We start from the raw sequence: 71,822 nt of genomic DNA, 5'->3' as shown, positions 1-71,822 counted from the left end.
AACTCAGTGCCCAGGGAGGAATCATGGGAAACCTGCCTCCTGTGGTGGCAAAGCAGTTTCCTCAAGGGGGATTCAAGTTAAATCATTTTACTAAGTCCCTTGATCTGTGGAAGAAGCAGGGCTCCCATAGTTGAACAGTCAGGTTAACCCCCCCAGAGAGGAGAATTGAGTTCTTTCAAGCCAAACTGATAGACTTTTTGTAAAGTGACCCACAGCTCTCTGTTCTTGGCAGTGTTATAAGCCACCATCATCTCATGCCTCTTAATCAACATCCCCACGTCCATGCTTTCTCCTCTCTTCTCCATTCTCTACACTTGAAGACAAAATTTTAAAATGATCATGTCACTCCTCTGCTTAAACCCTTAAACAACTTCTTGTGTGCTCGTAGGATAAAGACCAGAACCCCTCAGATGATCCACCGAGCCCTACGTGGTCCCTGCCCCATCCAGCCTCGCTCATGCTCCACTGTTCCCTGTGGCAGCCACTCCAGACTTGTCTCTGTTCCTTCAAAGCACTGGCTTCCTCTCCCCAGGGCCTTTGTACGTGCCATTCCCTCTGCTGAGAACCTGTCCTCTATCCTTTAGTGAGTTAGTACGTATTATTTCTTCAATATCAATTTAAACCTCACTTCCTATGGGGAAGATTCTTATTTTATGTTTCCAAACCAATATTTATCACAAATGCAGTGCTCCATTTCTTTTTCCAGTTCTTTGATTAAGTCAGTCATTCCTACTAGAGTCATGAAGGCAGAGGCCAAGAATTTGTGTTTTCTTACTTTTGTTTTCCCACTGACTAGCACAAGACTTGAGGAATATGGGAATTAGGAAGAAGGGAAAGAAGAGAAGGAAGGAAGAAAGGAAGGAGGGAAGGAAGGAAGGAAGGAAGGAGGGAAGGAGGGCCTGACTTGAAGCAGCTCTGGGAGGTGACTTCCAGGCCCCTGGCTGGGATAACTGGGGGATGGTGCTGCCACTCCCTGGAACAGACAGACAGAGGGTCATCATCTTAGGAAGATGACAAGTTTAGTTTGGGACCTGGTGGTAGATCCCAGTGTTGTTCCACAAGAGGTTTCTCTGTCGATCTGAGGCCCCAGGGAATGAGGAAGTGCTAAAATATAAATGACTGCGTTTACCTCACGAGTAGATGGGGTCATGTAGGGAAGAGCATGCATGGATAGGGAAGCACTGGGCCAAAGGAAGCCACCTTGCATGGAACCCACCCTTAAGTACTAGACAGAGAGTGAACAAGCCCTAAAGAGGACAGAGAAAGAACATTCAGAAATTTCAAAAAACCCAGAGAGTAGGGTCAAAGACACCAAGGATAGTCTCCAGAAAGAGGGAGGAATCAAAGCTGTCCCGTGTGGTGAGAGGCCAGTACCATGGGGACTCGGAGTGTGCAGTGGAGTGACTCTGGTAAGGGCAGTGCCAGGAGAGTGACCGAGGAGAGTGACCGGGGAGAGGACCCAGACTGCGGGGATCATGCAGACAGGAAGGGCTGCTGATTTGTAGGCAATTCCTTTTAAAAAAATTTTTTTCTTGTTTTTTTTGAAGTGTAGTTGATTTACAATGTCAGTTTCAGATGTACAGTGAAGCAATTTAGTTATACATATACATACATACATATATTATTTTTCAGTTTCTTTTCCATTACGGTGCATTACAAGAAATTGAGTACAGTTCCCTGTACCGTACAGTAGGTCCTTGCTGTTTATCTATTTTATATATAGTAATGTGTACCTGTTAATCCCAATCTCCTAATCTATCCCTCCCCTACCCTTTTCCCCAATAACCACAGTTTTGTTTTCTATGTTGCAGGGCAATTCATTAGAAGCTTGGCTCAGAAGAGGAAAACTTAGGTGACACGAACAAGGGGGCAAAAGAGAATGGAAAAGATTTGGGCATTTTTATTGGCAATGTTGGAATGAACCAGCAAGACAAAGATGGGGCGCCAGTGACAGAAAGGGGATGACAGGTGGACGGAAACCTTGAAGGACTGGCACTGAAGGACAAGCCGCTATTACTACCATTGCCAGGTACAGTGTCTCACACCCAGCCGGTGATCAGTAAGTACTGAGTAAGTGAATGAATGAATGAATCATGAACAAATAAACAAATGGACAGGCAGAGGTGAAGAGAAGGGCTTTGAGAAAGACTGACCTTCCTAGACTGAAAAGAAGGCAGAATGGGTGCAGAAAGGAGTAAGTGTCTCTGGGTTATAACTAGTGCTGCAGCAAAAGCCTTCCCACAGTAGCTATTCGGAGACGGAGATGAGAGATTGAAGCACTTGTCACACAGGGATCCTGCATGAGACCCACCCCCCGGCCCAGTGTTTCCAGGCAGCTGTCCCTCGGCTGATGGGGATACCGCCAAGTGCACCAGAAGACACAGTGGTCTGGGAAAAGCTGGCCGGTGGAGTTAGAAAGACTTAGTTTTTAATCCTGTTTAAAAGCTAATACCCATTTGACCTTGGAAAAATCCTCCAACGTCTCTGTACCTGAGTTTGTTCTTTGTAGAATGGTGCCAAAAATTATTCTTTACTCAAGGGATTTCACGAGAGCAAGTGTAACGTGTCTCGCACAGGCGCCTGCCAAAGAAGTGCTCAAAAGTCGAAGATGATGTTGTTATGGTTGCTTGTGTTGTTGACGTTGTTGTTTTGCAGCCAAGAAGCAAGCCATCTAAATATTTTATTTAGCAGAAACCAGAACAGCCCTTATAAAGCGATCGCCCTGCATAAGCTTGCACTCTGTCCCATCAGCAAATTGACAAGCCAGCCAGTGACTCGCAGAAACCACCAACTGTGAATAAAGTAGCCCAATGCCTGATACACAGTCAAGAGAAGTGACGGGCTCAAGTCCAGGGTCCACACCAAAGGCAGACGAGCGGGCGAAGCAGACACTTGCACAAATGAAACAACTAGACAAGACAGTCAGTCGGTGTGGATGGGGGCTGCCAGCTGACGCAGTGTGTCCCACCCTCCCAGATGACATGAGACTACGAACCTGTCCACTGCCTTCCCTGGTAATGCGTGTTTTCTCAAAGTTGACTCTAGGCTTGTGTTTATGTATTTTTTTTCCTCACTGTGGCCCTGAAAGCTGGATGGGAGTAACAAAGAGCAGAGGCCACCTTCATTCCTGTGGATGGAGCACGGAGGTTGGAGCAGCCTTGCAAGAGCCCGTGTTCCTCTCTAGCCCAGATTTCACGGTTCAGGATTCTTTCAGGGGAGGAGGGCGATAGGCCCCTGGATCTTCATGAGGCCTCTGAAAACCTTAGAAGGAGGGGATATCAGACTACACAGGGATCAACTCCCCTAAACTCCTTCTACTCCTGGTTTTTAGCTTTGACTAATCCCCTGTGAGAAAGGGACTAGGGATAGAGACGGGAAGACTAAGGGGTGAGAGGGTAAGAAGGAGCTGGAAAGGAAGACAGGCTGTGCCCAGAGCCAGCCCCACCCTCCGCCTTCCTACGCAAGCCCACCTGCAGGAAGGGCTATGAGGCCCGGATACGCTGTGCACTCGCCGTGAGGGGCTAGACTCAGAGGTGTGCTTGTTGGCCCCAAAGCATTCATTCATTTGTTCACAAAATCATTCAACTGTTTTCATTTAGTCATTAGAGGAATAGCCACTGAGGGCCTATCATCCACGTTTCATAACCTACAGTCTAGTGGAGAGACACACATATACACATTTCATATTACAACGGGAGAAAATACAGCAGGATATAGATGATGGATGGATGGATGGATGGATGGATGGACAGATGTATAGGACAGATGTATAGACAGGAGGGAAGGGGATAAACTTCATGTAGAAGCATTAAGTTTAGCTATTTTGTTTTTAAGGGAGGAGGAGGTGTTCTTGAATTGATTTGTAAAGAATGAGCAGGAATGAGATGGTGAAAGGGTAGGAAAAAAGACTTTCCAGAGAGATGGTGCAATATAAGCAAAACCATGAAAAACCAGTAGCGTGTGTGTGTGTGTGTGTGTGTGTAGAAACACCACTTGCGGTCAAGCTGGTTAGTAAAGTCTAGGGGCAGAGGAGGGGAGAGGAAGCAGAGCTGGCAGACCTGGGTGGGTTCACAGAGGTCGTGGGAGCTGAGCTATGGAGTCAGAACTTCACCCTTGGATGTGAGCACAGTCGAGGGACTGAGAGCAGTACTGACAGGATCAGAGGAAGTGTAGTCAAGGCAGGCTTGGGTAACTAAAGAAAATTGCCCAAAGAAGGGAGATCATGTGCCTGTGTCTTGATGGCAAAGGTAAGAGGAATCAACAGCTATTCAAAGAATCTGAGAAATGTGTGGCCACATCACCAATTTCCCCCAATACACAGAAAATTGAACTCAGTTTTCTTAACTCTCCATGGTGGGTGGAGATAAGCAAAGGTCTTGCCATTTTCCACGATGATATTGACCAAAATTCTGATCTCTACATCTGCAGGTAGTAAGTGTTCCTACCCTATAGAAAAGGGGAGAGAAAGTCAATAAACAACGAGAAGGTTCAGAGAGGTTTCCTGGGGCACATAACCAGTAAACGACTGAGCCGTGATTGGAACACAGGTCTGACCCCAAGTCCAAAGCCCTGTATGACTAGCCTCAGCTGTGACACCACATAAAATGTTCTTTTTGTCCCTCTCCAATTTCTTCTACTTAGTGAAATCTCTCCTCTTTCATGAAGACGTCTCTACTCCCCCCCCGACAGCCCAAAATGACTTCTCCCTCTGAGGCGCCCGCCCTTTATGTTTGTAGTCAAAATTATTCAATCCCCATATATTACTCTGATAATGTTTCATGTCTGTTATTTGTACCCGCACATTGAAAGTCTAGATTCTTAGGAGCACAGGGACCTATTGGGAGACAATTCATGCTCACAAATGAGAAGAAACACAAGGGACCCAAGAATTGCTTTTGTTCTGATCTACTTTTTCAAGGATGTTTGCAGAGCAAACAGACTCAGAAGATGGAGAGAGTGTCTCCAGACATTGCCCTCCAGAACACAGGGCAGATTTGCTTACTGTCCAGTATAATGCAGGTAATGTCACCCTCTGGGGCAAAGGATAGACATGCTTACCTCCTGGTGTAAAACATTTGAGTTCCCTCAGCTCCAGTGTCCTCTTCAGGCCCACTTTGCATCACTCCTTGGAGACGAGCTCAGAAACAGGTGTAAATGCTGCTGCTCTGGTTACTGTCATGGCTGTGACTAATGACCTGCCCTTTGTTTCTGACCCAGGAATCATGGTCCTCTGCCAGCATCCATGAATCTATGGCGGGCCAACTTGTTACCAGGGAAGCAGGGCAAAAGTCCAGATTCTTCACAGCTCTTGACAGGCTTGTATCTAACAATTCTCCAGTCTTCTCCCCAGTAACCAAGAAAGTCCTTATTATCCAGCAGGGCCTCAACAAAAACAGCCATGACAAGATAAAAAGCAGTCAGTTTTCAGCATTCAGATTTGGAAGTCACCCTACTAGTAAATGTTAAAAACTCAGCCTCTTCGGATAGAAACTACTATGTACAGAATAGAGGAACAACAAAGTCCTGCTGTAAGCACAGGGAACAACATTTAAGAGCTTTTAATGATCTGTAGTGAAAAAGAATATATACATATAACCGAATCACTTTGCTGTACACTAGACACTAATACAACATTGTAAATCAAATATACTTCAACTTTAAAAAGTGTTAAAACTCTCAGCCTCTTGACATAGCCAAAATCTATTCAATTAAATTTCTAAATAGCCATTAGTCATGTGACTTGAATTAGTATTGAGCCAGTATATTGTAGCAGTTGACAGCATGAATTCTGAGGTCAAACCAGCTGTCTTGGTTCAAATCCTCACTCCCTAACAACCAGCTGGGTGACTCTGGGCAAGTTTTAGAACTCCTCTGTTCTTCAGTTTTCTTAATGATAAAATGTGGGTAGCAGCAGCACCTTATGTGATGGGGTCGTTGTAAGGATTAAATGAGTGAATTTATACAAAGCGCTTAAACCAATGCCAAGTTCACGTATAATGTTGTTATTGTACAGCTGCCATTCCAAATGCAGCAGCACGTTCCAATGGCACCAGATTTACTTTAAAAACTCCAGCTTTGTTGGATCTGCTGACTGCAGATGATTTCCTGAGAAGGACTCAAACATTTAACCATCAGAAATGAAGGATGCTTGTCCCAGGACAAGTCCATGCAACACTGTTGTAGAAGTCTGGTGCTCAGGGAAGGATGGAAACCTTTGCCAAAATGTTTATGGACCATGGTGACTATTGTCATCACTCAAATACCATGTTCACGGGGCAGTTATTTTGGGCCCGTGTTGTTTTTAGAATCCCTCATTGTTTGACAGGTCAGTACTGGATTCATAAATGTCAGCAAGTCTGTAGCTGCTCAAGGAAGTGCCCACAGTTCGGGGTCTCCTGCCTCAGGATGCATACGACCATCAGAAGAAGATGGAAAGGTCTGTACCAGCAATCGTCAGGGATGGAAGAGGCTGCTCAGAGCAGCAATGGCATTTGATATCATTCTGATGAACCCACACGAGTTTATGGGGCAAAGGATGTGGTGAAGAGCAAGGAGACAGTAAATCTAAATCATCTCACTCACAGTCCACACTCTTCAGATTTATTAAATGCATATCAAGGCATCAGTTCATCTTATGTAATGAAAGCTTAGCCAAGAGTGCAATTTTGGTGAATGAAAAGAAGAGGAAAGGAATGTTTATTGAGCACCTACTAAGTGTCTTGAATGTGCATTATCTCAATTTTGTGAAGTGGCTGTTATTTGCCCCCTTGGAAGAGGTGAGAAGACAGAGGCTTCAGAGAGGTTGAGGAACCTGGCCATGGTCACACAGCAGTAAGTGATAAAGTAAGCCCAGACCTTGAACCAAGGTCTGGACTCCAAAGCCTGTGCTCTTTTCCTGCTCTGCGTCAGGCACCACAGCCCCAGATGCCCATCCCACTACAGCATGACTTCCTGTAAGCAGGAGCTGTGTCCTCACCAGTATACCAGAATACAGAGATATTGATTTATTGATTTATTTATTAAATATAAATATATATATTTATCACAGTGGAACCTATAATAAATTCATATTGAACAAATGAAATCAGGCAAAATCAAAATAAATAGTCTGGGTCGTAAAGGCACTCAGTCAGAAGAACAGCTCCGGGGTCTTTCCTGTCAACCTGGGACACTGCCACAAATAGCCACACACTCTACAAAGCCCCTGAGCCACCAAGCACCGCTGGGGCCGGCTGGTTACACAAGGGGACTGTTACACTGGAACTCCCAGGAATATGCCGGAAGGGTGGTTCATTTAAAATTCTATTATACATCATGCATTATCTTAGCCTTGACTGCAGGCTCCCAGTGGTGGTGGATAACTCTTGCTAGGAAGCCTGGAGTGAAGTGTGATCAGGCCTGAATCAGTCAGCTGAGCTCATGGGTTGCAACAGCTGGAGATGTCCAGGTTTCTCCCTGCAGGGCTTTCAGTGGATTGGGCTGGTCCCTGGCCGGTTGGGGCTTGGGGTATTTCTAAGAGGCCAGCTAGGGTCGGTTCACATTGAAAATGGTCTGAAATGAGGAGACAAACAGACTGCGGGTATGAGGACAAACCAAAGTGAGGAACAGAGAAATCATTTGCCAAGATCCAAGGACAGATGGTGAACAAAAGTCAAAGCTTCAGAAGCCAGATCACACCCAGATCCACTGGAAGCTAGAAGGGATGAGTGAAGAGGGTCTGAGTCTATTGCTGTGAAAAGAGGGCCTGGGTCTTTCCCTATGATCCAGCAATCCCACACCTGGGCATATATCACAAGGGAACTCTAATTCAAAAAGATACATGCACCCCCATGTTAATAGCAGCACTATAGACAATATCCAAGACATGGAAACAACCTAAATGTCCATCAACAGATGACTGGATAAAGAAGTTGTGTATTTTTACAATGGAATACTACTCGGCCATAAAAAAGAATAAAATAATGCCATTTGCAGCAACATGGATGGACCTAGAGATCATCATTCTAAGTGAAGTAAAGGCAGAAAGAGAAACAAAAATACCATATGATATCATTTGTATGTGGAATCTTAAAAAAAGAAAGGGCACAAATGAACTTATTTACAAAATAGAAACAGAGTCACAGATACAGAAAACAAACTTACGATTACCAGGGGGGAAAGGGGAGGAGTTTGAGATTTGCAGATACTAATTACTATGTATAAAATAGGATGTAGACAACAAGATCCTACTGTATAGCACAGGGAACTATATTCAATATCTTGTAATAGCCTAAAATGAAAAAGAATATGAAAACAAATGCATATATGTATAACTGAATCACTCTGCTGCATACCAGAAATTAACACAACATTGTAAACTAATTATACTTCAATTTAAAAAAAAGGAAAAAAAAAAGAGGGCCTGGGTCAATGGCTGTGAGCTTGCAGCTCATCTCTGTGGGCTCAGCAGTTAGGTTGGGCTGAGGCAAAAGGTAGAGCAAACCTGAACCCCTCTTGCTCTCATCCTAACCTGGAAAGGATTCAAACGTCCTGGCCTTTGCAGATCCCACCCCCTCCTCCAGCATTGCCGTGGAATAAATCTGAGATGCCTCTGAAAGCTTTCTCTTGCCGGGCAGGGGGAGAGGTGAAGATGAGCACTGGGAGTGTGCTGACCTCCCACCACCCATATTTTCTACCACACCAAGGACTGTACACCATGACTCTCCCCTTGCTTCTGGAAACTGTTAGGGTTGAGCGTGGGAAGAATGGGCCAAGTGTCTGACCCTGGGCCTGCCATTCCATTCAGGCCACGATGAGAACTGCACGTGCTGGAGTCATCACCATCCATGGAGAGAACCCCTTACAGCAATAGATCTGCTGACAGAATTTATGAATCCATCATTAGCTCCTCAGAAACAACGAGGCTATTTCTTGCCAGCAGTTGGGGATGAAGGATGTGCTGTGCATGCTGACAAACATCTTTTACAGTTTATAAATACCATAGCACGTGCTCCCTGCTCCAACGGGAATATATCCGGTTTGCCTGCTGCAGACAAGGCACAATTTCATCAGATAATTGCTACTGGAAAAAGAGCTGTGCGTGTGCTTCGTGCATCTGGCCTTACAGCATCATGGAACTTTTCAATAAAATGTATACTCATGTTGGTAGCTGGCAGGATTCATTTGGAAAGAAAGCCGTGTTAAAATAAGGCTACACAAAATTTCAGGAACTATATTCATTGATTTGATGTTTTTTAATGACCCAATAAAGCCCATCATAGATACACATGTAGTTGCTTCTTCTCTTTCTTTTCTGAGAAAAGGGCCTCGTGACAGCTTCTTACTATGCAGTGTTTGTAGAACATACATGAAGCATTTTTACATCCTCACAACTGTGATCTTGTTCCGTTTTCATGCATTGAGACACCGAGGCTGAGCGAGCGTCCCAATCAAAAAGAAACAGATCTGGAATGCAAACAAAAGGTATTCTCGCTCCAGGTCCAGTGCTCTTTCCCGTCTTCAAATACACTGCATCTCAGTGACATTTCCTGTTCTCCAAAAGCCCTTACAATCCACTTAAAAGTTGCTCCATCATTAAATGTGATTCTTCTGTTTTAGATTTATATTTCTTAATTTGAAATTAGCTTCAGGTGTCTTTTCACACAATAATACTTCATCAATTTCTACTGACACCTGTAAATGTCTTGCATTCAAATTGTGTTTGATTTCATTCATGTACTATAATCAGACAGAAAATATCAGGTCCTGCCTGGGTCCCACTTGAGATAAGTCAGAAGAAGCCTTGCACTACAATAACATGGAAGATCACTCCTGGAGTGCCTACTCTATGCCAGGCACTGCACAAGATACTTTATATTGATTGGCCAATTAAGTCCTTACACTATCTCTATGTACAGATGAGAAGCCCTGGACTCAGAGAGGTTAAAGAGCTTGTCTATGATTGCAGACCAAGCTAGGATTCAAACTCAAGCTTGTCTGACACCAAAACCCATGTTCTTATCCAACGTTCCTTTCTCCTAACCAGTAAGATGCCCTATATTAGCATACCATTAAAACAAAGGCTTCTTAACAATGGTATAACTTTTGGTGTAGTAGGCTGAATGTTGGCCCCTGAAGACCCAGATCCTCATGCCTGGAACTTGGAAATGTTACCTTATGGGGCAAAGGAACTTTACAGCCATGATTAAATTAAAGATCTTGACATGGGACAATTACCCTGGATTATCTGAGTAGATCCTAAGTGTAATCACAAATCCTTATAAGAAGGAGGCCAAGAGATGTGTGACACAGAAGAGAAGGCAACATGACCACACTGGCAGAGATTGGAGTGATGAGTCAAGAGCTAAGGAATGCAGGCAGCCATTGGAAGCTGGAAGAGGCACAGAACGGATTCCCACTCCATGTCCAGAGCCTCCAGAAGGAACCAGCTCAGCTAACACCTTAATTTTAGCCCCTCAGACTCGGTTCAAACTTCTGGCCTCCAGAATGATGAGACAATGAGCTTCTGTTGCTTTAAGCCACTAAGTTTGTGGTAACTTGTCACAGCAGCCACCGGAAATTAATACTCTTGGGAAAGTTATTTCAGTTCTCTAACTACAACACCTACCTTCATTTGGGTGTTTGTTGAATAAATACTTTATCTTCTTCTCTTACCTTCCTGGAAAAAAAAAAAACCAAGTAAAATTTTCAAAACTGGGATTCTTTTTAGCAGGAGAAAAGAGCTCAGGATGGAAACTGAAGGGCTCGAAGAACACAGACATTCCTTATTCAGGGGCAGTTGTGGCTGGTTCCACCTTCAGGGAATGTGAAACAAGGACAAAGGAACTTTGAACTGCTGTCAGCAGCATTTAGGTTAAATGTAAGCTGTATGGTGTGTTCTCTCAGCCGCTGGAGTTTTTTTTTTTTTAACTGAGAAAATAGTTAGGTATATCAGATAATTTGAAAGTCTAAGCAGAAACCATTTCAATTACTTCTTGAGGCTCCCTGCTTTCCTGTGACTCTTTAGTGCATGATTTGTAGACGTTCCTACCTGAATCAGGTGGTCAGAGATGCCAGGAAACTGGAAAGTAATGGCTAAGCAATGCCTTCTAAGACTGGATAGTTGATCGTATTGAGAAATTATTATTGCATTTTAGTTTTACGAGTGGCATTGCAATTGGATTTAGAAAAAAAGATTATTCTTTAAAAGATACTTACTGAAATATTTATGGATTCCATGATACACCTGGTACTTGCTTCAAAATAAACGGGAGAGGAAAGGAAGTGAGTTGGGGAGGAGATGAAATAAGTTTTTTATGAGATGGTAATTGTTGAGGCTGGGTGGTGGCACATGTAGGTACATGACACTATTCTTGCAACTTTGCATGTGTTTGCAATTTTGTATGTGTTTGCAATTTTGTATGTGTTTGCAATTTTTCACAATAAAGAGTAGGTAAGAAGGAAGGAAGGAGGGAGGGAGGGAGCTTAGGGATGAGGCTAGGGAGCCGAGGGGAGGGAAGAAGGAATTATGATTGTGTCCCCGTCTGAATTTGGTCCCTATGTTGCTTCATGACCTTGGGTGAGTCACTCATTTTCCTTCTCTTTAAACTGGGAAGATGGGCCAGGTGACCTCTCCTGTCCCTCTGAGCTGTCACATTCCATGGCTTTGGGCAGTGCTTTGCCTTTCTGGTTGCCTTCTCTTGCTCAGCTCACCCTCTTCTCTCTCCTGGGTACCTAACACTTTGGCGTTCTTCCTGGAAAGGGCAAAGTAAGAGACGCTGAAAATGATGAAAGTTAAGCCACGGAGTGATTTTCAAGCAAATCAAAACAAGGCACCCATTGATGTTCAAAAGCCCTTTCACTTACATCACCCTCTAGTGTTCTGGGGGCCTTCACCCCTCGTCGCCACACAAAGGGAAATAAAGGAGTCTCTCGCAGATGTTTTTTAATAGCCTAAGTTTTAAGGCAAGCCATAACTTGTGCACCAACCACAAGAAATAAAACTTCATTAGTTAGGGCTCGACTGATAGAGAATATGAGAAAAATTAGGTAGCAGGTTAAAATCAATTTTATGCGAATTTATAATGTAAATAAAGTTAAATGGGAACTAGCCAGTTTTTAAAAAGAAAGTCAATTACGTAAGTATCAGAGGTAGAAAGGAATCTGGTGGTTATTACACACACCTCCAACCTGAGAAAACAAGCTCAGAGAGGGGCTGCCTGGTCTCCTGGTCACACAGCTAATTAGCCCCAGTGCTGATACCAAGTCCCCAGGCTTCCCGCTGCCCCACTTCTTCCTTAAACTAGACATACAGATGGGACTAGTCACAAGTTCTCAAGAACTTGAGAAATACCTTTTTGCTAACATGAGGCAAACTCTTAACCTTAAATTGAACCATGTGGAACCTGCTGTCATTCTAGGTCAAAAATGATAGAATAATGGCAATTTCATATGGCACGAATCACCCTTTTCTGGATGTTTGGAAAAGCTTCTCCAATAACATCAATCAACCTCTGTAAAATAGAGCAGGGGTCTCAGAGCATGGAAATCCCAAGGCAATGGCCCACCAAGACCTTATAGACAGAGACAATACCAAATGTCCACCAAACGCTAAGTTAAATATCAATCAACACACAAGGATGAGTTCAGGCTTGCACAAAAGCAACTATGACCAAATATTTCTGGCAACAAAACAAAACACACAATCAAAAGCAAGAAGAGCAAGCAAAGTCACAAAGTCTACCTCTATGGGCATCGCTAGACCCCCACAGGGAAAAAGTGGGATCAGCGCATCTAAAGGCAGAAGATCCTTTAACTAAAGATGGGTGGTTGGCAGAGGTGGGGGAAGACAGAAGCCCCAAAGGCAGGGATTAGCAGTGCCTGTGACTGGGACCTGTTCAGGGTCAGTGAGGTTTTTTTTCCCAAAGGCCAAAATGAACTCACTGGAATCTGAGACAATGCTCCCCGACAGCTCAGGTGTCACCTTCTCCAGGAAGCCTTCCCTCACTCACATACACATTCATAAGTCAGTAGACTTACCTATTTCCCATCAGCCTAATGGTCCCTGAGAGCAAGGACCATGTCTCATTCTTATATTCCCAGTTCCTATTCTGAGCACACATCCCAGTAAGCACACAGGCAATGCTGACTGGAGACACAGGAAGCTGAAACTCCCTCCCTCCAGAGGAGAAGGACTGGGAGGGAGGAAATCAAGCCTGGTGGGTCCCTGGGTGCTTCAGTAGCCTTCCAAAAAGCCATGAAGAACTGCTGCTGAAGATAAAACAAATCCGAGGAGATGGAGGAAGAGGTCACAGGGTAGGACAAGAAATTTGAAATAATTAAATGACAAAACTCTGGTCCCATCCAAATGAGCCCAGCTGCCTGGGACTGGTCACTCAGAAACGGGCAGCGTCACTTGGGTCAGGTTGCCTGGCTTGCGTCTCTCCCTTGGTGCTCACGCCACTGCCAGCATCCCTGAGCAGCAGGCGTTCAGCACTGACTCAGCTCTTCCTGCGAGAAGGACCTCACTGTCTCAACACATGGGAGTGAATGACAAGTGACCTGCGTGCATCGCGGGAAAGCCGAGAGAGGCAGAAACACAAGAAGGCATTGCAGCTCTTTGTCACTAGAGGCTCAATGATGCAGCATGAATTCCAACTAAAAAGTATGGCAGAGACTGAGCCGAGGTTTGAGGGAGAGATTTCCAGCTGGCCAAGCCCAGAGGGAAGGCACCCCCACCACTGGCAAGCTACCTCCAGGAATTAACACGTGATATACAATTCCTTTAGGGCTCCAACCAGAAGAGAAAAAGGATCCTAAAAGAAGGATCTTCTTGAGTACCCGCCAGTGAAGAGACATCCCTGGATTCTTGTAGAAACCCAGGTTTCCCACTGCGTCCATCACTCAGGGTCAGGGGAAGACCCTTGGAGCCTGCTCCAGCTTCAGGGCACTCTAGAAAACTCTGCTCTGTCAACAAATGCGTCTGCTTTCTGAGTCGGGAGAGGAAAGGTACGTAAGCCAGCGTTTCCCCTTTCGTCTCAAGTACTGGAAAAATCAACATCTGACAGAGTTTGTTGCTCCTCAGATGAGCACTGTCCTCACGTATCCTTAAATCCACTGCTGAGCCCAGCAGAGCAGGGGGCAGTGGGAGGCAATGTTCCAGACACTGGCTCTGAATCTGGCTCTCCAGATTCTAAGCCCAACTCTTGTTACTCACTGTGTGAACTGAAGCCACTTTTCCTGTGAACTTCAGTGTCCTCATCTTAAAATGGACACAGTCATAAAGCCTTGCTGCTAGGGATGAGGTAAGGAATAAATGAGATGGTATAGATGACGTCCTTACACAGTAGCTTATTATTATTGATACATCGTTATTATTACAATCACTATTACTGTTACTGTTACTATTACTACATCAGCAGTCTTCAGTGACTTTATTACCAATCGGGAAATCTTCAATAAAACTGGATTCCAAATTCTATTGCTGTGCTTCAAAATTATGCTCATGCCAACATCAAAGGCATTTGAGGGGAAAGAAATATTTTTTTAAAGGGCAGGGGATGCTCCCAGATTGAAACGTGACTATAAACCCTGTTCAGTTATATCCATCTCAGGAATTAGAGAACAATTAAAAAGAGTGATGAGTCAAAAAGTTACCTTCATCAGCCAACCCACAGAGAACGTCCTTCTTTCAACAAAATGCATCTACAAACATAAAAAAATCGGATAATAAATCCTTGTGACTCTTCCATTCAGAAGATCTCCCAGAAAGAAGCCAGTCTGACAGCACAAGTTAAGAGTCGCTGTGTATCTCCAAAATTCAGATTTTTAGCTAAATTCTCTCTGCATGGGGTAGAATTGCTGTTTTACTGCCCTGGAATGAGTATGTACGCCTCTTCTTTCTTTATGAGGGTTTTCTACGGAAGAGGAGGACATGACTGCCTCTAAGGCTATTTTTAAATGTTGGCTCATTTCATAGCTGCTGGCGTGGCTTTGCTCAGTGATTCAAGTTTCACTCCTGTGGCCATAATGAGTCACATCTGTGTGTTTGTACAACATTTCTCCTTCTTCCATTCACTGAAAGTACCTCTGCCTGTGAGCCTGTAGGTTTACCCTGTTCTGCGTAATTTTCAGGTGATGGGATTTTATCTCAGCAGCAGAAATTATAAAACACAAGATATACGCTGGAAACCTATCTGTAAAGGCACATGTTTCATGCACACATGCTGATATGAGTATGTCCTAAACATGTGGGTGCGTAATCGGTTTACACTGGACAGTGTGGTTTAATCATGAACGTGATCTTCCTCCCTGCCAACCACCACCGAGTGTCCTGAGCAAAAGAACCAGCCCCTTGTGGATGTATATCCAAAATTCAGTAACATCCAGAAAGGACTCTTGATGCTCCGAAAAGAGCACCTCCCTCCCAAGCCAATCGTGAACATACCGAAATGTTCTTCCTTGACATAAAAACATACAACCAAGACATTCTCTGTACTGAATTAGGCAGTTTATTAGGCTCCTAAATTCCATGTCTAGAGCATGAACATGGATTTACATGCATTGTCTCACTTTTGGATCTTACATGCATGTAGTCTTCAGTCAGCTGGGCCTTTGATTCTACTTGTCAGTAATTTACAATTAGCTCAATGTGAGTAAATGATAAACACAGAATGATACAGAAGCCACAGCAAGTCCCATCCAATACCATTTACCTTTTTTTTTTTTTCCAAAATCGTATTACAACTCTCTCTTGTAAAAAATAAATTTCAGAACAAGGCATTTAATTCGCCTCACTGAGAAAAATAAAGACATTTCTATCATTTCAGAGCAATGAAATGTCCGACTATGGCTGAAAAGTACACCCTGAGAATTAAATGATTTTAACGAACCCATTGAGGTTTATAAAGCTGTGTTAACCTAACATCGGGAAGGGGCACAAGATACAGGCACAAACGTCCCTGCTCATTTTGCTGTGCAGTTCTCCAAGGATGCCGTGTTACAAACATCCTCGTTGTCTTCAATGCTTGAAGCATCCGTGGAATCGGGATCGCTCACCACGATTCCCACAGAAGAGAGACTGGTGATGAAGGCGTGCATCCGCTGGGCATAGATGTCCCTAATGTTAAAGTAAGGGAGCTCATGACACTTCTCTGGTGGGTCCTCACTACACTGGTCCACATCAATGTCCTTTTGCTTCTGGTAGTACTTGGAAAACTTGTTGAAGATAATGGTGATCGGAAGGGCCACCACCAAGATGCCACAGATGATGCACGAGCTGGCAATAAGCTTCCCGGCCAAGGTGACAGGGTGGGTGTCTCCATAGCCAACGGTCGTCATGCTGATGGTGGCCCACCACCAGCAGACGGGGATGCTGGTGAGGCTGGACGAGTGGTCGTCTTTCTCTACAGAGTAGATAAGCACAGAAAAGATGGAGATGCCCACCGACAGGAAGAGGAGCAGCAGCCCAACTTCGTGGTAGCTGTGCCTCAGTGTGGCCCCGAGGGACCGAAGTCCCACCGAGTGCCGGGCAAGCTTGAGAATTCGGAAAATTCTCATAAGCCTGAGGATCTGGACCACCTTGCCCATGTTCTCAATGTCCTCGCTCTCTTCCTCCTTGGTGTCCACCGCCAGGGTGGCATAAAAGGGGATAATGGAGACGAAGTCGATGATGTTCAGAGGATTTTTCCAGAACTTCTTTTGACAGGGAGCAGCAACCAGCCGGACGGCAAGCTCTCCGGTGAACCAGGCGATGCACGCGATCTCCACGCCTTCCAGCACGGGGTCGTCCACCTCCCCGTCCTCGTTCTGGAACTCCGACATGCTGTGGACACACATGGCCACGATGGAGGCCAGCACCACGCTCAAGGAGGAGATGGCGATGAGCTTGGCCGACAGGCAGTAGGCCGGGTTTTCCATTCGAATCCAGATCTTCTTCCGGAGCTGACCGAATCGCAGCTTGTCAAACTTCTCCAGCTCCTTCTCGAACAGGGTCGACTCTTCAAAGGAGGAGTCGGTGCTCGCATCGTTGCTCTTCTGGTCCCAGTCCTTCTCGTGGCTTTCCTCCTTGCGCTCCTGGTAGCGACTGCTGCAGCAGGAGTCAAGGAAGAGCTCGTTGAGGCCCCAGTACTCGATCTCCTGGCAGAAGGAGAACACGCACAGCTCCTCCATGACGTGCAGCTTCCCCGTGTAATAAAAGTTCAGCACGTATCTGAACAGGGACGGGTTCCGGTCAAAATAGTACTCTTTGTCCGCCACACTGTAGTCATCACACAGCTCCAGGATAGCCTCCTCCGAGTGGCAGGTGAGCAGCTTCCCGAGCCTGGTGTGAGGGAAACGCAGGAGGGTGCTCTGGTCGACGGACTGCTTAAAGCCCCCCACGTTCAGGTTGACAAGTTCCTCGTCTTGTCCGTGGCGATGGAAAAACTCACCAAACACCATGGTGGATACAGGAGGCCGAGAGCTGGCTGGGAAGGGAGACGAGGAAGTTCACGCTGCGCCTGGAAGGAACACAAGACGGCATTAGCGCTGTCCCCTCTGCCCTGCCAAGCTTATTTTTAATCTGCCCTTTCCAGGAGGATGAATTACATTAAAAGCAAAATGGGAAATGGAATAACAAAAAGAGGACATGATCACATTTGGACTAGAAGAAAATCAACACAAATAGGTTTTGGGGTTTTGTTTTTTGTGTTTTCCTTATTCTAAAAAAAATTTGGGTTTATATATCCTTTTTTAAAAAAGATACTGTCATAATTTTTATGAACCCCAATTCCTATTTCTCTATTTTTTAAGCATCCAAAATTATCTCCTACCTTCCCAAAAGCAATGCGTTTGGGATACTTACACAATACAAGCAACTCCAGTCTCAAGCACGAGGCCTACCCATTTGGAAATGATAGGCTCACTGCTGCCTCGCTTGTAGCTCATCTCTCCTTGTCCCCAGGGCTTGGTCCCACACCCTCAGGAGCAGCTCTCTCCTCTGCTGTACACCTTGACCACAACCTACACATACTAGGGGCTCAGCTCAGCTCTTAGAAAAGATGTAGGTTTCCCCTTATGCACCAATGTTTCACTCCTTGTAGAGAAAGCCCTGTTCCCTACTTTCAGATGTGGACAATCGAGAGGATATAATTATCTCCCTGTCCTTAAGTACCCTTTATCTTGAAGATATAGTTACACTCCATGGGTGGGGTTTCAGGTACATCCACAAGGGAAGAAACTGACTTAGGGAAACCTCTTTAAGTTAATTGCACTATCAGTTTCCTGACACAACCACGCTCCTCTGCCACCTCCTCCCTCCCTTCACAGTCTCCCACATACTCCCAATCTATGATACCCAAGACATAGTGGTCCAGCACATACAGGCCGTTTTAGTCCTAATACTAACTGAGATGTACGCGAACCATTTCTCAGAGAGAAAATAATAGATTTTTGACCATCATCAATACAATGATGCTTCCTCAGGGCCAATGATGCAGGTAGAAGAAAGGTGAGACTGTCACATACAGAATTCCAACTGAGACCTACCAGATGCTTTGTACATATTATGTCATTGAATCCTTCCAACACTGTAAGGTAAGTGTATAGGAAAACGGATACTCAGAGCGGTTGAGTTCAAGGTCAAGACAGAAGTAAATGGTAGAGCCACAATTAAAACCCCAAGTTGGAGTAATCCCAAAGCCCATGCTATTTCCACTACGCACGTTCCACCTTCTCCCAATCCCTTCCTACTCTTTTCCTTATTATAATCCAATAACCCAACGTGGCAACTGCTATAATAGAAGTTGAGTCATGCGTCTTTGGGATCGTTGAGAAAAGAGCAATGATCTCTGTCTGGAGAAGCTTCATAGACGAGGTTGCATTCAGGTCAAATGTTACAGGTTTAAGCAGAGGTGACCAGAGAGGGAAAAGGACATCCCAACAGAGGGCATCAAAAGGTAGGCAGAAGTCAGGCAGTAAAGAGACCTGAGCATCCGTCTAAAGAGTCTGGACTTTATCCTGGAGGTAAGACCACTAAATCATCTCAATCAATAAGTGAATGTGGATGTATCTGGGACTGTAATTTAGAAAGACCCCACTGACAGCAGGAAAGAAGACTGAGGGGGGGAATGGCTGGGCCAACGAGGGAAGGCTTCAGTAGAGCAGGTGAGATGGCCCAAACTCATGCAGAGGTGGTGTGTATAAAGAGGAAGTGACAAACTCAAGAAGTTTATAAAGTAGAATTGACAGTACTTGGTGATTGATTGGAAAGAAAAGATTTTAAAAAGTGGAAAGTCAAAGCAAGGATATGTTTTCTACTCTGCCTAAGTGGGTGACATCATTAGAGGGAGCAAATTGTTCACGTGGGCACTTCTTGCCTTTATGTTTATGGAAAGTCAAGGCTATCGGCAAGACAAGAGATTCCGCCTCTGAAAAGGACACATCAGAGGATGCAGCCTTAAAATACAGTCCTCTGCTATCCACCTTAGGAGGACACCCACAGTCATAAAGAATGCACGGCCATTTGCTCTGGACACAGCAGCACTGACTATGTTCCCATGAAACCAGAGACCATGGCCTGGCATGGCAAAACACTTAATAGATTTGCTGACCTCTTTAAAAGAAGTGATTTTTTTTTTCTGCCTCTGCTTTCTATTTTTAGTTAAATATCTTCTCTGAAGGGCCTAAATCAGAACTCATGGCATCGTCCAAATATTTATGGAACATCAGATCTAATGAAAGCAGGCTTATGCTCATGGCAAACAGAGTAGTGAAATGCTCCAAGGAACTAGTTTTAGCTAAGCTAGCGTTAAGACTTTAATGGACATTATCTTCTGGCGGATTAGGTTTGATCTCCTTGGCCATCCTGGAAACCCACAGTGCGAGAAAGCCACTGTCTGCCTTCGTGATCCTGTCTGCCTAGGTCAGTCTTGTAATCAGAGAGCGTGCCGTCCAGTTCTCAACTGTTCCACAGTCACTTCTCCAAAGGACACTGTTATCAACCGTAATATCAGTCTTCTTGCTCTGCCCTCCTTGCTTTTTAGTCACTCCATGCCAGTGAAAGAGAGCCCATTCTGAGGTCCATCCATTCCACAAAATCTAATCATAAAAGCAACACACATCATTAAACCAGGGGTCTCTTGTTGAGGGGCTTTCAGAAGAGAGAAAAAGGAAAGCATTTCTGGATCAGATCAAATGCTTCAGCTCAGGGGACGAGACGGGGCTCTGTGTCAGGGCGGCCAGGGTACAGTGTGGGTGTCTTTGGCTGGGTCCAGCCTGTCGCAGCCTACGGAGGTCAGGGAAGAAGGAGATCCCACCTTGACAAACTGCAGTAAAGTCCCCTCACATGTAGATAGTCCCGGGGAATTGCAAACAGTCCTTCTACCATTTGTTCCTCACCAGTACCTTGGGATTTTGCAGAGGAAGCAGGATCAGAGGAGATGAGTGGGCATCACCCAGCTGTTAAGGGTCAGAGCAGAAGCCCAAGCCTAGGCTCCTTATGGCAACCCCGCTGCTCTACAGCGTGCTGGTTCGCACGCGCACAGTGGCATAAGACAAGCAGATACTGAGCACCATTATTTTTACGAGATTCCTATAGTCAAACTAGTATTTACTTAACAATCATCATTAACTCCTATTCAGAAAATACTTAATTGGATCAAAGGTATATCTGTCTATATATTTAATATATATTATATATAATATATATTATATATGAAGTTACATACAAATGTACACATAAAGGGACATATATACATACACACCCACACATAGTGTGAACCATATATATAGAACTATACACACATTAAATAAAAATATGGGTCAATTTCTCCATAAATGAGAAAAACCTCTCTATTATGCCTAAAAATATAAAAAATATAACCAAAAAATGTTATTATATAGAAGTAAAAATTCTGATATGGAAAAACATGCCACAAGCAACATTAAAACGAGAATGCAGGAAAAAATACTTGCCACTTATATCACAGACAGGTGGTTAATATACCTAACATATGAAAAGCTTTAGCTAGAAAAGAAAAAAAGAAAAACAATATAGAAAAATGGACCAGATACAAAGAGACAGTTCACAGAACAAAATGCAAATGGGTCTTAAAACAAGAAAAAAATGCTCTATCTTTTTCATAAGATAAATGCACATTAAACCTATGGTGCAGTATCATATCTCATATTAAAATTAAAAAAATCCAAAAATTGGACCACATACTCTATTACCGAGTATGTGGGCAAGTAGGCACTTTTGTAAACTGTGGGTGGGAATGTAAAATGAAGGGAACTTGTGAAGAGAAACTTGGAAAAGTCTAACAAAGCCGCCCACAAAATAGGAGAATATATTTGCAAATCACATATCTGATAGAGGTCTAGTATCCAGAAGAGATTAAAACACACTTAACCACTGAGCAATAAAAAGACAAATGGGCAAAGGATTTTTATGGACGTTTCTCCAAAGATATACAAATGGCAAAAAGTACATGAAAACATGCTCAGCATCATTAGTCATTAGGAAAATGCAATTCAAAATCACGATGAGATACCACTTCATACCACTAGGATGGTTATAATCAAAAAGCAGTAATAAGTTGGGGAGGGTATACCTTAGTGGTAGTTTGTGCTGAGCAGGCAAGAGGTTCTGGGCTCAATCCCCAGTACCTCCAGTAAATAAATAAATACATAAACAAACAAACAAACCTAATTACTTCCCCCAAAAATATATTTTTGAAAAAGTAATAATAATAATAATAGTATTGCATTATAATACAATAAGTAGTCGTGAGGATGTGGAGAAATTGAAACCCTCAAGCGTTAGGGGTACTAATATAAAATGGTGAAGCCATTTTGGAAAACAGTGTAGGTTCATTTTGCAAAAACTTAAACATAGCGTTACCATTATGATCCAGCAGTTCCACTCCTAGGTATGTTCCCAAGAGAACTGAAAACATGTTCAAACAAAAACATGTACACTAATGTTCACAGCACCATTATTCATAATAGTCAAAAAGGAGGAACAACCCAAATGTCCATCAACTGATGAATTCATAAACAAAATGGTGTACCTACACGATGGAGTGTAGGTACATTTGGCTATAAAAAGGAACAAAGTACTTATCCATGCTGTAATGTGGATTAACTTCGAAAACATCAGGCTAATGAAAGAAGCTGGACTGAAAAAGGGCCACATGTTGTACAATTACATTTATATGAAATGTCCAGAGTAGGCAAACCTGTAGACACAAGTGGATTGGTGGTTCTGGGGGCTGGGAAGAGGGGAGAACGGGATATGACTGCTCATGGGAATGTGTTTCTTTGTGGGGGTGATAAAAATATTCTAAAATTACATGGCTTTACAACCTTACAAATATACTGAGGACCAGTGGGTTATATGTTTTAAAGGGTAAACTTTAAGTGAAGTATATCTCAATAAAACTGTTATTTTTAAAAGGATCCCAGCTAAGGAAGAAGGAATGATAGAACTAAAACCTTGCCATCTTGCAACGCATAATGGAGTCATGGATCTAGGCAATGATCAGACATGGCTGGGAAAACCCAGATAAAAAGCTGATGGGGAACTTCGTAACTGGTAGATCAGAGGAACAAGACCGGAACCCACTGATCAAGCCTGGTGTAACAAACAGAGATAAGACAGAATGTGCCTTCTGATGGAAACATACACACAAGTCTGAAGTATTCCGGCCAAAAAAAGAATCAGACCTGAACTTGATCTAGCCTCTAGATCTACAAGTTGAAATCAAATAAGGATTTCAGAGGAACATGTTCAAAGACGCTGTAGGGATGTAATCAGCAAAATCAAGACTGTCAGAAATTCTACAGGACAGACGACAGGGATCAAATAAATGACATATCACATAGATCCAGGGTGTGGCTTTGTATGGCTACCGAGTCTAGCTAGCCAAATGCTTTTAAAAATATATGTGAAAATCAGGGACACTTGAACACTAAAATAAATACTTGATAATATAAAATAATTACCAATTTTTCAGCGTGCTAATGGTATTGTAATTATGCTCTCAAAAAGAACCTTTCTCTTTTGGAAATCTATAGTAATATTTTATGGATAAAATTATACCACATTTAGGCTTCATTTCAAAATAATCTATTGGTAGGGAGTGGGGGGGGACAAGAAGGAGTCATACAGATGGCTATGCATTGATAATTATGACAATCGTTGCAGCTGAGTGATGGTTACAGAGGAGTTTAAAGCACTATTCTCTCTATTATCGTAGATGTTAAAATTCTCCATCAAAAATGTTTTAAGAAGGCTTTACTAAGCACCTTTTTGGGCCTTGCACGGTGGTAAATGCTTCCATATACATTATTGAGCGTCCTTTAATTCCCAGCAGTTCATGCAGTACCTGGACACTAGTCAGTCATGAGTAAGGATCACTCAATGAACAAGTCATTTCACTCAATTCTCCAGCAATGTAAGTGGTAGATCTTACACCCCATGTTGCGAACCTGAGGCTCAGGGTTTGACCAACATCAGCCAGCTTTTTTTAGGGTGGACTCTTTCCACTATGCCTCATACATGAGTACTTAATTTATTTTTTTTAAGTGGGAGGAAGGAGAGACTTCGACTTTTAATTTTACATATTTTATCAGTCATCTTCATTAAAGAACGCTAATGCTTTGGTAGGAGATTCGGTACTAGCAGGCCGAGAACACACATGGTCTCAAATCAGGCACATAAGTGGATACAAAACACATCTGGCCACAAGGTAGAAAAATCAACTGCTACATTCATTCTCTTCCTCAAGAAGAGCTTAGGTTTATCCTACCAATCCTCCTACCTTCTATCAACCAAATCACCCATGGTCAGAACACCATATACTGTATTTGGCCACCTTGTACCTCTTGGTGTTTGTAAGATTGAAAAGAAAGAAAAAGGTGTCAAAAATCCAAGCTATTCTCTGGGAGCTTAAATGAAAAACCACATTGATCCACTTATATCCAAGTGGCACCCATAAAGCCTCTTCAAAGCGATTAACCTCTTACCTCTCTCTGCTTCCTGCTCTCAAACTCACTTTAAAAATGCTCTCAAAACTGTGTGTTTTCAATGAGAACCTACTGTATAGTCCAAGGAACTATATTAAATTTCTTGTAACAAGCTATAAGGGAACGAATATGAAAATATATGAATACATATCTATGTATATGTATAGTTGAATCACTTTGCTATGGACCTGAAATTAACATTGTTAATCAAATACACTTCAAAAAAAAATAAATAAATAAAAAACAATTTAAAAAATTTTTGAAGGATTAAATGGGTTAAGATGTGAAAAGCATTTTGTATAGGGTCTAGTAAGCCTCGATAAAATCTGAAATTAATTTAAAAATAAGTTTTCCTCAACTTGAAATGGGATTACTGTATTATATTTGCAACAGTACATAAACTAGATACAAAATATTTTACAGTTTATGGTTCTACCAGGTTTCCAACTTATAAAATACAGCAGTGGCTCCACTAGTAATTGGAAAATAAATTTCCAGTACCTTAGAAAAAGAGAAAATAAATTTCCTTCTAACCTTTTTTCTGTATTTCTCCAAAATTGTCCATAAATGCAAAGTTGAAATATAAGTAACCGTTTCAAAAAAAAAAAAACCTGTGTTTTCAAGGCTGAATATATACAACCACATACATGCATGAGTGGTTTTAATAATGCATTTAGTTGCTCAGAAAAGTAACAAAAGTGTAACAAATACAAGCCACTTGTACTTGCTTTTTGGGGGCAGAATGACTTTTTAAAATCAATTCCATAAAAGTGAACAAAAACCTAGATTCCCTTTTCCTTCCCATTTGTCCAAAATCTACATTAGCTCAATCATCGAAGAAAACAAAGTGCATTCTTCTGCATTAATATTCCTATCTTTTTGGAACTTTCTTCTTAAAAAGATGCATTTCATTCTATTAAGTTTAAAAGAAAAATCACGTATGCTTTTAAAAAGGGTGGGAGGGTGTAGGTCATGCTAAATTCTATTTCTGGCCATGCCATGTGAGAATACTCCAAATGAAACTAAACAAGTGTAAACAGAATTGAAAATTTAAATTCAGTCCACACCCAGTATCAAGCATCCTCTCATCAGGCACCTCCCCTGGTGATGATCTTCTGTTACATAAGGCAGGCTCCCCGTGCATTGGTGTGGGTAACAGGTAAGGGAAAGAACATCAGAAGTCACTGACGGGCCACTGAGGAGCAGAGAGTACAATGAAATGTCAGTATCATTGCACAGTCCATTGTGACTGTGGATTTAGAATGGAGAAGCTGATGGTCCTTGATTCAGGCCTCCGTAAGTCAGAGTGTTTTTACCGCAGCTAAAATAGTGCGATCCTGAGAAATAGCTGTTTCTGAGACAACTAGGAGGACATGCCCAGTGCAGAACACATGAGACTTCACAGAGTCTTCTGGAAGCAAGTCTTGGTTTCCTGGGCTCAGCATTTCCTGAGCATCCGGAGGCTACTGCATGGAGCCATTTCCGGCAGAAGCCTTCTAAATGGTCCAGCCCAGCCCAGTGAGGAAGCCTGGATATAATGTGTGAGTCCCACTGGCCAAGCAGACAGCAAGAAAACTCCCTCCTGGTCTGTTTCATGGCTGAGGTGTCCCAACAGCATTAAGCACAGCTGACACGGCACGGGGCCAATTACCAGGGTCTCAGGTCGCCCCATTTCAGAGCATTCCTAACCTAAACCCAACTTTTAAAGGTTGAACTAAAAGAAACGAACTCACCAGGTCCCTAGCTATACTGAACTATCAGAAGCAACTAAAGAAAAGAGGGGAAAGTTAGGACTCTGAAAACTCGTGTTTGAGCTGCCACTTCCCAGCTATGAGACCTTAGGGTGGGCAGAGTCTTGATCTATAACAGATGATACACACACCTTGATGACACGATAGCAAATGCAAAAGTCTTTTAAAAACACAAAGTGTAAAACCTTGTTCGCCAAATAAGAGATTATGATAACAGTACCTCTACCCTCTCCTTCCTACCCCTACTTTCTCCCTTCCCTCTCTTGCCCACTCCACTTAGGACAGTCATATCAGAGTTGTGTTCATCCCCTCTGCATCTCTACTTAGTGTGGCCACCCCCACCTCTGGAAACTCCAGGGATCCCTGTAATTCATGCAGCTCCTCTCCAAGCATCTCCTGAGAGATGCTCAGGCAGCTGAGTGACTTCATGAGCCAAATAGCCAGGAATCTGTCCTATTTGTTTAAAAAAAAAAAAAAAGCAAAGAACCACATATGAAAGATTTTCAATCAGAAACAGGAAGAAAATGTGGGCTTTGCCACAAGAGGGGAGCCTTAACTCCTCACGTCTCTGACTGAGTCATGTGACATGGAGGAACCCACATACAAACAGCTGTCACTAGGATGCTCTTGTGTTCAGAAGAGGGAGTTTTGGAGAATCTGAATCCACCTATGACAAATAGTTCACCCCCACCCCCACCCCCACTTCCCAGCCCTGCTCACCTTCTCCCACAGCCCTTCAGTTATTTGAGTCCCCCCCAATATGAGATTATAGCATTTTCACAGTTCTCTTTACTCCCTACAAATCCAACCATTGCCATCGCTAGACTCTAAGCTCTTCCATGGAGGGGACCATGTCCTGTCATCGCCACAGCCCCCACCCCTTATGCTAATTGCTACCCACAGTCCAGTGAAATATACTCACTTTTATCTGGAAAAATTAATGAAAACTATCATTGATTTTGTCAAAGAGCTAGCAGAAGGATCTAGCTCAGACATGGTGAAATAAAATGCCTTCCATGGCCAAACACATTAAGTTACACAAATTAAGTGGGCTGGCTGGGGACTATGGTGAACTATCCCCGCTTGTCTCAGAGGCAGAGGCTTCTCAGAACCAGAGTCCTTTGTGGGAACAGAGGGCCAGTATAGGTGTACCTTACCATGTTCCAGGAAAACTCATAAATCATTGCTTTTATGTGGGATATCTCAACTTTAATTAGAACTGGCCCAAAAGTTTTCAACGCTATGTGAAAAATGTGTCTCTGGGCCAGTTAGTTCCAGTAAGTCCTCAATTAGTCACCCAAGTGAGATTCTTACCAGCCCCAGCTCCACAGCACCCATGTTAAGCCAGACTTACTCAGACGGGCGCAAATGACATCTTGTCGCAGTAACAGGAGTGTCCCTTCCTCAAGACTGAACTACAAACAACAAAAGGGGAGCTGGGCAACATGGACCCACAGGATCTCCCAAAGTTGACCTGCCATGTCCCCCAGTATGACTCCAACCTAACCCTTTCAGGCTGGCTCTCTCCCCTTCTCCCTAAATCATCTGGCTCAACTGTCCAGTGGCTTTGACAATCAGAAGGTCCTCCCGAAGTCTGGGCTTTATTTCTGTCACTGCACTGCAAGGTTCATTCTCCCCTTCCTTCGGTAAGTAATGGTGTCAGAGAAAACATCAGGGAGGCAATGCTTACCCTTGTGGTGTCGACGTCACACTCTCTGCCCTCATCCTGCCCAGCGGACTGTCCATCGTCATCCTAGAAGCTCCGCCCTTCTTCCCTCGCTGCAGAGTGTGGTGCAGAGAGGCATCTAGTGGTCCAAAAAGAAGAGAAGACTCCTATTCTCTGGTTGTACCGGCCGAAGCAATCACTGGGAAATCACTCTCGCCTGCAAAAGGAGTCATCAGACAAGTTGTAAGTCCAAGCAGAAAACATGTCTATGAAGTTTAGTCTGAGACACAATGCTGGGCATGTTACTGGTTAGACACATATCTCAGAGCATCACCTAACTCTCAGGGAATGGGTGGTCCCTCCCGCCATGGAACCATCACTCCCACTGGACACAGTGGGTAGGGAGACATCACCAAGCCCCAGGACTTGATTCACAACCACTCTCAGATCTGGACCACAGTGGACTCTTGGGGCATCTGCCCTGACCCCAAGGCCAACAAAACATCCGAAGACAAAAGGAGGCACTAGAACTAGCATTCATCTCCCACACAGTTACTTCTAGGAGCATTATTTCCTTAGCTAATTCATCAAGGATACACTTATAAACCTATAATGAATCCCTTTAATCCATATTAGAGACCAAGTTCTGAGTGTGACTGCCCTAATGGAATTAGTACTGCTGCTCTAATTGGAGATCAATAGGTTTCAAAGGCTGGCCAAATTCAATTTTATTTCATTTGTCCATTGTCATGTTTCACAGATGAGAAATGACTACACGTGCTAGATCAGAGTCCTCTCTCTAGTTTATGTGGGTGCATGAGTGTATGGTGTTTGGGTAGGGGGAGGAGGCACTTAAGTTTGTCCCAAAATGAATAAAAAGACAAGTTTCAATTTTTTCTCTCTGAACAAATTAAAGAAAGCAAAAGAAACTTCACTTCCCAATGAGGTAAGCCTTGCCCCATGTCGGTGCATTCCCATAGATTTATACTAACATCTAAGCAACCATCCATTGATTGTCATGTTTTCTAATCAATGCTAGGCCCAAAAGAGGGGAAGATGAAAAAGAAAAGATTGATTCCGAGCTTCAGAAAGAAGTGCCTCCAGCTACGTCAGTCATTCAGCAAGCTTTCATTATAGCAGAGGCTCTGCCCGGCATTACCCGAGGCACAGGGATTACAAACAAGATGCAGTGTCTGCCCTCTCCCCAGCCCCGGGAGCTCACAGCCCCCAAACCAAGTAACAAACAGCTCAAAGTGTCCTACCAACATCAGGGGGGCAATGGAGAGGGAGCCAAGCAGGAACAGTCTCCGAGCTGGTCCCAGCAATGTCCATAGCAATCCTTCAGTGAATTTCCACCTCTAATAGAGATGATGATGAAGAAGGATCCAGAAGAAATGCAGCTCTACCCAAAGTGAACTTCTGAGGTGGGACTCTTGGTAGAAGAGGTAGAGAAATCTCAACAGGGATAAATAAAATCAATTCAGGAGCTAATATCTTCCTCCTACAGCTCCTCCTTCCTTCTCCCCCTCCTCCTCCTCCATGGCCACCCAGCAGCACCTCACTGGGTCAGCCTCTGACATCTGTGTTCCACTTGAAATGCAGAAACTTTGTTGTGTCTTTTTGAAAGGATCTAGCACACATATATAAGCTTCCATTCCCCACCAGACGCCTTTCCAAATGTAGCACATTTTAAAGAAGGTAAGATTAATCTGGCTTGGAGATAATCAATTAACTGCAAACAGCTTTGATATGACTATATTAACCACTGAAGAAAAAATTAACAAAGTTCTTGGGTTACTCAGCACTTCTAAGAAACCCCAGGCACTGCTGGGCACTGGTACATCACCCAGAAGGACAGGGCTGGCCCAGGGACAGACTGTGAGGTTAGCCAAGCAGATCTTCTTCTATAGAAACCAGTGCCCAGTGGGCATCAATGCCTGATGAATAAATTACATCCCAGGTTGTCCCTTTCAGAAAGAGATTTCCCCAAAACTCAGAACTCTTGTGCCTTGACTCACTTTCCATCACCATGATTTCTGTCCAAAAAAACTGGATTTCTGGAAAACAGGTAAAGCCAGTCCATACCTCTCTATGTGAATTTATATCAATTCACACCCTCTGCTTAGGGCATTCAAACTCGAAGTGTGACCTCTCCATGTAAAATGATAACTAGCATCTTCTGAGTCCCTGCAACATGCCTGGAACCTTCCCTGAGTGTTTCACGCACATCACCTCTCTCCTCAACCACCATAGGGTAAGTGCTGAAGTCCCCATTGTACAGACGGGACACTGAGGCTCAGAGAAACTGTTCACCCAAAGTTCCACGCCTAACGAGTCCCAGAGACAGGATTCACACTCAGGTAGGTCTGCCTGATTTCAATTAGTGTAAAAAATCAAGATCCACTTTTCATTGTTGGGGAAAGTTAAGGAAGGGTGGGGAGAGGTGGCAGGACGTGGCCCAAAGCAGCAGGTTTGGGGGGAAGAAAACTGTGTACACCCAACACAGTCTCCCCTTCCTGCTGAACAACCCCACCAAATGGTCCTCCTGTTTCTCTGTCTTCCTATCAATGTGCAACTGTTCAAAAAAAAAAAAAAAAGACAGGATCATTTGTGATTTAGCACTTCAGCAGGTTTCTGACTTTGCTGAGTGATTCAGCAGGATCCTGGCAAAACACATCAAGCTCACTCAAGCACTGCCGGCCTCTGCAGGATTCCTCTCTTCACAGTACAGAGGGAGACCCTCTGCGGCATCATCCTCCGATGCCCCTCCAGCCTGGCTGAATTTCCCGGCGGGCTGACTACAGCATTCAGAAATGTACATGATGACTGTCTCCAACACTGAGAGGGGAAAGGCGAGGATTAAGTGGCAAATTGGACTCTTTTCATCATCCAGAGACCTGACATCCAATCTTGGAACAAAACGAGGAAACTCAAATGGGCAAGCAGACAGTACACAGGAGTGAAGTCGGCCCACGTCCTTCTCCCAGGACTCAGAATCACAGGAATAAGGTTTGCTCTCCCAAAAGTCAAACTGTAAAATCAGTGCCTGAGCTCAAAGCAGACGTGGCAAGTGAGCAGACTCCAAGTGACACGGCAGCCTAGCTCTGTGTCCTCTGTACTTGCAGGGAACGCTGAGAGGACCTGTCACCGCCCTGCTCACATTCTTCTGAAATGTTGTCACCTCAGTGCCACCCACCAGACCGAGAAGCCTCCAGTTAGGGAGAGTGTCATAATATCAATCTTCAAATTAATTATCCCTGCTACACAATGATGCTCAACATGTTTTTATTGAACCAATTCCTCTTCCTCAAGCCAACAGGACTAAAGAGTAAATTAATTAAAAGAATCATTACGGGTCAGGAAAGGCAGTGGGTCAGCAATGGAAGCAGAGGAGGAACGTGTAAAAGGCCAAAGTTGGTTGCCAAGACCCATCCCAGCACTTTCTAAAGGAGAAGGCGCAGCATCTCAACACTGATAAGATACATCTTGAGTGGAGTTCTAGGTGTCCAGACCTCAGAGTTTCAGGTATCATCATTTACCCAGAAATCTCCCCTGGTTCTGAGGCCAGGCTCCTGGAGGCATCTGCTGGTGATTCCTGTTCCCAGGCTCCTGACCAGCAGGGGAGCATACAAGCTACGTGGCTGACACAAGCATCCACTCTGTCCAGTTCTACTTACTCATGGAAATTAATAAGACAAAGGCAGTTTATTTACTCATCATCCTCTGAGTTTCTCTTCCAGTCAGCCTCCCAGAGTTTGATCAGCTCTGGGACCCCGGGAAGTGAGTTTCTGAAGTGGCAAGGCTGACCCTGACCTGTGACAAGGTCATCCTGGAGCACCCTCTTGGCAGCAGGCCAGCTTCCCTGGAGACATCCTGACCACGCACGCTTCTACAGCAGGGATTCTCAGCCTCAGCACTATTGACATTTTGAGGCCAGATAATTCCTTTTTGTGGGGGCTGCCTTATGCTCTGTAGGATGCCTAGCTGCACCCCGCCGCCCGCCTCTACTCACTGGATGTCAGCAGTGCACCTCCTCCAGGCCCCCAATGGTGTGACAACCAAAATGTCTCCAGAGAGTGCCAAACGTCCCCTCGAGAGCAAAGATCATCCCCAGTTGTGAACCACCGCTCAACAAGTAGACTAGAAAAACCTCAGACACCTGCTGGGGAGCCGGAAGTTCAGGAAGCTCAGATCTAATACTGACACTTCCTCTGCTGACAGAGGCTGGGGAGAGTCCCCCAGAGCTCTCGTTCTTTCTGAATTCACTCTTGGCACTTCCGGTGTCAGACAAGCAAACCTTGGCAAGTGAGGAAAGATAAAAGCAAGGCTAACCTTTTGCTGAAACTCAAAGTGTGCTTCACACAACTTGAGTCTGGAGTAAAAGTCAGTGATTTTTCTCTGAGAGTCTGTCTTCTAGTTGCTACCATTTTCAGTGCCAGAATAACACACAGGGTCTGGGCACTAATACAGTTTCAAAGATGTGGCCTACTTTCCAGGATGGGGTTGGGGAGGCGGTGCTCCTGCTGGCCACACCCACTCCAGACCAAACTGCCCCATCTTATGGAAACTAATTGATGTCCCAGGAAAAATGCAAATAGACAGATAGATGGATAGATAGATAGATAGACAGATAGATAGATAGATATGATAGAGATATACATATATCAGTTTTGTAGTCTTGCCGCAATCATCATCCACAGATCAATCTTCCATAAAATCTAAGAGTAATGAAATAATAGGAATAATAACCAAAGGTGAAATTGGACGCTATCTCTACCTTGCTTAAGTAACGAGAATTGTGGTCTAGAGTTTTGCTTAAATAAAATTAAAATACCACAATCAGGCCACCATAATTGAATTTAGCATGCTGGGGAAATTGTAATTGTATTTAAATCCTGTAATCCAAAGCAGTCACAGTAATCCAACACTGTCTAGTTGACTCAGAAAGTAGATTACAAAGAGTATCTCCAAACAACTTCGTTTTTTTCCAAATTATCAAATTTCAAGAAGTACCTTAATATGAAAAAAATTCTTGAATTAACACTGATTCTTTTTTCTTTATTTTGCTGTGTCCCAAGAAGAAAATGAAAACTTCCCAGGGTCTAACATATTCAGGAATTAAAAATAAATTGATAGAGGTTCTGGTCTTCGGAGAGAAAACCAGTAAGTGCTTTCTAAAGCAAGGCCCCTAAATGATATTTGAAAGGTTAATATAAATTCTGTTTCTCTTAGCCACCCAGAATGCGTGAATGCAATACCATCCCCAGAAGTCCCAAGGGCTGGAAGCACTGGTAACCAAACACCACTCTCCTATCCCCGGGTTCTGTGTTCCTAGACAACCTCCCCTGGGGAACAGTGGGAGGCAGCAGGCTGCTGCTGAGTCACCTCCAAAGACAATCCGCAGAAAGGAAGGCAAGGAAAAGCCCAGTGGAAGGGTGTGCATCTCATAAGAAGCAAAGCCGCACAGCCACTGACCACTAGCATAGTCCTCCCCACAGGTAGACAGGGCTCTGGGACTGCCACCATTCCACTGGTTCCAGGAAGGAATTCCCTGGCTCCCTCCACCCTGCAGGAGCCTCCCAGCTTCGTGGCTGACCAAAAGCAGAGCTCAGGCTGCAGCCAGGAAACAGGCAAATCAGCCCACCTGGGTGATTTAGACCCTGGGCTTGGTCTCTCTCCATGTTTTCAACAGCTGATGCATCAAACATCTACACTAACACAGCGATAAAACGAGCAACTGCAAGCAAGCAGTTCTGCGGGTGCAGAGGGAAAAACCTAATCTGCAATGGTAGCAGTGGTGTCAGTAGGTTAAAAGAAACCTTCTGGAGGACTCCGGCAATGTGTGTCACAAAATCCCACAATTTCGCATTTTGGAATGTATCCTGCGTAAATAAATCAGACACGTGTCCTAGGATGAAGATACAGGGATGTTCACTGCATCATTAATAATTCATAAGAGTAAAAAGTCGAAAGCAACCTAGAGGTCCATCAATAGGAGAATGGTTAAACAGATTAGGATTAGCCATGCAATAATACTCTGTAGCCATTAAAAACTCTGAAATCATAGCTCTGCAGACTGAGGCCCCGCTCTAAGTGTTTGCACTCCCGAACCTGTTTAATCCTCACAACACTCCTACAAATAGTATTTTTACTGGATTCATTTTACAGATGGAGAAACTGGCAAATAGAGAAGTTAACTAACTCCCCAGGGTCAACAGCTATTAAGTGAGTTTCATGGTATGAATTCAAACAATAACGCTCTAAAGCCATTATCTGATCCACTGCCTGTAGGTTCATGAAAAGAAAGTCACAATATGTTCAGTTTTTTTAAAAAAAGAAAATAATTATAATACAATAATGTCATGATCTGATCTTGATGAAATATATCTGAGTTTATAAAGTGAAAAAATTCTATAAGAATGCGCACCAACACGTTAAAAGCATTCTCTCTGGATGATGGAATTTGGAATGATTTTTGCCTTCTGCTCGGTAGCTCTCAACATTGTGTGAGTTTCTTTACAAGTATTATGAAACACTTATGAAAATAGTTATTCCTACTTGAGAAAATAAAAGGTCATAAGCAGCCTTGGTCAGTGTTTGGGGAGGGAGGAGGGGGCGTGGGGTAGACACGAAGTGAACTTACAGATCTGGGAGAGAGAGAAACCTCCGCCGACGTGCTCTGGTGTCATTTGCAGGAATCATAAGCTGCTTCTGCTGTTCATTCACATCTGCTTAGGGGCAGGCACCATCCTGGAAACTACAGAGGACAAAACACAAGATGGCTCTTGCCCTCAGAGCTTACAGAAGCTTAGAAGAGCTTGGAGGAGGGTACACAAGTATGTAAATGACTGCAACCCAAGGCAGAAGGTGCCGGGGACCAGAAGGAGAGGTGTCAAGAAGGTGGCACAGTTCAGAGGAGGTAAAGGGTCCCCCCAGGATAGGGAAGTAGGGACAACTACATGAACTGGGCTAACAGAGCTGAGCCATGAGGGTCAGGTCAGATACGAACAAGTAAAGGAAGCAGGTAAGATAAGAAGGCTGGTCTCCAAGGAGAGGAAAGAACACGTGTAAAGACGTGGAGGCAAAAAAGGCTTGTGGTAGGTACAGAGAGCAGAAAATATGAGTTTGGCCAGGAGACAGCCCTACGACCTGGGCATATTTAAATAGATTCTTTCTTCTTTGTATATAAAGAACTCTGCCTGTACCATCCACACCTTTGTGAGCAAGAATGACCCAGGTGAGAGATGTCTGTGCAGACGGAAAATGAAGTGCAGGTGGCCATACAGAGAATCTGCTGAAACAGAGCGACCCTACCCTACATCTCCTGAACTAGTTAGCCGCAAGGAGCCAGTCCAAGAAATGAAAAAATCAAAAACAAACAAACAAACTCTTGGGAGTTATCACTGTTCCTAGAACGTGTGGAAAACTAGAGGCTGCCCCTGGGTAGGGCATGGCACCAGGAACTGCAGTCGTCTGAAATGGCTAGATCATCTCTAAAGAGCTAATAAAGAAGAACATATATTGCTAGATCATAAACTGGTTTGACTACGTGGATAACTGTATTTCTGTACAATTGGATTCTTTTATATCCTGTGGCTTTTTTTTTAACATTGAAAAACTCTCTTCTGAAAAGTGGTCCATAGGCTTCCTCAGACTGCCAAAGGGGCCTGAGGCACAAAAAAAGTTAAGAATGCCTTATCTGGAGATCCTGTTAAACGGCAAGTCATTTCCTGTGACTCCTGTGCGCAACCCTGCAGTGGCTTCCGTCTCAGAATAAATTCTTCCCTCCTCTTGGACTTACCTGATTTCATCTCCCACTTCTCTCATTTTCTTTCATTCTCATCTGGCATATTGGTCTCTGTAACAGTCCTTAATCATGTTAAGTAAGGCAATTCGTGCCTCAGGGCCTTTGCACTGGCTGATCTGTATGCCTAGAACCCTGTATCCCCAGGTGACTGCATGAATTCTTCCTCACTTCCTTCATGATAAGCTTCTCAATGATGCCTTCCTGGGTTACCCTAACAAAGTCATCCCCCGATTAAACTCCTATCCACCTTCGTTACTTTATTTTTTTCTCTTTAGTATTTTTTAATCCCTAAATTACACTTAGAGACATAGAATTTATTTTTTATCTTATTTATAGTTTATTTCCCCACTTGGACATGAGCTCCACGAAGGCAGGCATTTTTGTCTTACACATCACTGTATCCCCAGTGCCTTGAACCTTATGTGACACACATGAGATTCTTAAAACTGTCTGTTGAATTGATTGGTGAATCAGTTCATTGGTTGACATTTATCACATAGCTTGGCTACTGACTGCTTCCATTCCATGCTGAATTTTAAAGTCTGTCTTGCCCACTGAATTACTGGGAGAAAAGAAAATTCACAGCAAAGATGCTTTTGAAATTGTGATCACCACAGAAGAATAGCAGCTTATTTATCAGCCACCGCAGAAAGGAGATACATTTTTTCCTTAATGAAAAGAGTTTTACATGAAAGATAAGGTAAGTAAGTTCTAACACACATACAATAAGTTCCTGGATCAAGCTATATCATAACAAATACAAAAAAGGTAAATGGAAAAATTGTCATATGGCATAAAACCAACAAAATCACACTAACCCAGAATGCACTAGAAGCAATGCTGGTTGATAAGATCATCACAACAGATTCCACCTGGAAAATGATAAAAAAAAAAAAAAAATGGACAGGTTACAAACACAGGAGCAAATACAAGAAATAAATCACCACGTGGGCACTGCTGGACATAACCTGTCACTGTTAAAAATACAGAATTACCCATTTGCAAGCACTGCTGCTTACGGATTAAAATAGCAAAAATGCATTTAACGCTGGTAAAATCTGAAGTTCACTGTCTTCACGGACATATAAAGCCTGGGAGCATGTTGTTTTAATAAGAATGATCTTTTTCTTGTAGGACAATCTGCCAAACAACCAAAGCTGAGACTGGACTCCTTGTAGTTATAAAAAAATCAAGGACAAATAAAGAAGGCGCTATGTGATACCACATTCGTCCTTATATAGATATGCTCCAGCCACTCACATATTAACAAACAACACACAATAAAATCTCCCAAGCCCAAATTCCTCTTTGCAGCAGCTTCTTGAAAGCACTTTTTACACTTCTTTGTTCTCCGACAATACTTGCCCTAATCTCACACTAAGCGTTTTAGCTAAAGGCACCTCCAGGGGACCAAACTCAAAGGACACTTCCCGTCTGTGTATGACTTACTTGTCCAAGGCATGTGTCACTGCTGACCTCCCAGACCCTGTGGTTCATTGGCTTGTTCTTTGTATCCTGTGACGCTCTACCACCTCTTTCCAAACTTTAAATCTGAGGTCACCAAATAAAATACCTGCAGGGACTAGACAGGTGCCCAGACTGAGAACAGAGGTCACCTGGCCGCTGTGACAAGCTAGAATGCACCGGCCCTGGCAAGAAGGGACTGCTGTCCCTTATCTGTGGGCATCCGGTGGCCAGACTGCCCACGCTGTGGAGAACACCCACAAATCTTACTTTTATGGGAATTTTCCCAACTTTGTAAGCGTTACCGGTTTTGTCGTTAATGTTTTAGTACTGAAGGCCAAATCAAACAAATCTGTAGCCAGCATACAATCTGCAGAACTCAAATTCATGTCACGTCCCCTGCCCGTGGGTTCCCCCCGCTGCTCTTCTCCTTGAGAATTTCACTTAACTACAGAGTCCGGGTGCGTATTTCCAGCCCAGATCTCCCTCCTGCACTGCCGACTCATGGAACTGCCCACTGGAGATGTCCATTTGAATGTCCTAATAGGACCCTGAAATAATCACGTCCACACCCTCCTTTCCTACTCTGTTCCCAAACATCTCTCAAATCCCTCTCCTCCCCCTCTCTCTCCTGCCTCGGCTTTCATTCAGACACTCAGTATTTTTCCATGATTTACTCTAATAGGTTTCTGATTCTCCTCCCTGTCTTAGACCCATCCCCATTCTCCACCCCTCAAATTCATTCTTCCTGCTGAGCTAAAGCTACCTTCTAAAATGCACAATCTTACAGCACTCTGATGGCTCCCTTGGCCTTCAGGATAAACTCTAAATCCCAGCTGGTTGAGTCTGAATCCCAGCTTCGCAACTCATTAGCTGTGTGACCTTGGGCCAGTTATTTAAATTCTCTGAGCCTCAGTTTCCTCATGGGTGAAACACGGATACAAAATGTCACATACCACCTTGGGCAGTTATGGGAACTAAAAATGAGATAAGACAAATAAAGCCCCCTGTGCTTAGCACCTAGCTAACGCTCCATTAGATGTTAGCTGTCAATAACACTGTCATTCCTCATCCATTATCCTCGCCTGCCACAACCCAACTCCAACTCTAGAACTGTAAAGAATTATTTGAAATTCCCCCAAAGCACCCCCCAAATTCTCACTCATTTGCTCAGAATGCCCTTCAAGACTCATATTCTCTATCATAGTCTCCAGAACCAAGCCCTGACCCCTGACCTCCCTTATCCCTATGTAACTTGCTGACATGCAGTGGAACAATTTCCTCGAAGCCTCCGCCATGACACTGTCAACCTTCCAAAGGCAGGGCCTGTTTTTTCTTAATCTTTGCATCCTTAATGCCCAGCAAGAAACATTCTATAAGCCCCAGATCTACCTAGAGAGGTGGGCATTATCATAATCACCACTTATGGGTGAGGAGACTGAGGTTCAGAATGGTTACATACACATGGGTGACGGCAAGCCCAGAGCCCCAGCCCAGCTCTCCCAGGGAGACCCACGTGGTCACACTGCTCCCGCTGGTGCTGGTTTGCTGTCTGACCTTACGCACCAGGCTCGTGTACTTACAGCAGACTTTCCTTCTGTCCTATATATCTCTAAATGAGTGGGAAAAGTATATAGGACTTTTTCTCATCTCATGCTCTTCCTATGGTGACGTCCTTAAGATTTACCATCCCACCAAGACAATATTCAAAAAGGGAGGGATAATTACCCAAAGGAAATTAGGGAGCTGCAGGAAGAGGAAACAGATGTGTGGCCAAAAATTCCATCCGACCTTCCCAGAGAGTTCTCCATTCCTGAACTTAAAATAGAAATATAAAGAATGTAGAAGTCTAAGGAACTTCAGGCATCAAGGAACAGGTCAAATTACCTATCTGGGTGATAGAGGCCCCTCTTTAATGCCCCCAAATCACACTAGTAGACAAGTCAGTGACATCATCTTGCCTCCACTTCTTACTAACATCCCTTCCCTCTCCACAGACAGCCAGAGAGACTTTTCTAAACTACAAGTCAGAACGTGTCTATACCTTCCATAAACCTTCAGTGGCTCCCCAGTGTGTTCGGGATAGAGTTCAAAACTCCTCCACTGATGTCAAAGCAAGAACTTCCCCGCCTGCCTCTCTGGCCTCTGTGTCCACCAGCATACTTCAATCCCCTCTGCTTCAGCCTGGTCGAATTATTTGCCATTCCCAACCTCACAGTACATTCTCTTTCCTAAGTCTCATTGAAGATGTCCCCTCTGTTCCTTTCTTTTCCAGGTAATCCCAGTTTTGTCTTCAAGAAATCAGCTCCAACGTCACCTGTTCCAGGACACTCTCCTTTGATGTACCACACTCCTGCACATGTGCACGCCCACACACACGTCTAAGGCTGAAAGGCACCTCCCTCTGTGCCAGCAGAACCCTATTTCTTAGCAATATCACCGAGACATGGTGATATCAGCACCTGGCACACAGCAGACAAGATGTCTGGTGGAAGGATGACTAACTGAATGTTCTGCTTAAGGGTATAAGGCTAGGATTTCCTGGTCAGAATAGAGAGGAGAAGGCTGCTTGGAAGGTGCTTTCACATCTTACAGCCTTTCCTGGAGGCTCCCGGACCCGGGATGAGAATGTCTGGCAGAGCCACGGTTTCTCTGTACCTAGTCTGAGCACCTGACACATTACAGTCTTCCCAAAGAAGGTGTAGAAAAGCATTTATTGCTGCTAGAAGTCACAGATTTTGCCAAGTCATAAATCCTCAGCATGTTTACAACAAAACTCTGAGACAGCCAAGTGTCTGTTGCTGTAGTAAGTTGCCACAGTGACTATCTCATGGGGTGAAAGAAAACTTTCCTGTAACATTTTAAATATGATGGTTTATATAACATCTAATCCCTTATTTGGAAGGGAGGAAAAAATGTTCTTATGCTTCACAAACATCCACATTCAGCTCCTAGAAGCTACCCTAGGAGGATTTTTTTTTAATGCTTTGCCCAGCACTATCCACTATGACGAATTCCATATTTTATCATTATGGAAATAAATTATAAAATAATGAGATCCCGGGCGATTCACGTCAGAAAGTTTTCAATTTGACTTTTGAAAAATTAATTCTCACTCCTCTCATTTGTCCAATCCGTGTCCTAAGTGTGCTCACCTCTCTGTGAGCGTTCAAGTTCTCCGTACAAGGAAGAGCCAGGTGGGATGGAGCTGGAAGGAAGGAAAGCAGAGACTGGGAAGAGCCCCCAAGCTCTCCAAGGAGAGCAGCAGTGACACGTGACAGCAGGGCCTAGCCCCAGGACAGCTTTAGGTCTGGTCTCTGGACAGCTGCGGGCTTTCCTCCTGAGATGCTGAAAGGAAGTCCTCCCTCCACAGTAACTAAGAATGCACACTTGAAAATAAAAAATAAACAAACTTCGTATAGCCTGGAGTAAAACATGGCTCTCTTTACCTGATTTTCACACTCAAACTCCATGTCTCTGAGTTTCCTACTCAGAGCTTAGCATGGGAAATTCAAAATAGTAGTTACAGCACTAGACCAATTGGATAACTTCTGAAGAAGTTCACAATAGAATGGTGCAAATAGGGTTTTTGTTGTGGCTGTTTGTTACATAAACTCAAAAAAAAATGATATGGTATTTTTTAAGGAGTCATCTAATTCTTTTATTTGAAATCGTAGATCAGCAATACATGGAATTGCTCACATTCAAATTCAGATAATATTAGATGAAAAGAGGCTAAAACATATAACATAACCAAAAATTAACTTTTGTTCTATAGCAGTAGTTCTCAAAGTGTGGTCAGGGGACCTCTATGGCTCCTAAGATCTGTTAAAGGGTCCATTAGGTAAAACCATTTTCATAATAAATCAAGATGCTATTTTCCTATTTCCCTCTCATTCTCTCACAACTGTCCAGTGGAGTTTTCGAGAGGATATATGATGTTTGAGAACATAACAGACTAAATGGAGCAGCAAATCTATGAATCCCATTGTGTTCTGTTAAACCAGACAATAAACAAATTTGTAAAAGTGTAAAACAATGCCACTCATAATTTTGTTGTTTAAAAAAGTTATTTTTTATAAATATGTGCCATTTATGTTAACATGTTACAGGATTATTGTTATTTTAAACAAATAATTAAATGATTTGAAATGCATCTATTTTAATTTCCAATATACATATTAACAGATATAACACACATGACAAAAACATTTGGGGGGTTATCAATAATTTTTTAAGCATATAAAGATCCTCAGACCAAAACACTTGAAAATGCTGTTTCAGAGCATTGGAATCTCAATTTCTTTTTTCCTTCTCAGTTTTTTTTATTGTGGCAAAATACACCCGACCTAAAATTTACCATCGCAACCATTTTTAAGTGTACAGTTCAGTGGTATTGAATGCATTCATGATGCTGTGCAACCACCATCCATCCCCAGAACTCCTTTCATCGTGTAAAACTAGAAACTCTCTACCCAATATGGTACTTTTTTCGTGGTTTTGTCTACTTCATCCAATCAGCTAAGCAGTCCACAAATGAGCACCCTTCCTCCCCTAGGGTGTGTGTCTGTGCAGACGGGTGTGTGGAACAGAGCCCTGTCCCTGAGGGGAGAGAACTCCACCTGCTCCCTTCTACACCACACCATCCTGGACATCCACTGTGCAAAGCATCTACTGCCCTACTTCTTATGACTTAACTCTGCATCCGCGGGGCATTCTGAAACCTAACCCCAATGTCTAATAGTGCTTACCTGGGACTTGCTGACACTAACTTACAAATGAAAGGTTGTAAAACAGAGCTTGCTGGTGTGTTCTTAACTGTTGACATGGCTGACAGCAGCGACCGTTACGAAAGCAACTGGCAGCAGACCCAGCAGAGTTTAGGGCCACGTTACATAACTGTGCATCCTACTGTGTACTGTATACTCTCTACTTCAAAGTCCCCTATAAAAGACATGAGATGAGAAGGCAGAATGTGCTGCAGCTTCGGCATTTTAAGTCTGGAGGAGCTGGAAGAAGAGAATTCAGGGTTCATCACCAAAAAGAGGCACCACGCTGACATTTGATTTCTAATTAGATCAAGAAGCCTGGAGAAACTGCTTAAAGGTGAAGCTCTCAGGCACCATGTGAACTTTCATGAGATTCCTATTTTTGCATATCTGGGGAGCCTACACGGTAGGATTTGTGATCTAAGGAGATGATGAGAAGGTTGGGGATATTGATAGCTTTTTACATTTTGGCAAAAATAGAAAGATTGATGGATAGACGGGTGGGTGGATAGATAGATAGATAGATAGATAGATAGATAGATAGATAGACAGACAGACAGACAGATAAACACTGTCATATAATGACACTTTTCGGGCAGGGAAGACAAGCTTCACCAAGAAAGCTCAACCCTGAAACAGCCCAGGGGCTAAATCTTGGCCAGGCAATATATGATTACCAGGGGGAGGAGGGCAGGCAGGGGTCCTCTGTCAGTGGACTCTAGAGGGCACCACACTTAGAAAACTGGGATCTTAAAAACCCACAAGAAAAATACTGCCTAAAAGATATGACCTTCTTATTGACCTCAAAGACAAAAATACCCTTGCCAGAACCCAAGTGTCTCCTCTCAATCCAAATCTACAAACTGGGGTCCTTAACCACGGAGTTCTCCCATCTCTTTAGCCAATTAAATTGTTTACCTTGGGTGAATCGTAGGAAATGATTTTAGGTTCACCTTGACAGGTCAATCAGGGCTTAGGAAAGCCAAACCAGTTCATGGAAGAATGAAAGTCAAAAAAGGTAAGCACCTTCAAGCCCCAAATGTCAGTCTGCTGGCATTCTTTTATCTCAAACCACCAATTATGTACCAGGATATAGGTCAGCATTACTGACAGAAGTCTTCAAGAGGCTGATGCCTCTTAACCATTCTTTGGCGTAATTTTCAACTCTTCAGCCCTGTTGATGCTCTCATTCCCCACGACTACAAATTGGTACTGGGTACTCCACCACTTCTTCAAGGCCCCATCAGGCCCTCTGGGATTCTCCTTATTGCTCTTCAGGCCAGCATATTCTGCTAAACATGGGTTCCCAGATGACAGACCATATGTCACTCTCTTGCATCTTTCTACAAGATACCCGTGGGTACAGAGTCTCATGTGATGGAAAAGACCAGGTAAAGAAGGATTCCACTGAGACACAGCAAGCTGGCTTCTAGCTATGCCTGAAGCACTGCATCGGCCTCGCCCCCATACATCTTGGAGACGCTTGGCATCTCCCCTCCACCACGCTTATCACTGATGTCTCTCCATTTAAGCCAATTCGAAAGCAGCTCATTGGTGATCATCAAAGACCAAATGCTTAGAATCTCACCACAAATGTTCCCACATACCCACTCATAGTTCTCCTAATCCAATTTATAAAAAAGATCCAAATTAACACATATAAATGACGCTACTGAAGGAGAATATTCGTAGAAAGATTATCTATTTTTTTTTAAATCAGAAAATCACTAGGCTGTGGGGCAAAAAAAAAAAAAAAAAAAAATAAGGAAGAAGTGATACGCTTAAACATACCCAGTAATGGGAGACAAAGCCAGACAAATGTCTCATCTTTTGGAAGGGCTGGTACCATATAACTCCACATATGGAGATAGGTGTGTGTTGGCTTATTGAGGAGCTGGACTCAGCTCCCTGATCTCAGCCACAGTCACCTTCCACATAGACAGAATAACCGTACCCACCTCCCCTGCACCCGCCCTGTATCTCTGTTCCCTCCATAATCAACCTAAATATGCAGAGTTTCCACCTTGTCACCTCCCAGTCACTCTCACTCAGTCCAAGCTGGCTAGAGGTCCCACCTCTCCAACACGCCTCTAACTAGGCTCCCAATGGCCATGCTGGAATCTCTCTCATCTTTTCTTCTCTAATCTAGTCTTTGCAGCCTTCACAGGTGATCTTCTAGAAATATAAATTGGCTCCTGACGCTCCCCAGCCACAAAGCCATTAACTCCTTCCCATAGCCCTTGGGATAAACTCAAATACTGAACCTGGTCCGAAGCGCCCCGCATGACCTGTCTGACCCCTGTCCTCCTCGCCCCACCTCCTGCCAGCCTGTCCTCCTCAGCCTGTTCTCCTGGAGTTTGCCCAACACTCCATGTTCATTCCTGCCCTAGAAGCCTCTCACTCCTTCTGAAGCCTGGAAATCTCTATCTCTGAACTTTCAAGTGATAAACTCCTCTCTATCCCTCAAAATGAAAAGTCTTTTCTTCAGAAAGGTCTTCCCAGCTCTTCTGTCCAAACTGGCGCCCTCCCCACCCTTCTGTCCTTCCCTCGTGAAGTTCTTTAGAACACTTGCCACTACTCAAATGTTCGCATCTATTGTTTAATGTCTGCCTCCTCCCCCAACTCCTAGCACAGTACCCAACATTGGGTAAGTACCCAAACACATGTTGAATAAATGCCTGTACGTATTTGTAAATGTAAAGAGGCCATATATGTCCGAAAAAGTTAATCATTAAGTCAGCACTGGTGAGCATCTGCTGGGTGCCCAGTTGAGCTCAGTTGATCTGCACAGGAAGATCAGCAGGATGCTTCGATCCCTGGGGACTTCAGCAAGCACACTGAAGCCAGCTGCTGTCAACATTAACCTCCTATCTGTAACATGACCGGCTAAAAGCAGGTCTTGGGCCTTTATCATCCAACATTTGGGTAATTAAAGACAATTTTACAGGGTATCTGCTCCAAGCGAACCATGGTACAAGATTCTGTAGGATTCCCTACCCTTGCCCACAAAGAAAAATACTACAACTAAGCTAGGAACTATTTATAGCTTAGCAAGAAGGGTTTACGTTTATAAGGGATAGGTGTACGTGTGTTGCAAAGTTGCAAAAGTGATCTAGAGAAATGATTTTTAAAAAATGGGATGGAAATTCTTCTACATCTGCTCCCACATTCGACTGCACATTCTAAACATTGTGACTGTGTTCATCCTACTTGGTATTTCTCTCTGAGTTTCACATATCAGGTCCCTGAGTGCAAAAATAAGGCAACAGCATAAAGTACTTTCTCCTCCTCCCTTGCCCTTACTAAGCACCTTGACTTAGAGCAGTCACCAAAAGCCAGCTGCAGGACGAAATTCAAACTCCACCACCTCCAAAGATGCTCCGCTTCCACTGCTCTCCTTGTGAGATCTGAAGATGATGGACTCGGTGTCAGAAGACCCCTGGCCAAGACCAAGTCCAAGGCTCCCTTTGCCTTATTTTCTTCATCTGCAGCTTGGGCTTCCTAACCCCCGCTCTGCCTGCCGCTTGCCACACTCATATTTAGCATCTTGTATTGTCCTCTCTTGGGCTGGTTAATCTTGAGTTTCCAGGCCTGCTGTAAATTCAAGTTCAGAGAACATGTCTTAGATTCTGCCCGCCCTTGGTGTCTGCAGTACGGGGCACAGGGCAACCACACAATAATGTCTTTTGAGTTGGTTTGCCGGTTGGCTTTTTTGATGGATTCGACTCAGAGTGCAGCCTTCTGTGACTTTTCCGGGTTTCTCATTGATAATCAACATGTTTTCCGGAAGCAACCACAGTTTACCTAGCCCATGATCTTTGTGGTCTGTCTCCCTTTTTCCCAATCCATTGGGCAGAATTCCATCATAACGAAGAAAATTCTGGCAAAAGCAGAAAGAACATTTTTCTAGTATAGTTTTCAAGGTTCTTTTTAAGGTGAGATGGGGGGCCAAAGAGTCAATTGGAACTGCAGGCCACCTCGCCCTGTCACTGTCCAACAAGCCCAGTCTGAGGGCTACGAAGCACAGGGCACAGCGTCAGGGCTCTAGGGATAAACAAAAAACAGAATCTCACAGTGACTCCCACAGTGACTCCACACCCAGACTGTCAACGATAGAATCCTGAATCCTGTCGTCCTTGTTACATGACTTTGCATACAATACTCATTACTTTCTTTTTCTTCAACTACAATAGGGAAATTCATGGAAGCAGAGATCAGAGTAATATAGCAATAAGCCAAGGAATGCCTGGAGCCACCAAAAGTTAAAATGGGCAAAGACAAATTGCCCACAGAGCGTTTGGAGGGAGTGTAGCCCTGTGGTGATTCTAGCCTCCGGAACTGTGAGATGATAAATTTCTGTTGTTTTAAGCCAAAAATAAAATAAAATAAAATAGGGTAATAAAAGAGCTTACCTCCTAAGATTGTCATCAGGATGAAATGAGTTAATACAAGGAGAGCTTCCAGCATCGTACCCAGTACAGGGTAACAACAAATATCAGATGTCTAGATCCATGCAGCCAAATAGACTGCGACTCAGAGAAGCAAAGTGGCTTACGTTAACTCAAGGAAACATAAGCAGGTAGAAATCGGGCTGAAGCCCAGGTCCCCAGTCCTAGTCTGTTCTCTATGATGTCTCCTTGTTTTTTCACCCTGGCAGATCTCCCTTCCTGACACCTGAGAAGAAGGGACAACAAGCACACCCACCTGCCTCCCTGGGCAGCTGTCCCCGCCCACCTGCCAGAGACCCTCAAGCCCCGCCCCGTCTCATTGTCTCCCCTCCAAGGCAGAAGGCCCTGCAGGGCTCCCACAGAAGCCCTGCAATGAAGGGAAGCCTGGCTTCCTAATGGGATTGTTCTGAAGATTAAATGAGATAATGCCTGGCAAAGTGCCGAGCAGAGTAGCTGGCATACAGTATGCAGCCAACAAATGTTATCTATTAAAAAAGGAAGAAGAGGAGGAGGAAAACCCTGTGGTGCCTGCTCTCTGAGCTGACACACATCCCAGCCCCAAATGCCAGACACGAGGCAGATGGAGATCTCTGGTGCAACAGAGGGAAGCAGAGGCTGAAGGATTACAGTGAAGGGCAACATTCACTGAAGACAGAAGAGGGGGCTGGAAAACCCACTCATCCCCTCCTTTCCTAAAGAAACAATACTAAGGAAGAAGAAAAAAACTCAGCTGGTGTTTTGCTGGCAAACTCCAGCATCAGAGCATTTGATTTTTAATATTTTAACATTTCTGAACAGGACAAAGACTGCTTCCAACCTTCCAATTTGTTCTCATGCACTTGACCAGCAAAACCTTAGCTTTGCCGCATTCATTAATGGCTTTCTTTATTCTGGCTGATTTTCCAGATAATAATGGCTCAGACACAAGATTGAGTCAAAACAGATCCTGCAAGTCTCCTTAGAACATTCACAACATGCTCTGGATTCAGAGTTCTTGAGAACCTCAGTATCATCCCCTCCCTACCCCAATATTGACAAGTCCTGGTTCTGAAATGACTGACCATACTAGAACAGGAGAAGGAAGGAATCCAGTGAGAAAAAATTGACTGGGAGCAGAAGCTTGTGCTGTGTACAGAGGCCTGTCCCAGCGACGGTGAGCTGGCTGTAAACACCTACTAAATGAATCAATGTCCCCAAGCAGTTTCACAACCCAGGTGAAGCGTGAGACCCACCCAGTACACCAAGTGCAATCACAGAATCAGTGCCACCCTCTGTCATCTGAGACATGTGAGGAGAGAGGCACCAGGGCATACGCCTTTAGCCAGGGGGCAGGTGCTCAGGAAAATGCGTGCTTCCTGTTTACCTGGGCAGGAATTTGCAAGCAGTCCAGAAAGGGGAGCAACTAGGGATAACTTGCACAGTTCGAAGTGAATGCTAATGCAAATCACTTAAGCAAATACATGAAAAGGGACGGGAGGTTTCTGTTCTGGTTTTCCTCAGCTGCCACACTCTGGGAGGGTGAAATGAAAGACAAAAACCAAGAGTCGGGCGGAACCGCAAGTCTACTCTCCTGGAGGACGATGAGAAACAGCCCCACCCCCCACACGCCCCAGCATCAAACCAGGGCCCCGGGTCACTCCGGCGGCTGGAGGCTGTTCTTTGCTGCCCTCCATCCCTGTCATGGGCTGCCTGAGTTAGACTACTGGCCCAGTGTCTCCGCCGAGATGCTAGAGACACCAATGGCGCAAACGGTGCTCCTTTCCCAAAAAAAGACGACAGGAGACAGAGAAGGGGAAGCAGGGGGGCTGGGGGGGGGCAGGGGGACGGAGGGTCAAAATGATCCCTGCAATGCGAAAAGCGCCCAGCCCGGCTTGCCGCGGCCCCTGCCGGCAGGTCTGGCTCGCTCGCCAGCCGATTCACCTCAAAAAGTCGGGCAGCCACCCAGAGGGACCCGCGAATGGGAAGTTCCCAACCCCGGGGCACCCACTCCCATCACTACTACTGATCCAAACGCAGAGTCTGCGGGCGACTCCACACGGGCCCTGCAAGCCCCAAGCACTTCCCACCCGGAGCGCGCCTGCAGTTCCTGGGCGCAGCGCCGCACCGGAGCAAGGGCCCTGGGTGCGCTCTTGCCTTGCACCGCGGTAGGGCAAAGGGGAGGGGGAGTGACAAAGAAGAAGGCGGAGCAGGCGGTCTGGGAAGCACTTACATTCGTTAGGAAAGCGCCTCCTCTCGAGAAAGAGAAGGAACGGCTTCCCGGCTAAGGAAACGCCCCAGGGATGCCCCTCCGCGAAGTGCCGCCTTTCCCCGGCCTCTCGATTCTCCCGCCTCCAGACCGTCCTCCACCCCACGTCTAAGACTGGATTCTAGACACCCTCCCTGCGGCTTTCCAAGGGACCTAGACACTGTCTCCGCTGCCAGCAGCTCAAGCAACAGGCGGATCCTTAGGGCTTCAGCGACGACGGGCGCGGGGGACCAGAGGATGGGGAGCGCCGGAGACTAGGCGCCCAGCAGGATGCAGAGTCTCCTGCGGGTGTAGATCTGCAGGGTCGTATACCCGTGAGCTGGGCCGCAGAGGGACTGGGCAGCAAAAGGTGGGGAAAGTTATGGGGTCGCATGGAGAAGTCTCCGGGAGCGCGCGGGGAGGTGGGGGCACAAGCAGGTACCTGCAGGAGTCCGGGCGCTTCTAGCTGACTCCGCTCTGCGACGCCGCCCGCCCGCGCTGCAGGGATCTGGCGTCTCCGCGCGGCCCCGCGCCCGCCGCGGCGGCGGCGAGGAGAGCGGAGTGGCCCGCGTCGGTCCGTGGGTCGGTCCCTCCCGGCAGGAGCGCAGGGGCCGGGAGCCGCCGGCGGGGCGGGGCGGGGCGGGGAGGGGCTGGGCGGGACTGGCCGCTCGGCCGCCGCCCCGTTGGTCCCAGCTCCGCCCGCCACCTCGCTTCGGGCTTGCAGTCGATGCTCCCGGGGCCGAGGGCGCGGCGCTTCGCCGCGGGGAGTTGCTGGGGCTCTGGTCGCGCGACACGAGGACTGATGGATGAACAGAGAGGCGGCCCCGCGGGGCGCGCGCCCCTGTCCAGGCCCAAGTGCAGAGTCACCCCCGGAGCGGCGCGTCGGGTCCAAGTAGGACCCGGAGCACTCCCTGCGCCTCCCACCTGCGCACCCTCGGCGGCTGGGAGCACCTTGACCGTGTGCGAGACAGTCGACCTCCTCCGCGACCTGGAGGAGGCAACACCCTCTTGAAAGTCGCGGCTCAGGCGACACTGTGAATTTACCGGGATTGTCTTAGGAAGTATCGAGCCCCCAAGTTGTTTTCAAACAAAGTGCGAAGGAGGAAACAGCCCCTGGTCCTGCCTGTTTACCACCAGCCCCGCTGCCTTAAGACTCCTTGCACAGTGCAGAGCAAGATTGGTTTACATTCTCCGTTCCTCGACTTACCAAGTCAGAAGAGGTGACATAGACTGAGCGGAAGGAGGACGAGTCGGGCCCCCTTGCCGAAGACTGGAAGAGGGGGTCAGAAGGAGATGACTTGGGCCGAGGTTGAGGAACAAACCACAAACTCAGCGGGGGCAGCGTGTGGTCCAGAAGGCGTCGGCCGCCCCTCTGCAGTGAGCGAGAACGCTCAGTGAATCGCCCGAGGAGAAATGGGACGCTCGGGGACCCACCCCCGCGCTCCCCCTCCCGCCCCCGAATTGCAGATTTTTAAGTTGTGCAGACTTGCAGTAATTCCTCGGAGCCAGCTGCTCCAAGCTGTAGGCGCCCAGTGTTCCTTGGGTTCCCGCCCCATATCACGCAATCTGCCAGCTGCCCCCAGCCCAGTACCTGCCGATCGCTCGCCTCAGACAAGAAGGACCACACATAGTTAAGTTCCAGGCCTTGAGCCATGCACACGGGAGGGGATGTGGGTAAAGGGACGCACGGAAAAGGGGAAAAGACTCTCTTACATCGAGGCACCCGATGGTGTCTGGGTTTTCTCATTGTTTTTGTTTGATGGAAACCCACAGTGGGAGTTAGAGATAAGGGAGCAATGCTTACAGTATCTGGTAGGCTTTTAGAAGGAGCTGAAACCTGCACCTTACAGGGAGGTCTGGTTGGAGGAGTGGGCAGTTGCGATCAGGGATGGCATAGGAGAACAGAAAACACAACATCTTCTTCCAGCACGTTCATTTGGCTCATGGACGGCTAGGTGGGGATGCAGATGGCTGGAGAACAGGTGTTTGGAGCCCCTCTGACCCTGGTCCCATGCTTCTTTGTTTCCATAAGCCTGCCCCCTCTCTTGTGGAAGAGGATCTAAAGCATTTGTCTACACTGCTGTTAGCAAGCGCCTGATAAAGGTAAATTTTCATACATCATTCTTCATCTTTAGCATAAAATCTAAGATTATTCTAAAAGTGTTTACATCGCAGCAACACCTGAGAATACTCCCAGATCTGTCCCAGCAGTTGGTAGTGTACAGCACGATACTCCAGTCATATAGGAACATACATATATTCGTTTTCATATTGTTTTTCACCATGGGTCACTACAAGATATTGAATATAATTCCCTGTGCTACACAGTATAAACCTGTTGTTTATCTATTTTATGTATATTACTATGTGCAAATCTAGAACTCCTAATTTATGCCTTCTCATCCCCTTCCCCCCAACCCCGCCCCGATACCCATAGGTTTGTTACTTAATCATTTTTAAGTCACCAAGTTTATCCAAAAAGTCTGGCATTGTTTACTTGAGAATGAACTATGTTTCGAATCCCTAAGCACTGCAGAAGGCATCTGCAGTGCACAAGAGTCAGGAACGAGGTCCTTCTCGTGGGGTCTGGATGGCACATGTGAACTGGAGAGAAGGCACATATGGGGGTCAGAAAGGGCCCCCACTTGGAATCTGTGAAGTCTGGGGACAGAAAAGACAGGCCTCCACTCTGGGCATATTTGGGGGAGAGGATGGAGGGGGCACAAATGTGAGAGACAGACAGACTGGTGTTCTCATACTGCTGTATGTACCCTGTGGGGAGCCCTGGGAGCAAGTCACTTAGCTTTTCAGCCCTGGTTTCTTCATCTGTTAAGAAAATTTTCTCTTTCAGAGGGTGATCATGTGGAGCAAATGAAATAATAAACAGGAAAGTGCTTCGTGGACCATAAAATGTATGTCTGTTCCCTGAAAGCTTACCAAGGTTAAGCCAAGCCAAGTGGTGAATGCACTCCTACACACACATGCACGCGCACACACACACATACACACACACACATGGCCACACTCTCACCTCTGTGTCTAGAACCCTCTCCTCTGACCTCAGTCTCCATCACCACAGTGCATGCTGGGATCTCTCTGACTGCCACCTTCCTCCCACCCCATCAAAATGTCTTTACACCCCATGTTACGACACCCCATGATACGACACCCCATATTTCTTTCACTAACCACGCCCATAGGAAAGCATCTGGACAAGCCATGCATTAGCCTGTGAGGGGTTAAGCACCAGCTGCCAATAGTCCTCTCCCCTCCATGGTTTCAGAGAGGACTCCCAGACTCAGTGGAGGCATCTCAAGCAAAGGTGGGACCCGTGCAATCTGTCTTCGTGGCCTCCATATCAGCTAATCTTTTATTCAAACATTTATTTTAACTTTTTAAATTTGTTTTATTATTTTTTAACAGAGGGACTTGGGATTGAACCCAGGACCTCGTGCCTGCTAAGCATGTGCTCCACCACTGAGCTATATCCACCCCCGCCTAAAAATTTATTTTAATTTTTTAACATATCCCATAGGACCCCATCCAAATCTTCTCCACTCTAAACCCTGGAATGTCTCCATCCCAACGCAATCTCTGGGTGTCATCCTTAGCAGATGACCTGGTCACCTAATGACTGAGAAGAGAGAGGCCATGAAGGTGTGGTCCCTCAACTTCCATCTTGTCCACCTTGAAGTCTGTCTGAGGCTTCATGCATCTTCTCTTTTTCTCCTGCTTTGAGGAAGGATGCTTAAGCCCAAGTACTTTGGAGTATCAAAATAATGCTGACTGAGAGATCCAAGAGGACAGAGAAAGAGGGCTTTAAACACACAGGTTTCAGAGTTGTGTCCAGGCTCGCCCACTTACCACCTGTGCTGCCTTGAGCATGTGGCTCGACTTTCACTCATTAACTCCTTCAACTTGCACTTGAAGGTCTGCCGAGTGCCAAGTGTACTAAGCACGGCTACAGTTTAACCATATGAAACAGGGTAATAATAATGCTCACTTAAAAGTGTATGATGAGGCTTTAGTGCCCCACCAAGCACAAGAGGGAGTAATAAACATGAATTATCTTCCACTTTCCTCCCTGTCCCTCAGTACCCATGCTCCTATTCTGTATATAAAGGGGAATTTCTCATAAACAGAATAAATTCCTAGTTGGATAATGAGAAGCATCAGTATAAATCCCACATAAACTTCAAAGCACACCCTTCCGTTCTCACAATAAATTACTAGGTTATGAGTGACCAATTGAGCTGCATTCTCGTCATGTGTAAACCATCCCAGGACAGAGTTTCCAAGTCCTGCCAAATGATGACAGGCAGGATCCCTTAGGTGAGGAGCCTGGCAACACGTCTTCCAAATCTGCTCTTCTTAACAATCAAAAGAGCTATGTTTCTATTCCCTTACTCCCCTAGTCAACAAATGTTTTCTGAACATTGACCTCATACCTGGTTCAGTGCAAAGACCCAGGATTATTGAACGTGAGTTTCAAGGACTCAGATTCAGAGCTGCAAATTTTTTTTTATGTTCTTTATTTCTTGCTCATTGACTTCACCCTTAAGAATGCACATCTGCATGGCCACAGAAAATAATCCTGGTAATTCCAGAAAAATCTGGTGATTCCTAGAGTAAAATTCTGTCAACTCAGTCTCCTCCCCTGCCTTCTTTCCCTGATCCTCTGAGGCCTCTGTGGTCCGTGGAGGGTTGTGTATCATCCCAGCAGTGGGAATAAGGGGAGTAAAGTCTCCACAGCGGGGCCTCCACTGGGAAGGACTTCCCACTGCTTGACGTTCATCTGTCACCTTCATCACTCACCCCTGGTCTCCATGTTTCTGCTGGACCCTCAGTTGTTGTTGAATGCATTCTGCTCCCTCATGGATGTGGCCCTAGTGCTTTGGGGCCATCACCCCACTTACAACACTTCTGCAGTATCTCTGCAGGGTTCAGAAACTCCCAGTCCATTTTCCTGCACTGCAGGGGCTGGAAGGCACCCTGGAAGGTACACGTAGTCCCACGTGCTGGGACAGCTCACTCAGCTGCCACTAATCTTTGGCTTGAGCACCTTGCTGGGAGCACATATCTCTATGTGGTTTGCAAAAATGGATACTGGTATCCTTTGATCTCAGATCCTTCCAAACTCACCTGGGAAACCCATCTTCCTCCCATTCTTAGGGTTTTTATCAACGCTCTCAGATCTAAGTCCCAAAGGTCTTTTTATCATCTGATAGCTTTGCTCTCTCAACTCTGTGCAGGTAAACTGGTACCTTATCTACGCTCTTTCCCAGTCTATTGTCTGTGCCAGAACCTCGGCTCCTGAGCTTCTGTAATGAATCTCTTTCCCTGGAAATCATCGTTATGGGCTTTGAGAGCCTATTTTGCAAGTCAAAAGTGAAACTCTGACATTTCTTTCTCTCTGCATTCCTGTAACAACAATGCTAATCCTAGCCTCTGACTAAATAGGGGAAAGACTGTGTACACAAAATGTGGAAGGGAGAAGCACTCTGATTAATATGTTAAAATATTATCTCACTACAGATACATAACCATACATGGTCCTTGCCACTGAAAATCTCACGGTCAATGGAAAATTTTCACCAAATGGCAAGTTAGGCCAATTGACCGGATTCAATACAAACTCCAAAGATGGGCTCTGATTAGCAAAATTGGTTTGTAAAGTAACCCATAGATTCAGCTCTAGCCCTAACATCTGTGGGCCAAGACAGGAGCACAGATCAACGTCCCCAGACACTCTTGCCTTCCCATTCTGGTTCCTTCCAACAGCATAAGGGAACCTCACTCTCAGCCAAATAAACACACTAACCCACTCATCCAACACATCTACAAGGCCTGCTTTCAGAATAATTTTCTCAGATGTCTTCTTATCCAGAGACCACGTTTAGGTTAACGTCTTGGCTAGGTGGTCCTGTGGACCATAAGGGAGTGTAAACACGAATCCCAAACCTGACTGTCAGAGTGGAAACAAATCATTTCACCCAAAATCCAAACCAAATCAGACAAGCTTTCTTGTCAGCTCCATTTGCCAACAGGTGGACTTTCTTTTTTCTTTCTAGCCTTTTCCTACATATTTGTCCTTTTATGAGTCCAGACTTTGTGCAAGGGTGATAGTTAATTTCTGCAATCATTGGATTTACAAGGTTGATTAGAGCAAAAGGTGGGTGGGTCTTGGAGAATGCCAGGGTGATTATCTTTGCTCAAAAAAAGAGAGTAATGGGGGGGGGGGTCATAGCTCAGTGGTAGAGTGGGGTTCAATCCCCAGTACATCTAGTAAAAAAAGAAATAAAAATTATTGGAAAAAAAAAGGAAAAGGAAAGAGAGCAATTTAACAACATAAGGATGGAGACATATGTTTGGACATCAGCCACTGTGTCCCAGGGCTCTGTGTTTTAGCAGGTGACACACGTGTGGGGGAGGCAGTGTAGCTGGTTTGTCAGGGTGGTGGTGGCGGTGGCTGGGGCAGCAGTTATGATGTAGTTGCTGTGTTTCCATTTTTCGCTTCCTAGACACCCAGAGTGCCCTTGATTCTTGCCCACTCCCAGTGTAATCTTCTGGGCTCTCAGGAAGTCTGTGAGCTCCCAGGAAATTACTCTTTGATTACATTTGTCAGTCATTTTTCAGTTGCTAGCTGCCAGGAACGCGATCAAATTCAAATACCACCAAAAAGGCCTGTTTTTTTCCCCCGGCTTCTCTGCCTCTCTGAATCTTCTCAAGGAACAATTTGCCAGCCTTTTATTCTCCCCCAGCTTGGGCAGGTCTGAGTGACATCCTCTCCTGCCACGGTGACATTCCCAGACTGTCAGCCGTGCCCCCTTCTTTGGGAGACGGGTCCCTTTGCCACTCCAAATGGCCCAGGGTCTTCATTGCAAGTGATGCCGATGGTCTGAGAGTGGGTCTGGCAGGACAGGAGACCTAAATCCCCGTGCTTCCATCTGGTTGATGACAAAGATAACATTAACATTTGCTACAGCTGGAACCCAGGCCTGCCCCGCAGCACCCCAACTCAGCCTTGATGTAAATATAACTACCTACTTTATTACTAAGAGCTCCACACTGTGAATGGGGTGTTGAGCTTTGCCTTCAGATTAGCTCCACAAATTTTGCCAACACCACAAGTGCTTCTCCTCCTCTTTCTCTGGATAGAACGCCATTTCCGAGCCTTTGAAGCAGGCATCGGTGTGTAATACAAAAGGCTCGTTAAAGTCAGCAAACCTCAATGTGGAATCCTTGTCTAGCCCTTCGTTGGAGTTCAGACCACTTCTCACAGACCTCAGTTCATCTCTCTCCCGCGCAAGCGCAGAGGCTGATGCCCCCATCCATCCATCACAGCCCTGCAGGCGCCCGGGCAGTCTGTCTGCTGGTTAGAAACCTGTAATCCTAACTTACTCTTTTCGAACTGTCCAAACTCTCCTCTGAACACCACTCCCAGTGAATTCAGTTCTCTTGGATGGTGAGCCCGGTTCACTTGGTGTTGGAAGAAACCTTTACAGCTCAGAGCTCACTCACTCATCACCCAGGTAGAAAGCTGCCCGACACTTACTTCTCAGAGACCCTGGAGAACTCACACTTGTCGGGAAGTACCAGCTCTGGCTCCCCAGGGCAGGCTACCTCTCAGAGGACCATTTCTAACAGCCCTCCAACTCCTTCTATATAAAGTAAAATATGCAACCACAATCATACAGCGAATGTTTGAGAATTCATTCAACCAGCTGCTAGAACAGGGCTAGCACTCTGGAGAAGACCAAAATGAAAAAAAATCATAATCATCATCTCAAAAAAGTTGCAAGGCCGTTCCTTCCTTTTCGTCCTCAACCATGAATTCATCCAGTGATACTCACGCCTGAAATCTAACCCTGAAAACCACTGACCAACAGCCCAACACACTAGGGTATTCCAAACCTGGGTATATTTTTAATCCATTTATTTAGTGTCTAGTAAGTCACACATATTTTAATTTTTCAGATTTTTTTTTGTGCTCTAATGTGAATAGAGACACAGACGAATTTAAGATGTGCATATAATGTCATTGATTTCTTTAATATGCTTCCTTAAATCATTACTCTGTGACACAATGGTTCTTTGGGAAGATTCGTCTGATTTTGCACGGGACATATTTATACTCAAAAATTTAACTGGAATAACACATATATACACATACACACACCTGTATCAGCTTAGCTGTTATCACAAAAATATCATAGACTGGGTGGCTTAAACAACACACATTTATTTCTCACAGTTCTGGAAGCTGGAAAGTCCAAGATCAAGGTGCCAGCAGATTCGGTTCCTGGCGAGGACACACAGCCACCGGGTCTGTCACAGCCGCCTTCCTGCTCTGTGCTCACACAGCCTTTCCTTGGTATACGATATGGGGAGAGAGCTCTCTTCTTCTTCTTCTTCAAAGGACATTAATCCCATCATGAGGTTCCACTCTAATGACCTATTTCAACCCTAATTATCATCACATTGGAAGCTGGGGCTTCAACGAATGAATTTGGGGAGGACACATTCAGCCTGTAACTACTACGCGCACACACATACGTATATAGTGTGTGGATACTTTTTCTTTTGCTAAATCCGGCAACGTATCTCCTACCAGTACATCCCCTGCATGCCCCCTCCCCAACCCCACCCTCAACATACACACACAAATGCATCACCTTGAGAAACTGTTGGCATCCACACTGGTGCCCTGGACGTCGCAGCTCCCTCTGTGACCGCAGATCCGATACCTGTTCACGTCCTCCTGCCAGCTCTGCTTTATGTTGAAGAGCTCGCCTCTCTCCTGAAGGAACCCAGCTTTCTCTAAAACACCTATGATGAATGACATGCATTTATAAAATTCTCTGCATAGGTCAGAAATGTATTTCTCACAGTTCTGGAGAGTGGGAAGCCTCAGATCACGGTGCTGGCAGATATGGTGTCTGGTGAGAGCTGGCTTCCTCATTTATAAACAGCTGTCTTCTCCTCGACGGCCTCACGTGATGTCTCATGTGATGAAGAAAGTAAGGTGGTCGGTGTCAAAACTGAATTGACTCATGGGACACCCAGTTGGTGTCCACAGAGAATCGGAGAATTGCTTGGAGTGGCAAACCCACATACCTGGTGTCACAAGTGTTGTGACAATGAAAAATCATTTATAAAAAGAGTGGGGGTGGGAAGACAAGGGACTAAACTGCCTGCCTCCCTGTGATTGGTTGGGTCAGGGTGTGCCATTTCCCCATAGGTCGAGCAGACACTAAGAAACAGAGCTCACCTGGGCCATCTTGTAGGTATCCCACATGGGAGGGCTGCCCACCTGGCCCAGGGACCCTGTCAGCAAGAGGCCCTGGACTGGTGCTGGTCAGGAGCTGAGGAGGGAAGAGTTAGGTCTCCCATGTGCAAGGACTGAGCAGTGGGGAGCCTGGGGTCCCATTAAAAACCCAGCCCCTAGGGAACACCAGAGCCATCAGTATAAGCCAGAGCAGCAGGGTGGCAGTGGGCAGGGAGAGGACTGTATCCGTGCCCACTCAGGTAAAGACCAGCCCCCCCATCCTTCCTCCAGCTCACAGCAGCGTGGGACAGTTGCTATGGCACATCTGTTCCCAATTCCACAGCCAGTCACTCCACATCAGTAGCTGAAATCAGCCATGGAGGGAAATGTACCCCCTGGAAATCTGTGAACATTACAAATGTTTTCTAGGGAGCTGGTTGTTAAACGTTTAGCAGCACATCACTGCCCCCTTGCCCCCTCCCTGCCCCAACACTCTACCGGGTTAAAGACTAGACTTGGTGGCAGGAGAAGCAGAGGAAGAGAAAGAGGGGGGAGACCGTGCCCCACTCCCCACGCCACGCCCCTCAAGCATGACAATGGCCTAAAATGGGCAATTACATATGAGGTCGCCCTCATGAACTGGACTGGACTAGTCCAAATGAAAGGAAATAGCCAGAGCCTGTGAAATCTGCCCAGGACGTGGGAAGGGGGAGTTGGCTATATTCCAGGTGGGGACAGTGACTGAAGGCTGTTTATGCCCTTGAGTAGAGGGTCCTCAGAAAACCCATTCCACCTGTCCACCAGGTAGAGCACCGAGCCCTAGATGGTGCTCAAAAGCACATTCACAAATCTATTTCCTAGTCCTCCCTGGCTGCTGGGCCACTGGTTAATCCTGGGTTAATCGCTTCCCTCTTGGGACTCCAGTGCTCCCCCCCCCCTTACGGAGGTGACTGGAGGTGGTGCTCTGTTCTCTCCTCTAACAGGGTGATGCGCCTCTGTGAATTATACACACACACGCAACGCACAACACATACACACACCCCCTACACACATACAAACACACACACACACACACACATCATACACATACACTCTGCAGGACCTGTCAGGTAGTTTTATTTGTTAAAAGCCAGGGAGTTTGAAATAAACCTGCAAACAGGTCATCACCCAATGGCCAATGTGCAGCTTTTATTTCCCCAGGTCCTGGTTGGGCTTGAGGCTGAAGGGACCCAAAAGTGGAGCCGCCTGGGAGTGGAGAGAATGCTCTTCTCTAGGAGGAAGACCTCCCACGTATTGGGGCAGGGAGGAGAGAAAGGAAAACACAAGCATTTCATGTGTGTTGGGGTGGGGGGATTGGGGTGGGGTTCTTTAGGGTTTTCTGTCTGTTTTTGCTGAACTGGCTATGGCTGTGGTCCTCTGTCAGTGGTCACAGCTCCTCTGGTTCCCACCAAAGGGTGGTGATGCTCTAGGGTGACAGATGCCTGATGTGAGTCTCTCTGTTGGTGGGGAGGAGGCGGGGAGCATATCTTAGAGCACCTGACAGGTCCTTCTAGGTCATTCGACTAACATGGGAGCCTCCAGTCCGGGTTGTTGCCTCTTTCTTCCCCATCCCCCACTTCCTTTTGTAATTAGGGCCCCTCCCTGATAGACGCTCTCTGGGGGCAAACCTGGATGCATCCGGGCCTCCGTGACATCCTGTAGGCCCACTGAAGTCTCGTGGCTCTCTCCAGGCCACAGGGTGGAAACAGACGGTTTCCCCTACCATTCCTCCCCAGGGCCCAGGGCCCAGGGCCGGTCTGCAGCATCCCTGTTTAGCCAGGTACCCAGTCTCACCTCGCTCCTTCTCCTCCCTGAATCTCCTGGAGCCTCCCGCTCCTGACCTTGGGGGGGGGGGGGGGCACTTGCGTCTGCCGTGGGACTCTGCCCTTCACTTTGGTTCCTAGAGATGCGTGGGAGCCACACCCTTCAGACCCGAGAATGCCTTTCTCAGTCCCAGCCTCACTTCAGCACTTCGCCCTCGCTAAATGGGACCAGCGAATGTTATAAAGGAGGGCTTACGGCGGTTTTATTTCAGTGAGGAGCCTTCCAGGAATTAAGATGGTCCCGGTCTCACTCTGCGCTGAAGTTGTTCACCGGCATCTCTGCGGCGCCTCCTAAAAGCCATCGGAGGGGCTCAGGCTCCCCACTGTGGCCGGCTCCTAACATTGCATCTGCACGAAACGACAGCATCCAAAATTTTAAATAGCCCAATTCTTCGCGCAAAAATCCTCACCTCACCATTCTGTTGTATTTACTTCCAGCAGACTTTCCATGTGCACAGAAAGTATGAAGATCTATGTCCTTCTTTTACTTAACTGCCCAGAAAATTTAATTTTGCTACTCTTGGGCATTTTTTAATGTAAAAATTCATTGGGCAAAATAGTGAAATAATTGCTAAAATACTGAGAAATGATCACTTATTTTACTCTCAAGAGTTCTCTCTTTCTTCACACACTCTCTCTCTCACACACACACACACACACACGCACACGGGGAATCTTTATTTTTCCAAGTAGGAGTTGGAGGTGCAAGGAGAGAAAGGTGTTTGTTACACGTTTTCTTGAGGGTGTGTCCATAATGTGCCAGGTGCTTTTTACATGGGAACATTATGATGCAGTAAATCCATATTTTACAGATTAAAAAAACCCTCCGTTCAGAAGAGTTGCCCAGGGTCACACGACTGCTGAGTGTCAAGACCAGGAGTCACTTTCACGACTCCTGTGATGATCACTGAGAAAGCAGAGAGTCCAAAGTAGAGCTTCCTCCTACCCCTGGAAATGACATCGGTCGGGACGGCACCCACAGTTTTTTGGATCAGGTTTACACATTCATCCTGAATGGCTCCAGCTCTCCCCCAATTCTCCCCAGATGGGCATTCACCCCGCCCTTAGGGCACTCGGAGTATCCTTACCCCCTCCCTGACCTTGGAATGTACATCCTGCCCACGGATCCCACAGTGGGATCATTTCCAAGAACACAGCCTTGAGAGAGCACTGTGTGGCTGAGACCATCTGGATGGTGTGCATGACTTAACCCAAGCCCTCTGTATAAACATTTAATCTTCCAGGGGGCGGGGACCTACTCATCTTGCAACTACCCAAGACAAGTGTGGTATGTAAGTTCCCTTGTTTATTCAACCTGCCACCTACCAATCTGGAGAGGTCCGCCCCCTTCTTTGGTCTCTCCCTGCCCTCCGTGCACAGGGGCCAGTTTCCGATCTCACATGACGGCCTGGGAGCTAGGTTACCAGGGGAGTGGGACGCCAACCACACGAGTAAGAGATGAACTATTTTGTTCACTGCCACATCCCTGGTCCCTAACACAATCCCTGCTAAATAGTGAGTAGGTTTCTTCATTAAAAGGGTCTTGACCCAGGACCTAGTCCTGCCGTGAGGAATTCCTTCGTTCCCTGTTCATTCGCCTAGTTTGGGCCAAACATCTCACAGGCCTTTCTCGGCTACCCATGTAATTTACACATCTGACCAAAAGTGGCAGATTTTTTTTTTTTAATTTGGAAAAATATATAGTCTTCCTCATCCTAGCTTTCCTTTCCTGCTCAGCAAAACCGAGACCTTGAAATAGGGGCACCAAGTTTAGCAAATACACATACAGAATGTTGTATGAAATTGGAATTTCAGATAAACTATGGATCATTTTTTTACACTATGTGTGTCCTAAATATTGCAGATAATTGCAATATTTCCCAGATTGTCTGAAATTCTCATCTAACAGGGCATCCTGTGTTTTCTCTGGCAGCCCTACTAGGGGGCGTCTGTCTCCTGGAGTGTTTGTGGAACATTCTGGCTGAGCTGGAAAGGGGAACCTTGGGAAGGAATCAGCAGATGGTGGGGGCCTCCTTGCAGGACATCTGTCCCAGACCCTGCCTCATAGCTGGGAAGGGAGCAAGGGCCACTGAAATGGATTCGCCTGGTGATTGCTGGCCCCACCAAGGACAGTTTCTTGCTGACAGGCCAAGCAGAAGGCAGAGCTTGTCTGAGGAAAATAAAGGCTGAGAAGCCAGGCTGGGCTTCTTGCTACTGTGGCTTTGTGTCTTGCTGTGAGGTGAGCGAGTCTCCCTGGATCCTGTCGGTCTGCAGCTGAGAGAGGCCACGGGACCTCAGGGTTCTGGGCTTTTTGACAATAGGAGTCAGAGTATTAGTCTCTTCTCAATGTCTCCCACCCCCCAGCTCCTCTGTCTCATACTGCTTGGTAAACTTCTCTCACCACCTCTTAAAGCAGAGAGAGGGGAAAGCATTGAAGTACAGACTTAGCGGTAGCATTTACGCAGTCTCTGATCACAGATTAATTCTTCTAGGAGCTTCGGCTTTGAGACATGGGACCCCTGTTGCAGGTAATGGTGAGGTTTCTCTTGTCACCTGGGCACGGTAGGGCTAAGCGTGATATTCAGAGGCTCACTGCCCCCTTGTCTTTGCTTCCACACATGCAGATGGGGGCTTCCTGACTCTGGAGCATGCGGGAAGTGTCATGGAACGACCGTGGAGGCCACACACGGCAGAGACAAGTGTCTGGACTTCCAAAGGAGTCTCTTCACCTATTTAAATGTCTGCAAGACTGCACATCCAATGGCTATATGGTAGTTACTGCAATGAAGCTGGAAGGAGTACCAGGCCAGTGTCCATCCGAATTTGCTTTACAAGACAAATGTCGCCAATCTGCAGTTGTTACCAGAACAGGTACGACATTTATGTTCAGTGTGAACACTTAAAGAACCAGCAGAAAGGTATGACTTTCATTTTATTTTTTTACCGCAAGCCTGTATCTTGCCTGTTTTCAATGAGAATGATGCTCTATTCACAACTGTCTTCCCTGACATAGTTTGGAAATCACATCCTGACTTGTGAGGACCACGTTCTTTGCTTCAGACCTGATCCTGTGTACCAGCAGGATGGTGTGCAGGGGAGGGGGAGACCAAAACAGAACAGAGATTGCTTCAGAAAGCTTTTATTTTGAGTTCTGCTTCTATGTAAGTAAAAGATTTTGATATTCCACCTCCTTTTTCTCCCCATCTGGAGTTTTGTGAAAAGCAGCAGAATGGGGGCTGGAGGTGAAGGAACTCCATTATAAGCTTTGTAGCTAATAATGCCTGATGATTCAAGGAGAGTTGTATCCTTTCTCAAGAGATACTGTTGTATGTTTCTTAGACTGAAATGTGCATACAGTCACATTTCATTATGGACCAAAGAAGAGAAACCCACACCCAGGGTTGAGCCAGGACTTGGTCGTGTTGCCCTGACCACAAAGTTGTCCAAAGGTAAGTTCTTCTTGGTAGTATGGAAAGAGAATTCATCTGATGGCAACAGCAATACAAAAAAAATCAGCTGGACCTTTTGTAACTCTTCCTATCACTCTTACTTATGCCTGTTTTCTCATTTGTCCTTCAACCACCATAAGAGGCAGGCAAGAATTATTCCGGTTTTACCTGTTAGGAAACCAAGGCTTAACAAAAGTAAAACTGAATATTACAACAAATCACAGAAGAGAAGTATTCTTAAAATGAACAGCTCTTATGAGTGAATGACTCACTGATATCAAATAAAAAGGTGGGTAAAGGATACATGTAATTTAACAAAAATATAAATATTCTATATATAAAAATGTTTACCACTAGAAATTGGAAATACGGATTAAAAGTAAGTTACAATTTCTTACCTATAAAGTTAAAATACTTGGCAAAGTGGAGTCTATGTTGGCAAAGGTGCAGTAAAACAGGTGCTGTCAATATTGCTGCTGGTGATGAAAATTGTCATCATCTTTCCAGGATACAATGTGATTCAAGAATGTGAATAGTTTATATTCTTGGCCCTAGAAACGTGTTGTAAGGAAATAAAATTTATTCAGACTCACATGCAAATGTGGTCATCTCGGTACCTATCAATGTAAATATATATACACATATGGATTGAAATAAATAATACTCCATGGTGAGACAGATAATATTCCAGAGAGACAGCCCAAATGTTCATTAACGGATGACTGGATAAAGAAGAAGTGGTATATCTATACAATGGAATACTACTCAGCCATAAAAACCGACAACATAATGCCATTTGCAGCAACATAGATGCTCCTGGAGAATGTCATTCTAAGTGAAGTAAGCCAGAAAGAGAAAGAAAAATACCATATGAGATCACTCATATGTGGAATCTAAAAAAAACCAAACAAACAAACAAAGCATAAATACAAAACAGAAACAGACTCATTGACATAGAATACAAACTTGTGGTTGCCAAGGGGGCGGAGGGTGAAAGGGACAGACAGGATTTCAAAATTGTAAAATAGATAAACAAGATTATGCTGTATAGCACAGGGAAATATACAAAAGATCTTATAGTAGCTCACAGAGAAAAAAATGTGACAATGAATATATATATGTTTCACGTATAACTGAAAAAATGTGCTCTACGCTGGAATTTGACACAACATTGTAAAATGATTATAAATTAATAAAAAATGTTACATTGTTAAAAAAAAAAAAAAAAGATAATATTCCAGAGAGAGGGGAAGAATATTCCAGAGACCGACTGATTTTTTTTACACTGCAACCTCTAAGAAAAAGGAAGTTATGGTACATCCAAGTGATAAAAAGTCTGAACAGTGATATTAACTGTGTCTTAATGAGTCATTAGTCAAGTTGGGAAAGCAGTAAAAAGATGATTATAAAAAAAATGAAATTGTAGGTAAAACCTGAAAAATCTAGACAAAGTGTCCTCTGATTTCAAAATTCAATTTGAAATATTTGGTTTCTTTTCCTGACTTAGAAGGTGGCAAATAATATGAAATATGAGATGTTCCTTTTTGAGTCCAGTCCTAAGAGAGACTAACTTTCAGTATAAGGTACATTAGAAGTAAAAATTCACTCAAACTCTTTGGGCATGGAGTGTGTACTAAGTATTGTCATATACCAGGAATAAAGCCGTGAACAAAACAGAGCTTCTGCCCTCAGGGCCTATTTTCATTTGGGAAAAACAAACACAGGCATCACTGATTGCTTTAAGGAGACTGAAGGCTTGTAGTAACTAACTGGTGAGTCCCATGTGGGGTGTGACAGTTACACTCCCTGAGGAGGTGGCATTGGGATACAGACCTGAAAAGTGAGGCTCATCACAAAGAATCTGTGCTGACTATTTCAAATACCTAGGAAATTAATTAATAAAGATGTTTCTGCCTAGAAGTTAGGAATTCAGCCAACTGAACTCATTCCCTATGGTGACTTTTCTGAGAGCAAATTCCATCATGTCCTTGGCTCATGTTGAGAATCAGTGTGAGATCATCACATCTTGTCATCTTCTAGGAAACTGCGTTTGAAGATCGAGCAATAAAATGAACTGGCCCTTCTAAGATCAATTCTTTTCAGCACTTAATGCCATAAACATTTTATGTTGTGAATTTTGTCTTCCATGACTTTTATTCCCTGCTTTGACGGCTAGGAGGCTCCAAAGTGAACATTTTATTTACCTGGAATTAAATTACTCTCCCTCCTCTCAATAAATTTCGCTATTCTTGTACTGTTTCAACAGCCTTTTATTTATCTTGCCTCGTCAATATTTAAGATCAGCAAAATTCCTAGTCTGGCATTAAGACAATACATAAAGTTAACCCTACAAATCCATTTCCTCTGAAGAACTAAGATACTGCTATTACTCTGTTCCCGGAGCATGCAAAGAATCCAATATCTGGGTAGCGAAGTTTGTTTTGTGAGAACTTCAGACAAATAGAAACATTTAAGACTGTACTCTTTGGATGGAGATCTGGACTTTAGTTATAAACATTAATTGATGCCTTCTAGCACTGGTCTTATATAATAAGGTCTCTCTTCTCCCTGCCGCAAACTTTTTTTTTTAAATAAGCCATACAAATGCTGAAGATTCGCAGGAAACTGCCTGTCACCTTGTGAATGTAACTTTCCTAAAGTTTCCTTCCCACCTGAGGCTATTTGAAGTAAAAATGCTTATCTTCATGAAGGAAGAAAGTACAGCATTGGGAGATGTGAGTGGGCTTTTAATTTATGACAGTTTTCATATTTGCTCAACTAGACTTATTCAGTATGCCAGTGGATAGATTGAAGGCCAGGTGAATAAAATTAATTTAAGAGTTAGATTTGTCCAGTTGTAGGTCAAACTTATAGGACAAGAGAGAAGCCAGAATGAATGAGCAAGTCTTAATTCAAAATAGCTGTGGCGCTTTCTTTAACGAATGACCCCATCTAAAAAGCCACTGTCATTACAAACCATGAGATAGACTTTGAACTGTCGTTTTATTTTAACTTACAATTTTCTTGACTCCAGATCACTCATGATAGGTCCGTGTCTAGGCCATAAAGTCTTCTATCTAGAATAACCTATATTTGGGGAGTACCCCTACGAGCATTTGCATATTAAACTAAATAGTCTTTATATAAAATTGGTATCATTGTCTTCCAAAATTTTAAAATCATTAGACCCAAAAGTTGAATTCTTTAATCTTTTGGAATTTCATTTAGCCTCTTCACCTTGATTTATTTAGCTAATATTGTCCAAGTTAATGAGTCCATTCTACAGAGCAGTATTAGACTGGCAGCCTTTATGTGGTAAGACCCAATAAATTTCATTGGAATTGCTGCCTTGCCAGGATGGTGCTTATGATCCTGGCCAACTTTACCAACAAATGCCTTTAAATTCTTGCAGCTTTGTTTCCACTGTAGTGTGGTAATATGTGATGCCAAGGTGCCCACATCAGACCTGCTTTGTGCAAGAAAGTGCATTCCTGGCAAAGAAAGATTCGGTGAGCCACTTCGGCAATAATGTCACTCTAACCAGATTTGGTTCCACAAAGCCGAAGAGAGACAGTTGGCCTATCAAATCATCTGAGTGATCTAACACAGATGTTTCTCTTCCCTGAGAAACTGGAATAGATATCAAGTGGAAAACTGTTACAAATATGTGATTATTGCCTAAGATAGGACATCATACATTCCTGTTATCTCCTATCTTATTTTGGTATAAAAGAAGTTTCAAGGAAGGATCTGACTTTTTATAAGAATCTAGACTTCAGAGATCTGAACAAGAAGGGTGTGGAACCATCTTTTATAGAAGAAATACTTGTTTTCTGAAAAAGGAAAATCCAGAAGCTATGGTCCATTGAAGCAATTTCCCCAAAGGGATACTTTAAAAAATAAACAAGCAGGCACTAGAAACTCAGCCAAAGACTAGAATAGTTTGAGAAGAATTTCCTTGGAATTATATGCATGTTTCACCCCCTATTTATCTACAGGAAGATGTGCTGGCTTATCCCACCCAAGAGAACCTCTCTTCCAGAGCCATCATCTCAGCCACTTCAAACACAAACTAAGCATCTTTTTACCCAGAAGTCAACGACACCTCTCCAAAACCATACTCTTATTTGTGTGATGGGTTTCTGAAGAGTCTAGACTTACAGCTTCTAATGTACACATGTGTGCATATGTAGCTTTCAAGCATTTTTGAACAGCATGATGAAGCTCCGTCTGGTCACTGGAAAGAGCCTTTCAGTGAGATCTCTTCCTTTCCGTCTTTGCTTCCACATGTCGTAAACCACATACTCGGTCATATTTAAAAATTAAGAATGATTTACATCTTGCTAAAGGTACAGGAATTGAGCTAAACTTGGTCTTCTGCCGAAGATTTACTAAGTACCTGATATGAAGGAAGATCAGCTGAGCCCTGGCCTGGAGCCCCTCAAGGTGGGTCTGGAGGTTGGGGTGTCTGCACAATAATAGTGAGTAGAAAAATACAGTAAAGTGAAATAGACAAGCACTCAAACTGTATTTTTACAAAAATACACTGTCACATGACCCCTTGCTGCTTCCAGTGGTGGTTTGGAAATGCTCTGCATTCAATCCTCAGACACAGAAGTACCTGGACAAAGGCACAGAGGGGAGATCAGATATCCTGTGTAACTTCATGTTGAGGGAGGGTCAGGGGTTGCTGCTGCCAGGGCCTCCATCAGTGCTGGGCCACATTCAATCATCTGACAAATTACTGAGCACCTGTATTAGTCATGGTTCTCCAGAAAAACAGAACCAGTAGGATATATATGGAGAGAGAGAGAGAGAGAGAGAGAGAGAGAGGGAGAGAGGAATTTATTTTAAGGAATTGGCTCCTGTGATTCAGAGGCTGGCAAGTCCAAAATCTGCAGGGAGGATCATCAGGCTGGAGGTCCAGGAAAGAGCTGATGCTTCAGTTCAAGTCATAAGGCCATCTGTGGGCAGAAGTCCCTCTTGCCCAGGAAGCCAATTCAGACCTTCAACTGATTAGATGAGGCTCATCCACATTATGGAGAGCAATGTGCTTTACTCAAAGTTTACCAATTTAAATGTTAATTTTTGTCTAACAATATCCTCACAGAAACATCCAGAATAATTTTTAACCACACATCTGGGCACCACGGCCGAGACGATGCATAAAGTTAACCATCGTAGCATCTATGTGCCAAGTACTGGGGATATGGTAATAAATAATGTACTGAACTTGTTTACTGACTAAGATACATAAGCTAGCTTCAGGGAGCATTTATTATCATGAGCAGTACAAGCTAGGGTACCGTAGTTATGGCAGAGCTGAAGGGGAAGGCTGCAAGGGGGAAAGTGACATTTAAGCTCTGCTTGTTGATCTAAGGAAAAAAATGTTTCCAGACAAAAGTAATTAGGGAAAAGGTCCTGAGCTGAAAATAAACTTGATGCTTTTAAGAAATGGAAAAAAAATAGTTTAGAGCAGAATGAGGACAGTGGAATATAAGAGTTGAATGGGACTCGGCAGGAACTAAATAGACGGACACGCTGCAGTGAGATGTCACCAAAGGCTTTTCCAGCAGGGACATGAAGCACCTGACTTAAGACTAGAGGTTGCACTGGCTTCTCTAGGGACTTCTGGCCGAACAGCCTGGCCCAGGGAGGCTCAGTTGGGGCCAGTAATGGTGGCACCAGCAGAAGCAGACATATAAAAGCCTGTGTCTGGAAAGCACCTACTGGTGATGCTTCTTCTTAATTGAAGTCTCTTCTCCAAGGGGATCTGGCTCTCTCAGATGCATCTGTTCCACTTTCCAAAGACAGCCCCCAACGAAACATGACTGTCCCACATTGGGGGTCTCAGCTTCTCCATTCAGAAGATGAGAAAATAGGCAAAAGTCATTCTCAATACTTCCATGGGCCAAATGCGGCCGCCCCTCTGTCACTAGACCACCATTCCAGAGAAAAGAAAAAGAAACAACTTCCCAGGAGGCTGAGAATGATTGTTGTCTACCCAATGGTCACATTCCCTTTTATTCTTACTTATAGAACCTCAACTTTATTGTCCTATATTTGGCAAACAGAAGAATTGAGAAAGTGACTTGGCCCTTATTTTCTCACATGGTTAAGAGGAGAAGCTGAGCTCCACAGCGTAGGAGGGTGAGCTATTTGGATAAGCACCAGAGCTTCCTCTGGTTTTGCTCTGCTGGAAGTATTTATGATATACCTGGTCCCAGCATGGGCAGGGTAGGAACAGAGGCCCCAGCCCTCTACTTCCCAGAGCAGTAGAACCATCTTTCAGTGGGGTAAGGTGTCATCAGCTTGCCTAGCACATCACGGGCAGGATAGGCGGGAGGGGAGCAAAACAAGGGCTGGAAGATGGAACCAGGAAGATCTTCCTGGATGACCTGGACTACAAATTCAGAAGGGTCGGACTCTCTGGACATCCAGTATGAACTTTAACAGCTAGCGTCTCACCAACATTGTCTCTGAAGCTCTTTTAGAGGCCTTTTCAACTTTGTTTTTTGGTCATTGCTGAATGCCAATCCCTGCCAGCATTTAGTCTCACAAGGAATTGGCTACCTGCATCGAACAGGATTTCTCAATCATGGTAGTAAGTACAATGTTAGGTGCTATGATTCCTACTTTATAGATAAGAAAATTGGGAAAACTTAAAGTCTGATGGGGGTAGGGGAGACTCTTCTCTGTTACTGCTGGTGTGGAATCCCCCTTCCAGAAGCTTCTCTCACTTCCCTCCAGGACAGAGGGGATGGAAGCTTTGGGGGAGTATGTGCTAGATTTTATTTTAAATTCTTGAATCTGCTTGTGGAATTACTCTATACTTTTTGATTACTCTGTTATTCCCTTTCGTGCTCTATGTATTAGGCTTTGCCATTATATAGTGAATTTGGAAGCCCCACCCAGATTTTCCTACTTTTGTGTCATTGGCCAGAACTAGTTCACATAACCATCCCTCGCTCTAAGGGAAGCTGAGAGACTTAGGTTTATTTATTGCCACTGCCACTAAAATTGAGGTTGTGTTAGTACAGAAAAAAGGGTGAGTGAACACCGGGCAGGCGGCAGTAGTTCTCAGCCCCTGGTAAGCTACTTCTCTTTCTATTTTCTGGGAGAGGGTATAGAAGATTGAAATGGTATGTTCCTTACGTGTTGGGAAGAATTTACGTGTAAAATCACCGGCTCCTGCTGTAGACAGTTTTAATTATTGAATGCATTTCTCCAGTGATGACGGAACTACTTGGATTTTGGACTTTTTTTCCTTGAGTGACTTTTGGTAAGGAGTATTTTCCTTGGATATTGGTCTGCTTGCTCTAAATTTTCAGCTGTATTAAAGTTTTATGTAGTATTTGCTTAGCTTTTAATGTCCTATTTTTTTAATCCTCTGATAGTTCATTTCTGCCTCGTCTGTGTTTTTGTTTCTGGTTTTACCAGAGGCTGATTTTCAGAGAACCCACTTTTGATATCATTGATGATGCTGTGCCTTCCCTGTGCTATTAATTTACCAGAGCTCTTGAACTGAAGGGAAAGGACACCAGCATTCAGTCACACTGTGCATGGAACTTAATGCCGCTGTCCCACTCAGTCTTCACGCCAGGCCCGTGAATAAGCTTTGTTCCCCCATTTTGCAGGTAAGAAACTTCCCCAGAACTTTGGACCCTGTGACTTTGGAGACATTGCTAAGTAACTGCAAGATGGAGCATTTTTCACTAAACCACCAGGCCTCTCACTGTCTCAGTTTCTCAGGCCATGAAATTAGAGCCACAGAGCTGTTCCTCTGCCTTGGTACCCAGCTGGTTCCGAGCCCAGCCTGGCTGTTAGGAAGCCACGTGGCCTTCGTGCCTCAGGAGCGCGCGCGCGCACACACACACATACAAGCTTCACTGAATGTCCCATCCACTCTGCTCTTCCCTCTTTGTAGTCCAGGACCAGGTCTGCAGGATTGCTTGCTTGTCCGGAAATTAATTTTTCTAAATGGATTCCTTGTTTTCCAGCCACAGGGCCTCCCCGCCGTGGAACAGTCTGCCTTCGCCCTTCACTGCGAGCCTGGTAGGGTCAGACCCCTCCCCCATGTCCCCTGCGGCAGCTCCTCTCTGAAGAGCCCAGAGAATAGAATCTCATGAATATTTACTGACTTTTTCTAGATGCTTAAAACCACCACCAAAGGTAAAACATTAACTACTTGATGATCAAGAGCACGTAGCCCCCAGACCTTCTGGCGCCCAGGGGTTGATAGTGTTGACCACCCTGTTCCCTCCACATCAGCCAATCAGAAAATTGTGCACGAGCTGATCACTTACCCTGTGACAGCCCCCTGCCCTTACTTGAACTTTAAATATGCTTTGCTGAAACCCTTTGGGGAGTTCAGGGTTTTCTTGGATGCGAGCCACCCCGCCCTCCTTGCTCAGCCTTGCAATAAATTTTTCTCTGCTCCGAACTTTGATGTTTCAGTTTGTTTGGCTTCGTGGTATGGAGGGTACATGAACTTGCCTTCGGTAATAGTTTCAGAAAAAAATCCCTGTTCACAGGATGGGCAGGCGATCCCAAAAGTGCAGGAAGTAGCATCTGCCTCCGGTTCCTGCTTCCGCAAAGACACACTGCTCTATAAAGGTCCTCAGAGTTGTTGGATGTAGCCCGGGCTCAGTTATGGAAATTGTTGTTCCTTCCTGGTCTTTAAAATACACACACCCAAACAAGCAGAAAACAAGCCCTAACGTTTCTCTGGCACCTCTTTCTCCTTTTAACTAGAGCCCTTTATGATTGAGCCTCCTGGTTCCTCCAGTCCCCCAGGGGCCCCCTTTGGTGCCTCCAGCCTTGTTAACAGCGTTAAAAGCCCACTCTGGGAACACGTCGGGCGCTCACCTGCTGCAGGGAGGGGTGGGCCGGGGAACACCAGAGCAGGATGGACTGAAAGGACCTCTTTTGCAAGAACCAGAGACCCCAGAGAAGTGACCGGAGCATTTTGTTCAGTTTTGTGTATCTATTTAACCCCTTGGGATTTTTGAAAAGTTCATCCCCCAAACAAGAAAATGTAAAGATCAAAATTTCCATTTCCTTAAATCAGCTGTAAGTGGAGAAATAAATCTGCTCTCCCCACCATTCCTGGAGTTGATCATCTTTAAG

At 44.9% G+C, this 71,822-nt stretch overlaps 1 protein-coding gene and 2 long non-coding RNA genes across 12 annotated transcripts in view; 1 reads left to right on the top strand and 2 right to left on the bottom strand.

The window, feature by feature from the left end:
• The window catches only part of LOC116668903, a 22,230-nt gene extending 8,849 nt beyond the window's left edge, over nt 1–13,381 (bottom strand). Inside the window, exons 1-4 of one of the 3 annotated variants that reach the window (XR_004326139.1) lie at nt 13,018–13,381; nt 10,607–10,657; nt 5,059–5,382; nt 4,347–4,446 (exon numbers count right to left, since the gene is read on the bottom strand). This is a non-coding gene — a long non-coding RNA (uncharacterized LOC116668903). Of the gene's footprint in view, nt 1–4,346; nt 4,447–5,058; nt 5,383–9,250; nt 9,445–10,606; nt 10,658–13,017 lie in introns of those variants that run through there. The other 2 variants (XR_004326140.1, XR_004326138.1) reach the window with 2 other exon arrangements.
• Nucleotides 13,382–15,496: 2,115 nt separating this feature from the next.
• Nucleotides 15,497–49,463, bottom strand: KCNS3 (potassium voltage-gated channel modifier subfamily S member 3). 8 transcript variants are annotated; one of them, XM_032497073.1, is made up of 6 exons: nt 48,557–48,955; nt 44,753–45,322; nt 36,028–36,081; nt 34,046–34,159; nt 27,427–27,619; nt 15,497–17,477 (listed from the first exon to the last, which is right to left on the bottom strand). In XM_032497073.1, exon 6 carries the CDS (start codon nt 17,416–17,418, stop codon nt 15,943–15,945), a length of 1,476 nt encoding a protein of 491 aa, XP_032352964.1. In that variant the 5' UTR covers nt 17,419–17,477; nt 27,427–27,619; nt 34,046–34,159; nt 36,028–36,081; nt 44,753–45,322; nt 48,557–48,955; the 3' UTR covers nt 15,497–15,942. The 8 variants fall into 8 exon arrangements, with proteins under 8 accessions (XP_032352964.1, XP_014420381.1, XP_032352963.1 ...); XM_014564895.2 differs by lacking the exons at nt 44,753–45,322; nt 48,557–48,955 and adding an exon at nt 49,322–49,457; XM_032497072.1 differs by lacking the exon at nt 44,753–45,322.
• On the top strand, nt 47,799–51,264 carry LOC116668904. Its single transcript, XR_004326141.1, has 3 exons — nt 47,799–48,484; nt 50,147–50,217; nt 50,966–51,264. It is a non-coding gene; the product is annotated as an uncharacterized LOC116668904 (long non-coding RNA).
• The last annotated feature ends 20,558 nt before the right edge of the window (nt 51,265–71,822 follow it).

This window comes from Camelus ferus, chromosome 15, assembly GCF_009834535.1.
Source record: "Camelus ferus isolate YT-003-E chromosome 15, BCGSAC_Cfer_1.0, whole genome shotgun sequence".
NCBI classification, from domain to species: domain Eukaryota; kingdom Metazoa; phylum Chordata; class Mammalia; order Artiodactyla; family Camelidae; genus Camelus; species Camelus ferus.
This window is presented reverse-complemented; position numbering and strand designations above follow the sequence as displayed.

Bases quoted from the DNA above. Each gene is read 5' to 3' on its own strand.
- KCNS3 (XM_014564896.2), bottom strand. From the start codon at position 17,418: ATGGTGTTTGGTGAGTTTTTCCATCGCCACGGACAAGACGAGGAACTT.